Source organism: Maylandia zebra, linkage group LG9 (assembly GCF_041146795.1).
Source record: "Maylandia zebra isolate NMK-2024a linkage group LG9, Mzebra_GT3a, whole genome shotgun sequence".
NCBI lineage: Eukaryota > Metazoa > Chordata > Actinopteri > Cichliformes > Cichlidae > Maylandia > Maylandia zebra.
The window spans coordinates 4,054,069-4,126,157 of NC_135175.1; positions in this window are offsets into that span (position 1 = coordinate 4,054,069).

The following is a 72,089-nucleotide window of genomic DNA, read 5'->3' on the forward strand; positions in this document are numbered from 1 at the left end:
ATGTTCTCAATGAACCCAAAAAACTCATTAATATCAAAGCTGAATGTTTTTGAAGTCGTTTTTAGTTTGTTTTTAGTTTTAGCTATTTTAGGGGGGTATCTGTGTGTGCAGGTGACTATTACTGTGCATAATTATTAGGCAACTTAACAAAAAACAAATATATACCCATTTCAATTATTTATTTTTACCAGTGACACCAATATAACATCTCCACATTCACAAATATACATTTCTGACGTTCAAAAACAAAACAAAAACAAATCAGCGACCAACTTAGCCACCTTTCTTTGCAAGGACACTCAAAAGCCTGCCATCCATGGATTCTGTCAGTGTTTTGATCTGTTCACCATCAACATTGCGTGCAGCAGCAACCACAGCCTCCCAGACACTGTTCAGAGAGGTGTACTGTTTTCCCTCCTTGTAAATCTCACATTTGATGATGGACCACAGGTTCTCAATGGGGTTCAGATCAGGTGAACAAGGAGGCCATGTCATTAGTTTTTCTTGTTTTATACCCTTTCTTGCCAGCCACGCTGTGGAGTACTTGGACGCGTGTGATGGAGCATTGTCCTGCATGAAAATCATGTTTTTCTTGAAGGATGCAGACTTCTTCCTGTACCACTGCTTGAAGAAGGTGTCTTCCAGAAACTGGCAGTAGGACTGGGAGTTGAGCTTGACTCCATCCTCAACCCGAAAAGGCCCCACAAGCTCATCTTTGATGATACCAGCCCAAACCAGTACTCCACCTCCACCTTGCTGGCGTCTGAGTCGAACTGGAGCTCTCTGCCCTTTACCAATCCAGCCACGGGCCCATCCATCTGGCCCATCAAGACTCACTCTCATTTCATCAGTCCATAAAACCTTAGAAAAACCAGTCTTGAGATATTTCTTGGCCCAGTCTTGACGTTTCAGCTTGTGTGTCTTGTTCAGTGGTGGTCGTCTTTCAGCCTTTCTTACCTTGGCCATGTCTCTGAGTATTGCACACCTTGTGCTTTTGGGCACTCCAGTGATGTTGCAGCTCTGAAATATGGCCAAACTGGTGGCAAGTGGCATCTTGGCAGCTGCACGCTTGACTTTTCTCAGTTCATGGGCAGTTATTTTGCGCCTTGGTTTTTCCACACGCTTCTTGCGACCCTGTTGACTATTTTGAATGAAACGCTTGATTGTTCGATGCTTCAGAAGCTTTGCAATTTTGAGACTGCTGCATCCCTCTGCAAGATATCTCACTATTTTTGACTTTTCTGAGCCTGTCAAGTCCTTCTTTTGACCCATTTTGCCAAAGGAAAGGACGTTGCCTAATAATTATGCACACCTGATATAGGGTGTTGATGTCATTAGACCACACCCCTTCTCATTACAGAGATGCACATCACCTAATATGCTTAATTGGTAGTAGGCTTTCGAGCCTATACAGCTTGGAGTAAGACAACATGCATGAAGAGGATGATGTGGACAAAATACTCATTTGCCTAATAATTCTGCACTCCCTGTAATTAACGAGTGCACAAAGAGCAACAAAGCCACAGTGATTCAGGGAAGCATGTGAAATAATATTTCATTAAATTATGAGTACAACTCGTCAGTGTCATGATATAAGAAGTCCCCACCAACAACAATGTCTTTGTAATATACATACTTTGATTCAAAATCACCAACTTTGCTGAGATTAAATTAATTCTGTTGTATTTCTGCAATTTCCAGATAAAATGTCCTATAGGCTTATATGTTAGTAATTAGCTTTGAAATACTATTTCAAAATCTCCTTTAGCCTATGTGACACCTGTAATGTTTTCCATCTCGGGAGTTTACACCTCCAGGAGGAATTGCATTATCTCTGACCCTATAGCTGCTATTTTGCAGTCTCTAGTCTGGTGACAGCATCGGGTCAAGCTCCACACCTCTGCTGCTGGCCTCTTTCTTTGCTGTTGCCAATTTCCAACACAGTGCTCCAAAAGTACTGCATGATAACATTGCTGACAATGCCCAGTCAGCAGCTGCACCATAGGATGCTGTCATTTAAAGTGGTGACACTGACCTGTGGTTTGATAGATGGATGCAATTATTACCAACACTTCCCTACCAGCACCCAGTCACCACACCAGTGCTCGCTGCAGGCCCAACTCTGCTGTATTTTGTGAAGAGCAAAAACCAACTATGCCCACTGTGCAACATTTGTTGCAATTTATGTAAATGAGTGACAATTGTATTTGGTTACTTTAAAAGCAGCTCATCTTTAAGTATAACCCCATTAGGTTTATTAACTGTATTATTAGTATTATATTATTAGTATTTTGTAACGTGCTTTTAAAAATGATGTTCTATGATACTTATAATTGTCATTTTATGAGTATAAGTAACAGCAAAAACCACAAATAAAATCAAATGTGCCTGCAGTGTCAGCATTGAATAAATGTCAAGAAGAGCAAAAGGATGAAAAATTCAGCTAATTGTCTTAACCACATATCCGAGTCAGGTAGCTTTGGGGCTGGAGCTTATCCCAGCTGTCACGGGGCAAGAGTAGAGACAACACTCTGGGCATGTTGCCATTTTATCGCAGAACTAACACCGAGAAACAACCAACTGCACACTATCACATTTGGACCTACGGCTAATTTACAATCACTAGGATTAGAGTAACGGGAATGTCTTTGGACTGTGGGTGAATACCTGGAAGCCCCAGCAAATCAGGACAATACACTCAGGAACTTTGTTACTGTGAATTGACTGTGGTAATCCTTGCATTAACATTCTCCATAAATTGGCAGGACAAATACGTACTATTTCATATTTATAATTAAAGCGATTTTTTTGATCTCAAATTGGGCTCCGGCCCTGCCAACCAGATCTCACCATCCTGTGCTCTTGTGGTGCGATACAGCCCATCCAGATTATTTTTCTGGATGGGCTGATGCATACATCAAGTTACTTTACTTTAAATTTATAATAGTTTGTTAGTTTTTAGTTTTTCTTATCAAGGATTTACTTTGCTGCATTTACTGCAGAAAAATAACAGACACCCAATACAAAAATAGGCAGATATGAAATGTGACCTGAGCATGAAAACAACAGAAACACCGACAGCAGCATAATGTGCTATCAGTTAATTGACTCAATTAACAATCAACCCCACTGGGGAAGAGCTACAAAATAAGATTAATACCAATAACCATAATAGTCATTTTAAAAAATGTGTTTACATGTTTCAAATTAATTAAAAGTCTTATTACCGCTCTTCTGTCCAATTCTTCTTCCCAGGTCATTTTGCTGTAATACTTAGTCAGAAATTATAGCCAAGGAGCCCATTTACCTATACCCAAGGTGCATGTTAGTAAAGCAAAACCCACCACGACTTGATACAACTGAACTGAACAGTTTGAGTCCACGGACAGGTGGAATGGATCCAAGAAGGCGGACCACTGTTGACTGCAGATGAAGACTGAAGATTTGTGTGCTTTTCTTCTCCTGTGCAACATGTTCAGAAAGGTCCCAGTCCTTAAGTTTAAAGAGAGCTAACACCATATCTAATAATTTCATTCATAAAATATCAGGTTGTGGCAGTGAACTGAGGTTTTTGCTCAGCTGGAGGAGGAAGGGTTTCTCAGATTTTAGCAGTAGCATCTACAACTGGAGCCACAGACAAGGTAGCCACGGGAGGCTGTTCAGCAAGAGGAAGAACAAACCAGAGATGGTGTTTAGAGTGTGCTTACCCACAGTGGGCAGGCAGTTTGGTAAACATTTGTGTTCATGTGGATAGAAGACTTTTGCCCACTTAACTGCTTGTTTGATGATTGAACTCATAGAGTCATACTGCATTTGACTCATAGAATATGTATGTAATATATATATATATATATATATATATATATATATATATATATATATATATATATATATATATATATATATATATATATATATATAACAATGAAATACTTTCTGGGTCTGAAAGGTGAAATCTTTGTAAAACTAATGTTAAGCTAATTTCTTAAGTTCGAGTGAAAGGAAGATGTGCTTTAGAGGAGGCCTATCTTGCGATTGACAAGTTACTACTATTTCCTAATATAACACAGACTGGTGCATCCTGACTTCTATACTTCAACTATGTCTATATCTGTGGTATACTCACAAATACTCATCCCAACAATCATTCATCCAAGCTGTTTTAAAGTTGACGTAGCTATTGCTGGGGACTGAAGAAGTGCAGTATATTGTTAGAATAGAATAGAATAGAATAGAATAGAGTAGAATAGAATAGAAAGCCTTTATCGTCACTATATAGATGTACAATGAGATACACACATGTTTGCACTGAATAGGAGATGCTCTGTGTGTGTGTGTGTGTGTGTGTGTGTGTGTGTGTGTGTGTGTGTGTGTGTGTGTGTGTGTGTGCGAGCACGTGCGCAGGGGGGGGCAGCCAATGACCTTCTGTGCTGCCTTGACTACACTCTAAAGTCTCTCTCTGTCCGCCTTAGTCTAACTGCTGTACCATACTGTGATGCAGTATGTCAGCAGGCTCTCAATGGAGCAGTAGAAGGTCAGCAGCAGGTTGGAGTTCAGGTTGTACTCCAACCTGCTGCCGCCGCTGTTGGACCTTCTTGATGACCACTGTGGTGTTGTCTGTCCAGGAGATGTCAGCAGAGATGAGGACACCAAGAAAACGGAAGGTGTGGACCCTCTCCACTCACTCCCTGTTTATGTATAGGGGGGCTAAGTCAGTGCTGTGCCTCCTGAAGTCGACAATGACCTCTTTGGTTTTCTTAGTGTTCAGTGCCAGGTTGTTCTCTGCCATGCTGCCTGCTTCAGGACTTCCTCTCTGTAGGCTGCCTCGTCTCCCTTTCAGATGAGTCCAACTACTATGGTGTCGTCAGCAAACTTGATGATGAGATTGTTGTTGTTGGTTGAACTGCAGTCGTGGTATAGAGAGAATACAGGAGGGGGCTCACAATGTAGCCCCCTGGGGAGCCGGTGCTCAGTGTGCGAGTGGAGGAGAGATGAGGGCCGAGTCTTACAGTCTGGGGCCGGTTTATAAGAAAGTTGTCGGGATGCTGGTTCACACATGCTAGCTGAAAGTTGTTCTTGGTTGCCACTGTTCCCGCTACAGTGATCTGCTACCTACTACACTCTGTGTATGAACAGGGCTATAAACCTAAACCTGATTCAAGCTTTAACCTTAAAACTAAATTTGAACCCTCAAAGAAACCATTGACGAAGTGTGGAAAAGTGAGACAAGCACAAAATCCCGACTTTGACAACATTCTTATTACTCTGATGTTCCACGGTCCAGGTGGACATGTTTTAATTTCTTTATTGTTTTAATTTATTTTATTTCTTTATTTTATTGCTTGGGCTTATTTTTATTTGATTTGAATTACTTGCGTGCTTCTCATTCACTCATTGGAGGAACAGTACCTCTACAGACAGCTGCAACCTACTGTTTGCCTATTTGAACTGGGACACACACACAGGATAGCTCCTATAGGTGTCCTCTTTTATAGCAACTATGTGTAGAACATAAAGGACGAGACACACACAGAATGAGTGTACTCTCACTGAATGTGTGGGGGTCGATCCTATAGTTGTTCTCTTTTATACTAACACAGAAGAAAAGAAGGAATAGAGGTGAAATAGCAATATATGCATGTTATATACACACACACACACACACAGCCACACAAGGGAGAATAGTTTTTTGTTTGTTAGTTTGTTTTAGTTTAGCTCTGGCATACCTTTAAACTTCAGAGTAATTTAACAGTGTGAAAATGAATTGGTCTCCCACAACACTTAGCCACTCTGTAATGAAAAAGCTTCCAAACTTGGAGCGGGCATTGCAAATGAAATTATTCCATCTGTGACTTCTTAATATCGCGGGGAGCTTCAGAAACTTAAGTACTCTTGCCAGTAGGCCTGGCCAGTGATTAGGATGCATGATATCTATCTTCCTGCTATATTATTCATCCTCTGACATCCTAAAGATTGTTACATCTTGCAGGAGGTCTCTTCAGGAACTCACTCTGCAGGTGGGGAGAGGACGACGAAGATCTCAGCCTGGGCGTCTATTGTCTTATGTAGTCTGGAAGATGAGTGGATGACGGGGTGGGTGCAGTTTTCTCTGTGGTGGGGTCGGGTTAGTTCAATCTCTGTTGCCTGTTGGGGCGTGGGGCTGGGAGGAGGAGTTGGCCATCCGATTGGGGTCAGGAGTGTGGGGCCTCCCTGCTGCTGCGGAGTCGGGGCGGTCTGCTTCTCCCCACGCCAAGGAAAAGGGCAACACCACCTGGGTCTGGGTGCACTTCCCCCCTCCAGGGGCAAGGGTACCTAGACCTGGGGCTTAGAGTATGCTTGGGGAGTGTGATCGTGTGTACAGCGTCTCTTTATGTCTGTCTCCACGTTGGGTGAGTGCTGAGTAATTGCATATGAGAGCATGAGGGTGGGAATGGGTGTCTGTGTCTATATGTCAGGTTGGGTATCAGACGTCACCTCTCTGGGGACATCTCAGGCCCTCCAAGGTTTGGAGGCCTATCTCCACCCACCACCACTTCCCCTGCCAGTGGCAGACGTCCTCAGACATCGGTGCATTGGTGGTTCTTTGTGTCCGGGGATGGGCGTCCAGGTACACACCGGCTCACTCCTTGGCGGCCGCTTATCGGGGCCTGGAGCCTGAGGCTCGCTCGGGCCACTTCGGGGGTGGGGTGCCCCCGGCCTCTCGGCCTGGGGCTCGGTCACTCAGGCGCGGCTGGCTGCCGGCGGAGCTCACGGGCGCGGCACTGCAACCCCCCCTGGCTTCTGCTCCGCGGCTGCTGAGTGAGCCCTCATCTGGGACTCTCCTCAGCTCTTTCTGGGACAGTGGCGCGGCTGCCCCTCTGTTAGTCTTCCTTGGTCTCTTGTGTTCTGGGGGCCTCTGGATGTCTGGAGTTTTGATCTCCTCCATACCTGCTTCATACCCTGGAGGACGGGGCTGTGCCCCCCACACACACACACACCCTCTAGCAGATCATTACATGAAGGAACCTTTAAAATACAAGCACGTCCATGCTCACAGGTGTACACACGGGTGCTCACACACACAAACTACACCCTTTTTGGCTCCTACCTGTCGATCTTACGTGCTGCACAATAATATTTAATATTTAGTATTTACTGTTATATTCCCATAGATCATCGCCATGATGTTGTTTATTATATTGCTCTCTTTCTTTGCTTGTTTTCCTCTTTTTTCTTTCTCAACAGGTGATCCAGGTGATTGATATATGGATTTTTTTGTCTGTTTGTTTTGTTGGTTTTTGCCCTTCATCACCGTCCCTCTTCCCCGCTCTTTTCCTTTCCCTCTTTCTTTCTCCCTTTTCTTTTCCCCAGTCATGTCTGTCCCGTGTTCAGCAAATGAAAATAAAATAAACAATAAAGGGTGAATCCAATAGACCATTACGGCAAGGCTGGGATGGTCCATTTGGTAAAGTAAATCCGTTGGGCATCTTTCTTCGCCTTTAGACAACAAGAGCCAAACGGGACAGGCAAAACCCCCCCAAAAAAACAAAAAAAAACCCCAGCACCATTAACTGAGCTCAGCACAGTACTGAGTTAATTCCAAGAGGAGCTTCTATCCCCCCCCCCCCCCCCCCATTTTTGCACAAGTCGAGGAGCGTGTCAGGCTACATTTCACTGTGTGTTATACTTGTATAACTATGCATGTGACAAATAAAGAACCTTGAACCCTTGAACGATGATGTGGCGAGTTGCAGCGGTCTGATTAAACGGAAACCCAAAGACATTTGTTCCATCAGCCACTACTCCTTCTCTATCGGACATGCTCCTGCTTCCCGATGTAACTGTCAGCTCAGATTGCCACATCTATCACAGCTGCCCTCTTCTGCTCCTTGTCAGCCATCACTGTTTCTGGTTGGCTAGCCACCAGCTGCTTGTCTGTATAGAAGTCGAAGCCTGACAGAATCTCAGCTCTGCTGTTCTTAGCCTGTGTGTCTACTCTGCTCCATGTTGTAACGTGCCATCACTGCTACTATGTGGGGACCTTTTGCTGTCCTTCACACACATGGATCGCTATCACCAAGCATGTCTCTCACACTCTCTATTCTCTTTTTTCCTTTCAGTGTCAGAAACACAGTCAGGCTAAACAGTCATAGTTTCAGAAACTAAACGATATTTATGTTTAAGACATGTACTGGAGCTTTCTGTTCCATGTTACTGTCAGGAGGTTAGTTCTGTGACACATTTCCCTCAGTTATGAGAAATAACTCTAAGGTTTGAGGAAAAACAAAATGTTTTAATATATGTATTCCTCATCTGTTTCTGTTACAAGACCTCATCTTCCCTGATGGCTAGGATTGGGAAAGCAACTAAGAACTACATATTATTATAGTATATGGTTCAACAAACTATGTTATTATTATTTATTATATATTATTATATTACATGGTAAGGGCTATGGGTAGTGACACTTCACAGGCCTAAGATAAGCAACACCAATTAAAGTGAGGCAAACTGCAAGTTCTGCTCTGCTCAGCCGTAAGAAACACTCATTTTTTGTCAAATGAACTGTCAAATTGAAAGCTGAATACTGAGGAAAATGTCCAAAGCTGTAAAAATAACTTGACGGCCAGAAGTAGTAGGTTGTTTATAATACAAGATTTCATTCCCTTTCAGTGTGCTAGGGGCTGAATATGAGATTCCCAACCGTTACCATCACAGAGGCTGTCATCCCAAGGGTGTTTGACTTTGTGAGAAAGCACACTGACAGCCTGTTTCAGGATATTTTGGTCTTCAGCTTCACCACTGAGATTTGGACCAGCAGTGTCTGCCCAGTGACTCTCAACTGCTTCGCTGCACAGTGGCAAGTCGAACTGCAAGCAAAGGAGCATGCACACAGCACTCACACACCACCAAAGCTATAGTCGCTTTCTTTTCTGAAAGTGGTTTAACTGCATTAATCATATTTTCAAATATAAGTAGGAGAAAGCAACCATATTTAAAGTACTATACTGTAGTATATATGTTATGTAGGTAGGTATATAAAGGTAGTGTTAGCGACAGAGTTGAATTGAATTCCACTGCAGTATACAGCAGCCCAAAAATAAAAGTCAGTTCATGTTCTATTTTTGTCTTTTTTCAATCAATACATTCTATCTATCTATTTATCTATAGAAGCAGAGAGAGAGGAATTCTACTTTGGTACTGCCTCTTCTGTATTCTGTCTGTGTGCTGAAGTCCACTTATCTTATTCCCATGCTGCATCCTAACCCTGTTTTGCTGCTGTGATGATCCAATTTCCCCACAGGGATCAATAAAGTTTCATCTCTCCTATCTAGGTATCAAGAGTGTTCGGTCATCTTAGCAGCTGTCTCACAATGCAGGACAGAAATTCTCTAAAGGGAACTGTAATATTTGTTTGATCTCTTCAGGTGGGAAGGACAAATGAGATGCACCCCATCTATAAACCACTGCGTCAGTTTGATGTGTGAAAGAGCTATTAAACCTTCTTTCAGGAGATTAGACCAGTGGTCTCTGAAATAGTAGCCTTTTCACTTTCTTCCAGTGTGAGAATGCTCAGGTTTTGTTGATATCAGTATGAGAACACGAGTATATGTTGAAAAAGCATTGTCACTTTGAGCTGAAGATTCATACTGTGTGTTGTGTGTTATTTAAATCATGAAATCCAAATGTTCACATTTGGCTTCCACAAGTGTTATTACAGTGTAAGAAATCCTGACAAGACAAAAATTTTGTAACACATTACAAAATTACAAAATGTATGTTCAAAACAAAATATGAGCTAATAAAGGCTCATGTATGCGGGGAATAGCAAGCATGCCATTACAAATTGGTTTTGGACCCGTTCACACGAGCACTTTTTTCTGTCTAACCATCAAAACACATCTACACTCTCCTGAACACAACAATTTGAGCTTCAGTATCTTGCCCAAGCAGACTTTGGCATGCAGACTGGAGCAGCCAGGGATCAATCAGCTATCCTTCCGATTAGCAGATGACCTGCTCTATCTCCTGAGCCACAGTCATCAGATTTCAGAACCTCAGCATCATTGTTGTGAGCTTGGAACAATCATATTTAGTCAAGGGGTAGTGTGTTAGGTTATCAACTAATGTTAACGAGCTTGGTTAGAAAGCTGAATCCTTAAACTCATGTAATGCATGACACACTTCTCTGCTAATTAGTGCAATGTATTGAATTAATAAACTAGTTGTTCAGGCTGTACCACTGTGCAGGCTGTGTTATTCTCTCTGTTATGGTAGGGTCTTACCATGTAAAGTACCTTGAAGTGACTATTGTCACTGTTGCACTCCATATTGTTTGAGGAACTTCTTAACGAAGCAAGAGAAACAGCAGCATTTCTCTGAGGCTGAAATTCTTTAAGCTTTGACTGTTTGCTAGTTTTGGGAAAAATGCACTACAATAGTAATCTCTGCATGTCATTGAGTATGCAATTAATTACTGCTGTCATTTTGGTGATATTTAAAATACAATGTGGTTTTTGAAGCACGTGGCTGATCAGTTTGAAATGGTCCTTATATAGATATGTAAAAATTAGTACAGTCAAAGCCAATTTGTGACAGTGAGGTGGCATTTCATGATTTTCAGTGGTAGTAAGGTAAAAATCTACTATGTTGACAAGGACAGAATAACTGAGGAAGAAAATGTTCACTTCTTCTGAGCTCATCTATGGATGGAAGCAATGTACCGTCATACATCCTTTGCTTCGCCACACCCATGGGCTACGTAAAAAGTCACCAAAGACTGTCACGCTACACTTTGAGAACCCTGACAAGAAGGTCAGTCAGTCCGGAAAAGTTCAAGAACTTGTCAAAGTTTCTTCAGAAAACCATCAAAGACTGATGAAAAAGGCTCTTGTGAGGACCACCTGAGACCCAGCGGTCCCTCTGCTGCAGAGGAAGAGTTCATTAGAATTACCAGTCACAGAAATCAAACATTAATGGCACCTCAAATTGAAGCCCACATCAATGCTTTCCAGAGTTTAAGAAGCAGACGCATCTCATTATCAACCATTTGGAAGAGGCTATTTAAATTGGGCTGAAAGAAACCACCAACCACAGGGAGGTACAGGTGAAGGTTTATAATTCAGTAAGATGAATGTATTACATATACATATATACCTGCTAAAGAAGGAAACATTAAGTTGATTGTTTTTGGTTTTGTTTTTATAACAAAAACAAAGAAAAATTAGGACAGAAACTAAACAAGTAAGAGGACAGCAGCCACATGGGAAGTCTATGAGCAGGACTGGAAAAAGTCTTGTCCATGAGACAACCTCGCGAAGCTGATTGAGAGAGCAAAGTTATTATAAAAACCAAAACATTTTTAAAATGTTTTATTTTGGTTGGTGTGTGATTACACCAATAATATGCTAAAGGTTAACAAATAAATAATTTAGAAAAAGAGGTTTGGTTTGTCATTTTAGCAAATAAATTGTATCTATAAAATAACTGATTATTTCCTTTAAAAGGAACAGATCATTATTATGGCAGCCCTCAGTGTCCTTTAGCTGCCTCTTCAGTGAGGTAAATCCAGGTGCCTTGGAGCACAGCTCTCAACATAGTCTTTGTTCTGCTCTGAAACTTTGGATGCTTCCTATATTCCAGATTCTGGCTCAAGTGACCCTCAGACTGATTTGCAGTGACTCAAATATTAACATAGAACTTCACAAACAAATAATAGAACAGTCTAAGCTTCCTTTCCAGTTGCAACACTATTTATAAAATAGTGAGCTACAAATCACCACTTTCAATGCTTTTGGAATAAAAAAGGGCAAAAAGATGGTGCAGAGGTTAATTGGTTAATCCATGAGCTGATGCAAAGTCCTTCAAGAAGCAGGTATCCTAACAGCGGCAGCAATCTTAGAAGCCTCTGAACGGGAAGGCAGCCATAACTCTAATCTCAGTGACCAAAGGGATAAAAGAAAAAGAAACATATCTGTAGAATAGTCAGTCAATTCTAATAAAAACACTGGGAAGAGGGATTTAAAGTTTGGCAAACTGTACCAAGATTAGTTCTTGCTCTTTGTCCTCCACAAGTAAAGGAACTGGTTCTCTACTCAACTGGAACACTTAAAACACTTTATACAACATGCCTCATTCACTCTTTCATACGTGCATTTGGTTCCACTCCTAAGTGCTTTCTGTCTAACTCAAACTCTGTGGGTGTATTCAGAGAGCAACTTAGGGTTCAATATCTTGCTCAAGACTGGAGCAGCCAGGGATCCAAACGGCAACCTTCCAATTAGTAGAAGCCCTGCTCTACACCCCGAGCTACAGCCACCACAAATTACACCATTTACACAATCAGCACAATTTTATCCTAGGTTTCTATTTACAGTTGAATTGCCTTTTCCCTTCATTATATATTATCATTGGTTAAAGTAACATGCTTGATGTCCATGCAGATATATCAGCAATTACTAATTGGATTACATGAATTATCCCCCTGCTTTCCGACAACAAAGTGTCTTTAGGTCCATGTATGGCTACACAGCCATACATGGACCTAAAGACACTTTAGGTCCATGTATATTTCTACTGTTATGAATGAGTGCATGCATTCTGTATAACCAGGGGTTTGGTTATAGAGAATGCATGCACTCATTCATAACAGTAGAAAGTGCTTACCAGGTCTGTTAGTATGATAAAGGGTATTCAGCCAAGACTTTGACTTGGAGGCTACACTCCCCCACCTTACATTCATGTCCAGCTGTCAGAGGATCAGAGAGGGTGCAACCCCAAGGTCAGTCAGGTCATTTATTGAAAGTAACCAACCTTACCTTTTAAAGCTGCAAAGTCTGCACTTGCTGGCTGACAGTAAGAGATTTTTCATTCCATTGTGAGCACTGACGTTTATCAAAGTGTGAGTATATAGCTCACACCTCAGCACCTTACCCAGTGAGCCTCAGACAGCCCATCTCTGAGTGCAAAATCCCTGGAATAACTTTTACTCAGAGATGGATAATCCTTCCCTAAAGTGACAATGCAAATGATGATATGATGGCAAATTTCCACTAGGCACTTGCATCATGTCTTGTTACAAAAAACACAATGGGTGTTAGCAAGTCACTCAAGCATCACTTATCCCTGTTGACGTTTGCAGATTTGCGTAAATATCAAAGGGGACTTTTGGGGGTTATTTTCAGTTGTGGAGGTAGCGTGCATTTTCACCCTGGAGGCAGGGATGCAGAAATAGAGCATAGATGAATAGACAAGAGTGGACAACTGGGGGGGAACAGTGATAAATGAGCTGACAAATGTTGTTTGTGTAAGATCATGATAGCCGTGAGAGGGCCATAATCCACACTGGCGAGCTGAGCCAGAGGGCTGCATGCGCTGTGAAGAAAGCAAGCAGCAGAAACAGAGTTTTGTGTGTGTGTATGTTTGGGCGAGCAAGAAGATAGGAAGAAAGAGAACACTGGGCATAGACACAGGGACAGCTAATCCATATCATCACTAGTCTGGCTAAAAGACAACAGGCATTCCTTGCTCTATGTTGAAACAGGCTTCATCATGTACACATTCAAAGCTTGATCATCAGTGTACACATCTTGGAAAGAGATCCCAGCCAGAGGCATATGTGGCTGTTGCAGGTTCAACTGCCGTATCCTGTGTTTTAAGGTTCTGCATCATGGTTTTCATTACCATGCTCCACTGGGGAGCCAAGGAAGGAGTTGATGCTCTCACTTTCCTGTGATGATATCAGGATGCTGTAGCTGAGTGCATGAAGTAAACAAACGCGGTCCATCTAGCCTGCTCTAATTGTTGAAATATCATTTCTGCCTCAGTGATGACTGTATCTGTATCTGTGGCTGTGGCTCAGGAGTTGGTGCTGAGTCCTCTAGTATTTGGAAGGTTGGTGGTTCAGTCCCTGGCTGCTGTAGTCTGCATGCCATTCTGAACCACATGTTGATCTCCAATGCTTTTGTCAGAATGTGAATGCTAGATAGAAAGCACTTCTGAGTAGTAAGAAGTCATTGTATGAAAGAGGCATGATGTATAAAATATAAGAAGCAGTCCATTTAGACTCGCCAAGGATACTTATTAAGTCTCTGGGGTTACTCAGTAAATTATTACTCACCCAATGAGGTCTGATCTACGCGTGGCAGTTGGCTGCCTATCCCTGAGCGTTGCTCTCACATTTCTTCCTGTTAAAAGAGAGTTTTCCCTTCCCAGTGTCGCCAAGTGCTTGCTCATCGGGTGATATAGGGGGTCGCTCTATGAGCCTTTACTGTTGGAGGTCTTTACCTTACAATATAAAATGTCTTGAAGTGATTTTTGTTGTGATTTTGCACTAAAGATAAAAAAACTGAACTTATAACACCTGTGCTGTTCCTGTCCATAATTACTCAGACTGCAGGTGTGAAAAAAATGAATGAACTTGTAAGGCCTCCTTCTGCAGCAGCAATCTCTATCAGAAATTCTCACCAGGTGCTCATGTGATCTGCATGACGATGAAGACAACTGAACTATTCTTCTGTCCAAAACTAGTTTTGCTCCATCAGTATCCATCACCCGACTGGATGATTCCTCAGGTCCTTCCACTGTATCTTGGTTAGATTGTCAGACCCTTTGTCATTCAAAAACAAAACTTTTCTTCTTTTTCAATCATTTTGCATTTGATTCATGTGTGTGCTTCGGGCCACTTTCACCCAAACCTAAGGTGGCCATGACTTTTCCTCATCCATATCCCATAAATATCTTAATATAGCTGAGCACATATTTTCTGTAAAGCACTTATTATTATACACATGGTACAATTTTATTGTATCCATAAAAATAACGAAAGAACCAGAGATTCAATATACTTTGAAGCCTGTACTGCTGTCAGTATAACATTAATGAACTTTAACTGAGTTCAGAGCTTAAAATATAATCACAGCACTTAAAATAATAATTAAATTTTTTTTGAATTAAATTAATATGCACTTAAGATGCTCTTAAACATTTAAGAAGTCAGGATGAAATCGCTCTTCCACTTATCGCTGTTTGACCAGTTGTGTCACGTCACATTGAAGTTATACTGTAGATCATTAAATATGATGACAGTTATGTTATAGTGTTAACAACTGTACACCAGCTCTTATTGCTTTATAAAAGGTCATTGAAGATAAGTATTACAGCATCATATAATCAATTTTTTTAGTTGAGTGTTATTATCTCATTATTTTTGGCATATAATAATTTATAGAAGCGCCACCAACACCCCAAATTGGATAAGCAGATGGATGGATGTTACAAAGGTGATTTTCAGTGAAAACTGTGTATGTACATGTAAGCCTTAGAACCATATCTGCCATATATACAAGTATCATGAGCAAGTGCAAATGGAAACCAGGAAGAGGCCGCTAGGAAAGCTACAACCACCAAGTACCTGCAGAGGGTCAGACAAGTCCTGAGGAGTCAGCTGAATAGTGAGAACAAGATTCAGGCTATCAACACCTACACCCTGCCTGTGATCAGGTACCCTGCTGGGATAATAAGCTGGCCACAGGAGACAGAAGCCACTGACATCAAGACCAGGAAGCTCCTGACCATGCATGGAGGGTTTCACCCCAAGTTCAGCACATTGAGACTGTACGCTAAGTGGAAGGAAGGAGGGCGGGTCAGTACCACAGTCCAGGATGAGACACCAAACATTCATGAATATATCAGGAACATCAGGCCACGACCAACCGCATGCTCTGTGAATACCTCAGGCAGCAGAAACCCAAGAAGGAGGAGCAATCACACCAGGCAAGACCCCAGGTGCAGGCTGTGTAAAGATGCCCCTGAGACAATCCAGCACATAACAGCAGGGTGCAAGATGCTAGCAGGCAGGGCATACATGGAATGCCATAACCAAGTGGCCGGCATAGTGTACAGGAACATCTGTGCCGAGTATAACCTGGAAGTCCCGAGGTCAAAATGGGAGATGCCCCCAGGGTGGTGGAGAATGACCGAGCTAAGATCCTGTGGGACTTCCAGATACAGACGGACAAAATGGTGATGGCTAACAAACATAGTGGTGGTAGACAAATAGGATAAGACGGCCGTAGTGATCGATGTAGCCATAATGAGTGACAGCAACACTAGAAGCTGGAGAAGTACCAAGGGCTCAGAGAAGAGCTCGAGAAGATGTGGAGGGTGAAGGTAACAGTGGTCCCAGTGGTAATTGAAGCATTTGTTGCAGTGACCCCCAAGCTTGGCGAGTGGCTCCAGCAGATCCCCTCATATACAGTATATGAGGCTACACAGTGGATGAGCTAAAGAGCAGCAAAACCCAGCATAAGATACATAGGGATATTTTAGTTTTTATTCAAAACTACTCCAGCAGAGTCCTTGAATAAAAACATGGAGTAGGAAATGAGCAACAAAAGGTCCCATTTAACATTCTGGATGACATCCCTGCTTCACCTGCTTCACATTGTGCATTTTTTCCCTCTAAGATTGAACACTTTGAAACAATCATTTAGTAAAATTACCACTTCTTCACGCTTCTATTCCCCTTTGACAAAAGGTGTCAAGCTCTTCTCCACTGACACTCTTTAAAATTTGGCTTTCAGAAAAGTGAGAGTGCAGCACAAGTCGCACAGAGCTCTTCAGGCTGTTGCTTTGATCTCTGTGGATATTTATAAAAGCTCATCAAGAGGTTAAGTTTGGGCAATAACTAAATAAAAAAAGACAAATCATTTGGATCTTAATAAGGTTTCCAACAAATTACACTTTGCTTCAAGGAAATTAGTCATTTTACCTGTTTGCTTGAAAACATTGGAATGTTAAATGGGGCAGAGATAGTCTGTCTTATTGCAGAAAATGCTCAAGGCATTCACAAAGATATTCGTGCATGCAAACACACCCACACACACTCTAATACTATGGAAATGGTATTGTGGGTTTCTCCCCTGCACTCTTCTTGAGTCTTATCTACTTTGTCAGCCGAAACAGTTTTAGCAGTTCAACCTATCAGCTGCTTCTTTTACACTCTAAATTGCAAGTTCTTGATAATCCCAAATCCTTTGATCAAACGTTTGGTTTCATAATGCTGATAGATATTCGGCTCCTCTGGACAGGCTAAGTGGTAGCTGTGGGCTTTGCAGAAACGTAGTCAGACACATAGCAGAGAGCACAGAGGGATGCTTTAGCACCAAATGCAAATTAAGTTCAAGTTACTGTTAAAGTCAATGTGGTTGAACTACCATCAGTGGATCAGCAGTGGAGACAAACATTTGCCTCTTTTCAGTGAAAATATTAAAATCTATTGTTCTGCAACAAGGCTCCTTTCAGTCGATGACAAAGACAGTCACCATTAGTGGTGGTTGATGGTTTTACTGTCCTTCAATCACTCTTGATGACCCCACAAACCTCGCTGTTCTAAACACTGTTCAGATCTACTCTCAATCAGGTCAGATTGCAGTTTTCTTCCACCTCACTCACTGACTACAAAATGATCTGTTCACATCCTGTCAAAGATATCCTAGGCCTTGTTATTAACTAATACTAATGTCTATATATCATTTGCTCACTCACTCTTTTGATCTTCTAATTCTAATCCTGCGTTTGGTTCATTAACTTTGAGACAACAAACTAAATACTTGGAAATTTCTGGTACTTCAGAAGATCCTCCGTACTAACATGCAAGATTTTCATAGCTGTCTTTCATTTTATCGCATTAGCTTTATTTTGACTGGATGCAAAATGATTCTGTCCCCAGGGTGCATGGCAACATAATGAGTTGCTCAAGTGTTTAGCTGTTCTAGCTGAGCATCAGCAGGTGGAAATTAATTCATCAGCTGACAGGAAGGAGCACAGTACAATTAGTTTTATCCATACATTCTTCCCCCTGGGGCACTGGATGCGAAAAGTTTATGGGCAAACCCAAGAAATCCATATGTAATTTATGCCTCAGTGCTGACCTCCATCACCACTGTGGTACCCACTTACCCCCTGGCAGCTAATTCAAGCAGTGATAATGTATATTTTCCTCCAGCAAATGGAAATTTTAAAGCCACTGTGAAAAAACATAGGCAATGCACGGATGTGAATGACTGCTTTGTTTGACAGTGATTGTGTGTACGGTAAATGTCACTGTAAAAATGATAGACTTTTGCTGACAGTTCTGACATTGTGTTACATACTTCAGCTTTAACAGCTACATTTTCATATACTGAAACAGACAAACCTATTTGTAATTTATAGTAGAAAAATATTATAGGCACCTGGATTTACTAATATTTGAGCAGAAATGTTGTTACCCTGCGCAAAAAACAACTGTATGTGCAAAATTGGAAACAGATGAGGACCAGCCTATTCTGCTCTTACCACAATGTTCTTGAATCTAACTCAATCTAAACCAACAGTCTTGTGCAACCAATATACATTGTACATACAAAACTGGCTTGCTGTCAAATCTTGTTTATTTATTTGTTTGTTTTATTTTTTGTATTTGTTTTTTGTTTTGTATTTTAATCTATTGTTTTATTGATATCTTTTTTTCTTTGTAAGGTGACTTTGGGTTTTAAAAAGGCACCCTCAAATAAAATGTATTATTAATATTATTTGCATTCTACCATGTATATTCCTATATATACAGTAAGCAAACGTGTTTATCCCCAGATGAAGCTGACAGTGTTGTAAGAGAGAAACTTCCTCTAACGCTAGAAAGAAGAAGGAAATCACATAAATAAATTGAAACAGTAGTGTCTGAGGAGGAAGACAGAAAGATCATAGCTTTCCAAAGTGTTTAAAAAAAAAAGCAAGGCTGAAATAACAGATGGTCTAAATATCATTTCAAGATGAAAAGATAAGATAAAGATAAAAGATATATAAGATAAAAGAGTTTATTTCGAACATGTATGCTATATACTTACATAGATGTGGATTGAAATTTCATACTTTTTTCCAGCATTTTTGGGCCACATAACTATAGGAGATGCTTATATAAAAACACATTTAAACAAAGTTACAAACAGTTTTACAAACATTTCAACGATCACCTTCTAAAGCCAAACCTCTTTTGTATCTCATGTTGAGCATCACTCTCATGGGATTATCGTAGGTTCAACTGTGAATGGTCTAACTGAGGTTGTCTGGTGGAGACATTTCCATTACAATTTCAGCAGTGCTACAACATAACGCTTGTCTAAATGTGGCTGCCACCTATGACAATGCTAGATACCTTTCAGTGATTTTGAAAGAACAAATGCATTTAGACTTTATGAAGTTTAAAGTTCCTGCAGAGGAAAGAAGACAAGTGACAGAACGAAAACCATTCACATATATTTTGAAAGATTCTCAAGCACTGAAGCACTGCACTGTTCCAAAAAATAGTAATGTCAAAGTATACAGTTTTGTACCGTCTTTCTAGAGTATCATTAAATGTACATAAGTAGACTGTGATTTTACATGTCAAAGGTAAAATAACATAACATCACTGTAAATATAGTAAAACACAATTTACTTGTTTTTAAATATATTTTTTGGTGCATATGCATATTTAGATTGTAAAAATACATTCAGAAATGTATCATGATTTCACAAATATTTGTCTGTTATGTGAGAGAATGATCTGTTAAATCCAAATGTAATACTATGGAAAAATATATACCATGATTCCTATAAGCTTGTGTTACATCACATAAGTATTATTATCATTGCTAGTTAGGGCGATCGTGGCTCAAGAGTTGGCAGTTCGCCTTGTGATCAGAAGGTTGCCGGTTCGAGCCCCGGCTCGGACACTCTCAGTATTGTGTCCGTGGTCAAGACTCTTCGCCTGCTGGTGATGGCCAGAGGGGCCGATGGTGCGATATGGCAGCCTTGCCTCTGTCAGTCTGTCCCAGGGCATGCAATCCCTTATTATTTAAACCAACTGTTAACTGTATATTGCTGTACATTTACGTATTATGATTCATATTGCCACATTCATTGACCTTGTTTATAGGTAATTTCATTGTTTGATCACGTTAAAATGTTCCTAATTTAATGTCTAAAAGCACTTGGAAAAGGCAGAATCCCATGTCAAATTAGGGCAACAAACTGTATTTTCATTACTGGAAATAACTGTATTTTTATGAGGAAGTTATTTTCTGTTATTTTACGGTAGTATTTTGGCGCCCCAGCTGCCAGAATATTACCATTTTTTTTAAGATGTTTTTTGTAACATTAGCCGGCATGGAGGAAACGGACCTTTATTTCGTGGAGTGGCGAAAAGGAGCCAAAAGGCGGGTGGCCGGTCTACGAAGCCTCCATCATCAAGATAGCAGGTGCCTTTTCTCAAATGTAATATTACTTTTTCTCGCTTATTTGGCACGGAAGCGTAGAGCTGCCACCCAGGCAAAAGAGAAATATAAGTATATCACGTTATAACGTGAAAAGTATATCGTGCTAACAATATAATATCATGTTTGTACAATATACTTTTCACGTTTGAACAATGTAATATCACGTTATTACAATATACATAATTTTCACGTTCGTACAATATTGTGCGAACGTGATAATTATGTATATTGTAATACCGTGATATTATATTATACAAACATGAAAAGGATAATCAAAGGAGCTTGCAAAGAAAAGCGTCTGGACTTCTTTAAGTTGCTTGAAGACGTTTCACCTCTCATCTGAGAAGCTTCTTCAGTTCTGAGAATTTGTTTTTTAAGTTGCTTTAGTCTTCAAGCAACTTAAAGAAGTCCAGACGCTTTTCTTTGCAAGCTCCTTTGACTACGATGACCTGGATGACTGAGAACCTTCACAGACATGAAAAGGATAATGTTAGAACAATAAACATTTCACGTTATAACGTGATATAGCTCTATTTTTCTTTTGCCTGGGTGGCAGCTCCACGCTTCCATAATTTGGTAATCAAAATATGTAACTTAATTAATTATATAGTGATGTACTTTTGCCTTTTCTTATTATTCTGCCTTCTCAGAAAGGGAAAAAAATTACAAATAAAACTGTTTACACTTGTTATATACAATAACTGTCAAAACCTATTCACATTTAATTTGACTTTCACAGAAATCCCACCTCTCCTTCTGGCTACAGAGTACTTACCAAGGTTAGAAACAAAGCACAGTTATGCTTTATTAATATTCACTAATTACAATGTTCCACATTTCCTCCCTTTTTTAATCATTTTTAGGCTTTTTGGAGTTTTTTTGGTTGTTTAGCAGTAATGTTCCTGCCTATTTATTTCAGCCCATGAAATCGAATGCAGATTTTCCTGATGTGAGATTTACATAAATCTAAGTAATTTTGTTTGTCGTTATCATTAATGTTGTTGCTGTTGTTGTTTTTGTGCAGTTTACAATCATATAAACCTAGCAAGCATCAGTCAGCACATGCTGCCCTCTCCCATCCTCCTAAAGTAAGTATTTGTTACAAAAATGAAATATAATAATAACAAAACCATAACATTAAATAACATTGTTTTCTATTTGTTAGAAAATTTACTATTTATACAAGTTTTTAAGGTATCTAATATTTTGATTCCTAATTTCAATGATCTAAATACTTTAAGAATTAGATTTTGGTTTGTCAATTGAAAGTGTGTAGATCTTGCATTATTATGGTGTTATATTATGATTGTACATTCAAAGACATAAAATCATCTTAAAATGACAATGACATAACTTGTTGCAATTGTTTATGGGGCAATATACAGACCAACAAAAAGTTGTTATCGTAACAGGTCTACAAAACATTTTATGATTGATAAATTCAAAAAATACATTTAATTTCTCTGAGATTCTCTGATATTCAGTTACAGTTCACAACACAGCTACCTGTACATGCAGTACTGTAATGTAAATTTAAATCTCTGCATTTTGCATCCGACTAGAAGAGTCACAGTTACTGCCTCGTTTTTGTTTTTTTGTTTTTTACAAACACCCGGACTATTACTAACACATTTACTGTTTTACTTTTAGCCTGTGGATACAAATGCAGATGTCCTTAATGTAAGTTGTGCATTTTAATTACATCATGTTATTTTTATTATTATTTATTTATTTTGAATGCCTTTTTCGTTGGCCTTTTTTGACCATAACAAGACATTTTTGCAGGATATATATGGTGAATTTATATGCATAGATACAGTCGTAGTGCTTGACACGTGCACAGAGCAGTAGATGGACTAGGACGGAAATAATTACAATCATGATGTGGATTGCTGATGTCAGTATATATATTTTAGAGGAATGTTTTGTTTTTCACCCAAAATGAACTATATTGCTTCAGAAGAGATTTATTACCCTCTTATATATTGTTCTGTTTTTTGTTTGTTTGTTTGTTTTTGTTATTTTCAGGTTCAGTGGTGTGTGTTCTTCCAATGGCTGCCTCCCCACTGGAGGTTTTGATCCACAGCAATTTAAAAGGTAAACAGCTTTGAAAGTAAGTTCAAACGGTTAGCTAATAGTATTCTAAAAAGCCTACTTCTCTGTCACCAGTTTCTTTACCAAAAAGTACCCATAAAAGTATATCTCAATAGCATATCATTGTAGTTCAAATGTTTAGTTGTACAAATATCAAATTTTTGGAAATCTAAAACTAGTCAGATACTCAAATGTTCATGCTTTTTATAGGAGGACAGAGCAAAACTGAGATCAGCGCAGAGTGATGAACTGGTAAGTGAAGACTTTCTGTGTATCTAAAATTGCATACAGCACAAACTTACTTTGCAACCACTAAAAAAAATGCACAAGTAGGTGATGATGCATTGTAGTGGGTGGTAAATATATTTTAAAATGTATTTTAGCGCATATATTTTTGGCCATTTTTTGTATATTTTGAAATATATTTCGAAATACATTTTAAAATATATTGTTTTACCGTATGGGGCAGCTCATAGATCTGCAGATTAAAGCCCACACTGATGCTTCCCCAGAGTTCAAGCAATTCACACATCTCAACATCATCTGATTATTAAGGAGAAGGAAAGCAAATCAGTATTCCATTGTTGAGTTGCTGCATTGAAACCTCTCGAGCATCAGCTAAATGCTCTTTCAATATTGCTTTATGCGCTGCTGATAGAATACTTTCCAAGTATACATAAACAGAAAATGGCAGGAATATGACACAGGACAATATAATATTTGTGTGTGTGTTTGTATGCAGACTAGTATTCAGAATGTACCTGCATGCAATAAACTGACTATCCTTTTAGAAGGATGGTGTGGTCTGTTTACACAAGCCATGTTGCACAATTTTAAGACTAATTTTGAAGATGTGAGAACTGTTTTTTATGAAATCAGTTCAAAAAGACTTAAAACAATGCAGCCACTGCATTTTTGCTCTTTTTATCAGTCATCACAGCACCATCACCAGACAAGAGCATTGGCATTTGATGATTTTATGGCCAGTGTAATAAAAGGGAAGAGGTTACATCCAACACATGGTGTCAGACTAAAGTTTTTATTTTATTTTTTGGAGGGTGGATTTCTGGTGATATTAATAGCAGTTTGCATTAATGTGCAGGCTGGTGGATTCCTATATGATCTATATGAAAAAAAGTAAATCATTTTACCTCTATTGTACTTTCTAGTTGTTCTTTTATATGCAAAGAAAAAAAAACACTGTATATGATTTTTTCAGAACTTCTTTCGCTTTCACAAATGTTTTGTTTGCAAATGGAAAGACAAGATACTGTATCTCCTTTAATCTGTCTAGAATAAAGTGTAACCAATTTTAATCAAACTGGAGACGTAAAATGCAGTTTAAAGCTTACAAAGATAAGAAAAATTATGTTTCTTTAGAAAAATAAGTGCATCTATGCTACTATAGACAGATGAACAATGAACAATGAATGTGAAAGCATCTTTAGTAAAAAAAAAAAAAAAAAACTTTAAAAATACATTTAGAAATATTCAGCTTTGTCTAACAGCTTGCCTTGATCTTTTTTTAATTGCTGGGTTTCTGTGTAAAAAAATGCCAAGGAGTTCGGATTTGTGCCTTTGAGGACAAATTGGCCTTAAGGGTCAAATGATTGACTGGCATTGAGGGTAACATAACTGACAGCACAAACCAGAATGTTGCCTAGAGGTAGGAATCAAATCAATAAATGATATCAACAATGGAATCAATAAGTTTTTATTAATTCCCATCTCTAGTGTTGCCATAGTACAAAGAGCTCAGTATTTTCAGTGCATATTTCCATGTGCACAGAAAACTGCCTGTGAGGCTATTATAAGGAAACATGATATGAAACAGAGGACACTGCCGACACGATTTAACACAATATGAATCATAAAAAGAATGACACTCCTGTTGTACAGCGGAAATGCTTAAGGGGAAAGGTATCCCCACCCTGCTCGCCCTACCGCTGAAGCACAGAGTCTCAGTATGGTCCCACACAGAGATTAGGTATAACATAATTGTTGAGAACCTGAGTAATAGCACAGCTCTTTCTCTTTAAAACAATATATGGAAACAGAATAAAGTGAAACTTGATTACTGAGCCTCTGAATCATAATTCCTTTAAACTAGGATGTGAGGCATAGTTGGTCGTGTACCAGATGAGATATTGTCCTTATTTTGAGAAGGGAGCAACTATTTAAAATGCACATTGTTTCAGATGTTTAGCTATAATTACATGATAGTGTTAAAGGAAGATACTTGATACTAACATGTTTTGTAGACACATGACCATTAACCACATGACATTAACTAGTCCCCTATTTTGGACATCTGCCAGTCACCCAGGCCTACAGACCAGCCCACAGCCATCTGGCAACTGCTATTTGTGAGGGAAAAATGAGTATTCCCCTTCCATATTGGTATTGGTGTGGAAAAGATGGACTTGTCTACAAACACTGGCCAGCTATTCTCCAAGCTGCAGTGAAACTGGCACAAACTGAAAAATTTGGGCCTTAGTGCTGCAGTCAACAAATTTCATAAAGAACAACTTTTACTTTGAAAGTGAACCATCTCCATTTCCCATTTGCATTGCATTCTTTCAAGTTGTATAACTGCTTGTCAGTTTTTCGTGATTGGTGAAAAAGCCAAAAATCGGCAGGTAACAATCAGCTACCAACCAAAAGACATTACTAGAAGGTTTTTCGGTGTAGCACCTTCTTGGCATCTGATTTAACCAAGGAAAAGCCAACAACCTCGAGGAACCACTGCCAGCCAGCTCGGGAATACAGAGCCTTCCCTTCAACCAACAGTTTTATCGCATCCTACAAGTAATGTGCACATGATCTCACATGAGAAACACCAATAAAGACAAAAATAAAGGATGGGTGAGTATGATGGTGTAAGGATCTTGGTTACATTTATCACTAGAACTTTAGCAAGGACATGGGAGTTTGTCGTTTTTGCAAGGTTGTTTTATTTTTTAAATGTCCTCACTCTTTGTTTTGCTTTTCTACTCTACCTGAGCATGCAAAGCACTTTATACAACATGCTTTAAGCTTAGGTGCTTTCTATCTGTGATGGCTGCATTACAGAGCAACTTGGGGTTAGTATCTTGCCCAATGATATCTGCCATGACTGAAGCAGTGTGGGCTCAACCTGCTCTATCTACAGCCACCCCAGGTAGCATCATAGTTTCCTGTAATTCAAACAATCACACAAGACAGCCACTTTAACCTTTAAGACAATTAAGCCGAGTGATATTTACACTGTATTCCGCTTTCCCACTTCTACAAAAAACATTGACCCATTCTCACACACATTCATACACTGTTTTCCACCTGTCATACACACCGTCACACTCCAATGGATTCATATGGGGCAATACTGGGTGCCTTATCTTCCCCTAGGACACCTCAGCATGTGGACTGGAGAAGCCAGGGATCAAACCACCAATATTCCAATTGGCAGACAATTCGCTCTCCTGAGCTACAGCCATCCAGTATTAGCAACTGTGTTTTTTTTCTGTCAACAGATCAGGTAGCCTTTAATATGTATTTTTCACCTGGGATGAATAACATGGTAATAGGAAGTACTGAGCAAAACATTTACTGTAAATAAAAACTGTGGCCTAATTAGTGTGTGTGAAAGCAAAGATATACTCAGCCTCCTGTCCTTGTCACACTCTGGTATAGGTGGTATTATGGGCCTAATGATGGTAACTGGGAATGTGCTCTTTGTAGGAATGCAGCTGTATGTTTCCTCAATATGAACCAAGAAAGAACATAGTAACATAGTGAAAAAATATGAACACCTTTTGATTTGTAACAAAAATGAACACATTGTAATGAGTGGTTTAAGATTATGATTCTACACAGTGTTTTTGTGTCATGAATAGATATACTGTAGAGAAGCAGTAGGTGTCCGTTTATACAGGTAATTTTCCTACAGTGTTATTAATCATTCTCTCATTTCACAGCAGCCAATCTTAGCTCGAATTTCCCATTAGATTAACTGGCCAATCAATAAGGGGGTTATTTGCAGGAAGCTGCTGTCCAGTAAAAACTACCACTTGGTATCCTTAGATTGAAGATGTGGTTCCTCACTCTGCTTTCCTGTGGGAGCTTCTCTACTCATCTCTTGCCCTGCATTTCAATGATTGAGATATTCACAGTCATGCCAGACCTTGCTGAATTTCTGGGTGATGGCCCAAAGGACTCAAAGAAAAAAGAAAGACAGGATATCTTGTAGAGCAGTGCATGTCCAAAATATACACAAATAGTAATCTCATAGTGTATATAAGTAGGAATGTCTGTATGTACTCTATCTCCTTGTTTAAATATCAATTTAAATTAATCAGACATGTCTGTGCCATACATAAGCAAAGTGAAAATGTGCCTGGTAAAAACCACCTGTAGGGCAGGTTATTGCTAGAACATGATGATAACAGCTTCTAAACAACATTATGGTAAAGATGCTGTCTGAAATCTGGGAAAACATTCACAATAGTTGGATTGTATAGAAAAAGAATAGACTGTGTTCATTTTCAGTATTTAGCCAGGCTTTCCATTTTACGTCTAGATATTTAATGACGGTGGTATGTTTTTGTTGCATGCTTTTTTTGTCCTTTTAGGTGTTGTGTTGACATTGTAATAATTGGACATCTATGTTTTAACAGGAGTTCTTACACAGAAAACAGTCTTGCAGAGTAGGAGTGTGTTTGTTTTTAACTCTTTAAAGCCTGAAAAATTGCCATAATATATATTTTTTTAAATTTAGTATTTAGTTAAGCTGGCAAATAAAATAAAAAAAGAATTAATATCAATTTGTATGTATGGGTTTTTGCTACATCGGGCTTTTTTCTGGTTCATTCCTTAAAAATATGTTGTGCATGAAGTCTCAAAAACTAAAAAAGGGTAAGGCAGTATGTTAAATAGTAACAGTGGCCTTTAAGGGAAGGCAGTTAGCTCATACAAAACCTGCCATCTGGAAAAGAGTAGGTAAACTGGATCAGGTGATCCAGGTCTAAAGTTGCTTATTGAAAAACACCTTAAAGGGCATCACGGCATGTGACTATCATCATAGGTAAGGAGGAGTCTTAACCCTGACAGACCCAACCCATCAAAAAATAGCCAGAAAATTCAGTTTTGCAACTGAGACATTCATACACCGTTATAACAAAATCCACATTTTTTTTGCTATATCATGTTGTGTATGATATATTTTTATTAAACATTTATTTATTTTTGTATCACATTTAATACATTGGGTGTTTTTCCGCAAGTTTGTTAACAACAATATTAACTTTAGACAAAAATAGAGTGACACATTTTTTTTCCCAAAACATTTAAAATATGAAACAAAAGCAAATTTTGCCTTCAAACACTACAACTTGTATGAGCTCTTCCAATCAATCATTACACAATGGACAAAAAAATACAGTCCTCGGTGTGAATCAGTGCACCATTCCTTGGCACTGTAGCTCATTACATAGCCTTCATACTTGTGCCATTTGTTATCTTTCTACATAGGGTGGATCAAATCTGCCTTCTTACAAGGAACTGGATCCAGAATCAGAAATGCTTTGATTCAAAAATGGGAAATATGCTGGGAGGAACTGCACCATCATATGAGGGAGTACTGCAAACCACTTATTGACAAGGCAAGAGTGATGCGACGCCACATTATCCCAGATAATGAAAAGAGTGGCATGCTAGGCCTCGACAGCCGTCTCTCCTCAGGTGGGATCAGCCTTTCGTGAAGTGTGTTCAGGAAGGTTATGAGGCGTTCGCTGTTGTATGGGCCAATAGTGGGGATATGGCATAAGACACCATCATTTGAGATGGCAGTACACATGGTTATGTTGGTGCACGTCTGTCTTGAAACTGTGAAAGTGGCCCTGTACCCAATGAGATTCTTTCCACGTCTCTGCTTTTACAGAGAGCGAGGCTGGCTTCATCAACATAAATGAAGACATGATGTGCCCCCTGAGCTTCAAGCTCCATTATTCTCTAAGTAAAAAAGGGTAAAATTACAATGAAAAGTGTATCCAGTTGACTCTAACTGTATAATATGACAAGGCATTACAGTATAGTAATGTTTCCACATATTGGCATCTGGCCTCCTTCACAACATCATCATAATAATAATAATGGATTGGATTTATATAGCGCTTTTCTAGGCACCCAAAGCGCTTTACAATACCACTATTCATTCACTCTCACATTCATACACTGGTGGAGGCAAGCTACAGTTGTAGCCACAGCTGCCCTGGGGCAGACTGACAGAAGCGAGGCTGCCATATCGCGCCATCGGCCCCTCTGGCCAACACCATCAGAGTTCCTTTGAAATGGAACTCTGTAGAGCTGCTTCATGGCCATATGGTTACTTCTTAAGACGCAGCCAGTGGTGGCCAGGCTCAAGTTGTTGATGTTGCTAAAGATGGCCTGATTTCACGCACCCTTACGGCATTGTTTGCAACAACGATGTTCACAACAGCTGCCTCCTGCTCAGCACTAAACATTTTCCCTCTACCCCAGAGAATGGCAGCCTTTGGATTCTATAAAGAACACATGTAATGGGAATGAGGAAACAATTACATAAAGTGTATCATTGAAGATATTTCTGTATATACTGCACAGCAACATTACCTGTTCTCCTGTCGAAGAATGCTGATAATAAAATTGACAGTGTTTCTGTTTAGAACAGGTGGCACTCTTTGCCCGAATTTCTTCTCAAACTTGAGCCTTTCCAACTACACCTCCACCTCGCACATGGACTCCTCTTCCTCGGACCCCTCTAGCTCTTACTGTCACTCTTATATGCCTTAGACCTCCTCCATCCATGCTGTTAAAGAAGAAGATAGACGGGGCACCTTCAGCCTGCAGACTGATTGCTAGTGAAGATTATTGTGAGGGAGTGTCAAACTGGTTTCTCAGTGATTTAATACTGATCTACGCAGTTTCTAATAGTTAGGAATAGGTGATTTCTGTTTGGTTACCAGAGCTAAAACAGTGAGGTTTGGACTGCTTGAATGTCATCTGTGTTAACTATTTTGCAAAAAGGTGGGGAAATGTGTCAATCCAATGAGAAAGGGTTAACACATTTGCAAGAAGTTTCTTCTGCTCTGCAGAGATAGTGGTGTTGAAAACTGAGTGGATGCCAGTTTCTTTAGGCAGGTCAAAGCAATCAAGAAAAACTGTAAATGGTCACTATCTTAACTGTCCAGAAAAGGGGGAACCATCAAGCATAATTCAGCCAGCAACAGATGTTTTTTAGAGCATTGCAGGTAAAACCACTTAATACATGTATTACAGCACAGTTAAGTATATCTAAGGGCTATTTTATGACTATCCTATCCCAGCTTTAAACCCCTAGGACCTGGCGTCCACATATGTGGACATCACAGTTTGGGTTATTTAGACCAAAATACTCAATTTTGCTCTACAAGGGCCTGATATCCACTTATGAGGACATTACACTGCTACTGTTCTATCAAAATGTTAAATGAATATCGTCATATGTGGCTCTTATTGTTCTTAAAAACAAAAATAAGGTAAAAAAAAAAAAGAATCTGGTAATTCTTTGTTTTTACATTCATCAGGCCCCAATATGCCCAAATATCAAAGAGAAATTAAAGATGCACACCGTGGAAGAGTTCGGGTCTTAGGAGGTTAAATCACGACCGCTAACTCGCAGGGATACAGTGTTTCCTGATACTGAACACTGAACCTTAAAGTGTAGAAGAAATTGTGTGAATATGTAACTTTTATTGCTTTCGAACTTACCTTAATGTTTAATAATTAGCTCTTTGGAGTATATTTATGTACGCCAACATGTACCAGCCGGTAACTGTTACAGGTTACAGCATGGTAATGCAGGTTAACACTGCTTTTAAGAAGGTTCCTGATTCGTGCCCTGGGTGGTGTCTTTCTGTGTGGGTTTTCATGCTCTTTCATGCTGTGTTGTTTAATCTGGTGTCTCCCCTCAATTTACAGCCCAGAAGCTACTCATGTATTCAGGTAAAGTTGATGTGTTTTTTTGTGGAAAATGGTGGATCTAAGTGTTGAAATTAATCATGGCTCAAGATCTTCTAAGGATTTTACCTGGGCTGGGATATAATGCAGTCTTAATAAGGCAGCCCCAGGACGTATGGTTTTATAGAAACATCTTATTGAACTACATTTTCAGTGTTTTTGTTTTGACAAAAAAGAAAAAGGACAGAAAACTAAGACGATGTGATGCCTCCTTTTTTTGTTTTGCCTGTTCCTGCAGCACAGTGATTAGTGGCTTGAGCAGCATTTCGGTGTAGTGATTAGTGGCTCAGGTGAAACGATAATGTAGGTTAGGACTTGCATGCAGGAAGGAAGCATGTTATTTTAATTGATTATTCTAAAATGGCTGTGATAAAGTCTTAAAGTGTATATAAAGCACTGTACGAGTGTATGGTTACACATGGCCTGTAGTCTAGAACACCTTGAGTGGTTAGTAGCGCTAAAAAATCCCCATAAAAATGCCACTCCATTACAGCTTCTATAACAACACATTACCTGAAGTCTTGGAGATGAATTTTCTATTCCATGAGGTAACACAAAATGTTCTCTAACTTCACCCCAAAGATCAAACTCACTTTTCAGAGTAATTACATTTTAACGATTTTGTAGCGCCACTGATGCTTTAGATTCTATCAAACAAATTACAACTTGAGAAAACAATACTGGGAATTCCAACTCAGAGGTGAAGCTGATTGCGGTACAGTGGTATGGTTGGAGACAGTAGATGATTCTACAAGTCGAATTTATGAGAGTGATGACTGTAGCAGCAGTCTGCAGAACCACAATCAAAGCCACTGCAGTGAGATTCAGTGAATGACAGCTTTCCTTTTTAGTGGAGCTCTGCCACTGGAAACATTCTATATTTTCTCTGGGATAAATCATTTTGACAACCACAATGCAGGATAAACAAAAAAATGACTGACAAACTGGCTTCTGCTCTGGATGCATAGCATAGGTGGATCACTTGGCATGATTGTACAGCATTGGAGCACTCTGTACAAACATTTCCTTTCACAGTTCCATTCAGACACAGTACATATCGCATGCCAGGATGGCGTCACGATATGGAAGGCAAAGGGCGAGCTGGAACATTCGGGTAAAAACCCAGAAACTGTTACCAAGTGGCCTAAAATAGCTTAAATTGAAAGTAACCACAGTAAAAGAAGTAAAGAAAAAAGAGATCTATCTATCCCAGTGCATTACCTAAAGAGAATGACTCAGAGATGGCATTTACTGACACATCCCAGAGGCAAAATATAATACAGTTTTTTACTAATTCAATTCCGTTTCACATGAAAATGCATGTCACACATCATGGAATTGTTGTGCCATGTCATAGTCTTGGGTTTATTATGTTGTGCTTCTGATTTAGTATATTTTTGAGTTTCTGGTCATATTTCATTTTTCATATTGCAGCAATGAGAAGTTTCTGTGATAAGTTGCGCTCATTTCCTGGTTTAATTTTGTGGCCGCTGTAGTTTTCCTGTTTGTGCTCCCTCTTTTGCTTCCATGTGCCTTTGCCTTTCATATGAAACTAATTTTAGGGTAATCTCAATGTTTCTAATCCCATGTGTTGTTTATACCGGGTTTATCTCATTGCTGTCATTATTCCAAGTGTTTTCTATGTTTCACAGTCTCTTGAGTGTTTTGATTTTTACGTTTCAATTAATTTCTGATTTTGTGTATGAAAGTTTTCCATCAGAGACTCATTTTGTTTCTTACATCCTGCATTTGGGTCCTCACCTTTGCTTCCAGTGACAGTGTACTGAGTACAGCTAGCTGTGTTTTAGAAAACTACAAAGCCCATACTCAGATGAGGACCCGGAAGCGGGGGTCTATACATGATCACTTAAAGACCAGATTGCCGTTTCAGTTTTGTCAGCAACATGACTGTGGTTATCTCACTCTTTTACACTTGTTGTTTTTATACTTTTCACTTGGATTTTACTCCTATTTGCTAGTTTGATTTAGACACAGCAAGAAACTTGATTTGCTTTAGAGAAAATCATAGTTTGATTTCAAATGGATCCCTTTACAATAGCATATTTTCTAAATTGTATTTGGACACAGGAGATGATGCTACTTAGAAACAAAGGGTTAGAAAAGTGTGAGGTAATCCATCACATACACCGCAATTGAACAGATTCAATTTGTAACGTAAAGAGCTTCTGAACAGACATTCAAACGTGTAGTATGTTTAAGATCTATAAAAACAAGCGGTCCCATGTCTTACTGCTACATCATATATGTTGGAGTCAAATTGTTAAATGTTGACATTATTGTACTTAAATTTGTAAGTCTTGATTCAAACTATGTGATCAAAGACATTCCTTTGTTTCTGACCCCCTCCCCAGCCTGTTGAATGTTGGGGGAGGCTATAGTGTTTTATTATAGGGACATATCCTATGTGGTTCTGTTTTCTTGCTTAGTAAACTTCCTGCCTTTATGACCCTTTGGTGAGCAGGAGATCACACAAATGCACCCCCAAACACAAACACACACACTCACGGGCACCTACACACGCACACACATTCTCGGCCCAATGAGCTGAATGACTTCCGACCGGTGGCACTGAAGTCACATCTTATGAAGACTCTAGAGCGGCTCTTCCTGAACCTCCTCTGACCACAGGTACAACATGTTCAGGACCCACTACAGTTCGCCTACAAGGCAGATGTCGGAGTGGAGGATGCCATCCTGTACCTCCTACATAGAGCCCACTCACACCTGGATGGGGGAAAAGGCACGGTCAGGATCCTGTTTCTTGACTTTTCCAGTGCCTTTAATACCATCCGGCCCTGTATGCTTCAGGAAAAACTAAACAGGATGCCGGTGGACCCCTGCCTGGTGGCTTGGATCTCCGACTACCTCACCGACAGGCCACAGTACGTCAGGCTGAAGGACATCACGTCTGACACTGTGGTCAGCAGCACAGGAGCACCACAGGGAACTGTGCTGTCCCCTCTTCTCTTCACCCTGTACACCTCTGACTTCTGCTACAACTCTGAATTATGCCACATTCAGAAGTTTGCAGATGACACGGCCATCATGGGGTGTATCTGGGATGATCAGGAAGAGGAGTACAGAAGTCTGGTGAGGAACTTTGTCGCATGGAGTCACACAAACCACCTGCAACTCAACACCTCAAAGACTAAGGAACTGGTTGTGGACTTCGGGAGGTCCAGAGCAGGTCCACTGCCGGTTCAGATAGAGGGGGAGGAGGTGGAGGTGGTCAACAAGTACAAGTACCTCGGGCTGTGGGTGGACAATAAACTGGACTGGTCATGCAACACAGAGCACCTGTATAAAAAAGCCCAAAGCCGACTGTACTTCCTCAGGAGGCTGAGGTCTTTTAACATCTGCAGGAAGCTCCTGAGGATGTTTTACCAGTTGGTGGTTGCTGGAGTACTTTTCTATGCTGTGGTGTGCTGGGGGAGCAGCACAGCAAAGAAGGACTCATCCAGGCTGGAGAAACTGATCAGGAAGGCTAGCTCTGTGGTCGGCATGAAGCTGGACACTCTGGTGACAGTGGCAGAGAAAAGGACACTAAAGAAACTGATGGACATTATGGACAATGCTGGGCATCCTCTGCACACGGCCATTAACAACCAGAAGAGTCTGTTCAGTGACAGGTTGCTTCTCCCAAAGACAAGAACTAACAGACTTAAAAACTCCTTTGTCCCACACGCCATCCAACTGTTTAACTCCTCTCTGGAGGGGAGAGGGAGGGGAAACAGAAGGACAAAGGAGGGGGGAACAACTAAGCTGTAGTGCCTTTCACTGTGCAATACATTTGTCAATACTTTTGTTAATATCCAACGGTGCAATAGACTTCAATACTTGAAATGTGCAATTCCCTTGTATTCTTATTCCTATTTATTCTATTTATCCCTTTTGTATACTCTGTATTTATATATGTGTATATATGGTATTCTGCTCACATTCTGTAACTTCTGTTGGTGCTGTGCTATTTGGAAACCGAATTTCCCAGAGGAACCCACCCGAGGGATTAATAAAGTTCTATCTTATCTTATCTTATCTTATCTAGTCGATTGGCATGATTGAGTGAGACCTCGTACATTGTCAATGGCCACAGTAGTCTGGGTAATAACCCAAACTGGAAGCACCAGACCTTCAGTTTCCCTGGGAGTGCAATGTTGTTAATCCGCTGAAGGTCATCAGCCAAGTTCTGCCTTAGTTGTTCTAGTTGCCAAGTATCATTGAGGTCTGCATTATACCACCATCCCAGGCTCTTTATGGGCTTCTCTAAGACTGTTGGAATTGGTTCTCCACTGATATAGAATTGCTCGGCTGTAAGTTTTCCTTCTATGATGGAGATGCTGCGAGATTTACTTGGCTTAAACTCCATTCTTGCCCATTCTATGTTTTCCTGGAGCTTCTGTAGCAATCGCCTAGTACATGGTTTTGTTGTTGTAATGATGGTCATGTCATCCATGTAGGCCCTAATGGGAGGAAGATGACGGTCACTCTTGAGTCTCTCACCTCCCACTACCCACCGGGATGCCCGCATGACCAACTGCATTGCCATGATAAATGCCAGAGGGGAAATTGTGCAGCCTGCCATTACTCCAATTTCCAGGTGCTGCCAGGCTGTGGTGATGTTCTCGCTCCAGGCCAGGGAGCACAAATAAAAACCACCCTTAAAAACGTACTCGATAAAAATGTTATCAATAGCTAAAACCCCCCCAGGAATAAACAAACCCAATGCTAAAACTAGTAAAAATACTATTTTCTACATTCACTAAAATCCCCCTAATGTAAGTATACCACATGTTCATTATGGGTCCACCAACAGGCCAGGAATTCCTTCTTTAGAGTGGAGTCCATGCCAGCCTCGTCTTCGGCAGACGAGGAGGAGCCTCCTATCCTCTTGTCCTTCCACTGGTCCCATTACATCCCTGCCCAGCTTGCGTTCTGCACCCGAGTCCCTCATGCGATGCCACCACAGCTCCCCTTGCGTTGGTGCCCTGTAAAATAACAAATAGGGGCCAGAACAATGGTCCCAGAAGCGGCCCTGGCTCATAGCCATGGCGACCCTCTGCCAACCCGGCTGCACCCAGTAAACGACAGTGGAGACCCTACTCACAAATGCAGGCAGAGGTATACCCCACCTCTGCTGCCAATCACACGAGTTGTCTCCTACTGTCGCCGTTCCTTGCTGTCAGGACTGGGTCGCCACGTCACGTCACGTCACGTCACGTCGGCCGATCTGTCTCCAGGTTAGGCGTCACACCCCCACAATCAGGCTGTGGGTCCCTCTTTTCACGTGGCCTCCGCACATTCCTCCTCATATCTGGGGCCTTTCCCCTCCCAGTGCTCAGCTAGCCTGCTTTTGAAAGGTCTTTGCACAGCTGATAGGCCACCTCTGGACACACCCATGCCTCAGCAGGTGATCCCTATTAGCTAATTTGTCCCATGTGCAGCCAGTCCACAGTGGATTAAAACCATGCAATATAAATATCAGCATACAAACATGCAATAGAAACAATAAAATCATGCAAATAAAAAATGCACTCATAAATAGACACTAAAAATTAGAATAAAACCAATCTACGAGATAAATACAGATTTCCACTGTGTGACATATTCAATTATCATAGATAATTGAAGGAGTTAGAGGTCAATTAAGGGGTCAAGTATGTGTTATGCTTTTAAAGTAGCTTGTTGCTAAAGTAAAATGCAAAGAGTGTAAATCTAATATTAACATTGTTAAATCTTTGTCTTGCATAGCAAATGTGTTTAAATTGGACATTAATACATGTGAGCTGACTGTAGCCAAACATCATGAATTGATTCAAGAAAATTATGAACACCTAAAAAAGCAAAGCAAATAAAAAACAAAAAGAATAAATATATATAGTTGTATGTAACTAATTCCCAAGCTCAGGATGAGCCTGAAGGCCATGAAGGTCTTTTTCTTCTTCCATACATTCTATGCAAACTTAATTATAGATATATAAACTTAGATTGTTAAAATGTAGCAATTTCCAGGCTGACTCATCTTGTCTGATCAATGAAAGCGCTGCTGTCGCACAAATTAGTACGAAACAGAACATGGTTATGACAAAGAGGCATCATGTCAGTTTAGCTGCAGACAGTCCGCATGTGAGCATCAGAAATAGATCAAAGAGCAATAGTAGAATCAATTTTTCTTTGCAGTTATATCCGTCCCTGTATTGGTGTCGATAACATTTTTATGCCATATGGGAACCAAATGTATCCTGCCATGAGACCAACTGGTTTATAATGAAACAACGTGGAACTTTGTAACAATGTCCAAACTACATAAAAGTTATGAATGAACTGTTAACTTTAAAAACCCACATTTCCCCCCTTCGTTCATAGGCTCAGATCAGAAGACCTGATTGACAGCAAGCTGTTTAATACCAAGAAAAGAAATAATATTTTATTGGTTTTGTTTATTGCCTTTAGTCTGCCTTGGGCACAAAAAGAAACCCAGCGCTCCAGTGAATATTCTGCTCAGAAAGCTTGCTTCATAAGCATGCTACTTTGGCAAGCAGTGATGGTAGCAGCATTCCCTGATAACGGTGATGTGATGACTTGGCCATTAAATCAAAAATGGTGCCTGATGAAGAGTCCATGCCTTCAGGTAAAAGTCAGGTTAAAAGAAACTGAACAGAATTAAAGCGAATATCATCTGGATGGGGATTGTTTTGTGTGTGAACACACTGCACCTACCATTAACCGCACAGAAATGGTTAGCTTCATTTTGTGACAGTTTTCACCTAAGCTTCCCACGCACACATCGTCGTCTTCTATCTGCACATCTCATCATGCATTATTGCTTGCTTGTGTAATACTAGCAGGTTATGAAACAGATTAAATTGGATCCGGAAGCAGCGATACACTCATCTCAACACTTGTATCCTCTGAACTTCACCCCACCATCATAATCTGTCCTGCCCTGTCTTTTCCTACAGCCTCATTATGCGGACATCCATCCTTTCCTGCAGACTATACCTATTATTAGTCTGACTGCTCTATTTGTTCGGCTATGCATAGATTTCACATAAAAAGTAATTGAAATAAATGAAGTCGTTATTCAAAGATCTATTTGAGGCAGCTGTGAGGTAATGTCTTCATACAGTACACTCACCTGTCACAAGTGTGAATGACATCCATTCAAGCAAGCTCTGCAGGATGTGCTCGCACCATGTGTGCAAGTGTGTGTGTCCATGCTGTGTGTGGCATTTGGTGTCTTGGCTTATCTGGCTGAAGAGAGAGCTATGAGAGCTCACTGTGTAATTGAAATGTCATGCGTACAGGAGAGGAGTTTGACTGAGCAGAAGCCTTTAGCCATGCCCCAACAAGCCGGGGACAGATGAGCAACAGCTTCCCCAATGAGAAGTGGCATTCCCCGAACCCATTCCTCCTCATCCGCCCTCCGCCTCCCTCGTCTGTCACCCCATCTCAGCTCCTCCACTCTCCCACTCTCTGATTCCTCCCTGCCTATCTGCAGTCTAGCAGTGATTAACGATAGAGCCTGGTAGTTGCTGAAATATTAAAATAAATGGCCGGCTGAATCAGGGTCTGAAGGAGAGCAACTGCATTTATCATTTTTATCTGAGGCTAAACTATTGTGTTATTGATGGCGGCAGTGGGCTTGCCATTCAAGTGTACCAATGCAGGTGGCAAGGAAACTCCCAGGGTTTGATTGCTGCCAAGCACAGAGACAACACAGTATAATTCATTTTCACATAATCCACAGTGATTAATAGAACTCTACTGTATAGTGTATTTGCAAGCACACTCACCTCCCCACCCCACTTGCATTTCCTGTCATTACAGCACTCTTCACAAAGAATAAAACAATTACGCTGAGGCACCGTAATCATATCTCAGCTGGATAATAATCCAGCTGACAAAAAATGTATAATTTTCAAATTAGCCTGCCATTTTTTATGTGCCATTAAAAAAATACATATCTGAAATTATTTGGAGCATACATTTCATGCAAACGTGACTCTGCTTTCCTTTTTCTAATTCATCATTCTTCCATGTCACGGGTTCTTATTGTAAACTGACCTCATGAAGCATTTATGATGTTTATATTACCTGTCAAATAATCCTAATTATTATTAAGGTTTTTGTGTATTTTTTATAAAATATGACGTTGAGCTCAAACAAAAATGCAAAATCCCAAAGAGCGTCAGACGCAAAACTTTGTTATGTAAAGGATCCAAGGATTTCATAAAAGGAACTGGTATGGTTCTGTATTGCTAGTGAGATGTTCCACGCAAAGTTTTGCAGATAATCATCTAGATGTTGCTGCTATGTGCTACCACCAGGGGCACTGTCACAAAATATGTGGACCAACCAGTCTTTTGGCTACTCTTGCTTGTGTTTGTGCTGTTGCTGTTCCTTTAGCCTAGACCAGAATCATAACAAACCAACAGCATCTTGGATCTCCCGTTACTGCATCACACGTCTTCCTCCTTTCACTCCTTTTTCAACCAATTAGCTTTTTGGCTCTTAACCAGTCAGCATTCTACCTGCACACTGTATCACTGCCGGCATACAGCATTAAGGAGAGCACATCGGATTTAATTTAAATACCCATTTCTATCACTCGAAGGAACTGCTAAGGAACTCTACGCGTTCAAGAAGCAAGGCAAGCACAACCCTGTAAAACTGGTGGTCATGCCTGTTGAAGAAGAGGTGCTGTCAGTGCTGTAGGTCCAAAACTGCATGAAATGCAGAAATTGACAATTCTTTGCTGGTTATGTGGTGGAGGTGAAGGGACCAATATCAAATCCCTGTGCAATGAAGTAAAGCCCGTGCCCTCAGAGGTTGATGCAGTGTTGGCAACTTAGCGACTTTGTCACTGTATTTAGTGAGTTTTCAGACCCCCTTAGCGACTTTTTTTTCTAAAAAGCGACTAGCAACAAATCTGGCGACTTTTTCTGGTATAATTGGAGCCTTATTTATGACGACTTTTTGACGTGAAAGCGCGTATCGCTTTTACTCTCAACAAGCAGCGGTGCTGCCGTGGGCACCTCACCCGTGCCAAAGCGCTCACAGGCGGAGGATAGTCCTCCCCCAGCTGCAGGAGACGTTCACACCTATGCATCCAAACTGTAAATGAATCGCGCATGAGCGAAGCCGCTGCTCCCGCACTGACTGTAAAACAGTCAGTTCTTCTTTTACTCTTATGCTGTTTTGTGGATCAGGTTTAAAACTACTTATAAACAAACACACATACAAAGTAACTCCACCAGAGCGCCTATTTCGGGTCACTTTTGCCGGTCCAAGCCTGGATAAAGGTGCAGGGTTGGAATTGTGATATTACAAAAAACAATAATTGCTAAAATAAATTTAATTCGTAGTTCTAAATAAACTCTAAATGCATTTAGGACGTTTTTTCCTCACTTTATGTGTCTTCCACGATGTTATTTCTCTCTCCAACAACGTAGGTTACAATTATATTAGCATGGCCAATTATGCAAATTAGGTGATGACGTCATTTAGCGACTTCTAGCGACTTTTAGGACAGCCAATAGCGATTTTCCTTACTGAGGAGTTGGCAACACTGGGTTGATGTAGAGTAGGCAACCTTTGGCTATATTACCAAGTGCTGTAATAACCTGTCCTATTACCTGATCCAGAAATGAGGACCCTTTCACAGTGGTGGTTGCTGTTGTTACTGTCCATACTCTGGCCAGGCCTGTTGTTATTCCTAAGTCAGATTTTGTTTAGTCTTAGCAGCACACGGCTAAGTAGTGTTTGTGTCTAAAATCACATATTGTGCTGGAAAAGCTATGCAAATAAACCACATGTTCTGGAATCACCTTGTCTCAGTTTAGCTGTAACCACTTCAGCTAAAGTGACAACAGATGTAATTTTCAATGAAGGCTGATCTCGTGAGTAAAATGATAAAAGAATAAACAGCTTGCTTGGTTTTAGTGTGTGTTGTATCAAATACAACACATGTATGTGTTATTGATCTGGAACTGACAAATCATTTGGTTTTCCGTTTTACTTGTGTTTGTCTGTAACATGTGAAGCCTTTGAATGGTCACAATTAGGATTTAAGTTCATTACATATTCCGCTGTTATTTCCTTTAAAAGCAGTTGTATCATGTTGTGCAGGTGCTGACAGAAATGAACGATACTTAAAATTATAGGACAAAAAAGGAACATTAAGCTGTGATTGAATTAATAATATAATAATAATAATAATAATATAATAATAAAAAAACATTGTGATGAGATTCTATTTCCATATAGCCCAGCCCTGATATTGGTTATCCAAACAGCATTACTTTTGTTCGTGTTTGAGTGTGTGTGTTTTGTCTAAATTAGAAAATGTGTACACAGACACAGGAAATGTACAGGAAGTGGCAAATTTAAGCATATGTTGTTTGTTGTTATCATTGTGATTATCTTTGAAAGATGGTGTCTTATCTAATTAGGATGGCAATCAGTCTTCATGGACAGTGTGAACTTTGTTTAATAAATATAACATTTTGCATCACATGACCAAAACTATTAAATGCCTGCATAATGCTGGCTGTTACAGATGTGAGAAATATGATGCTGCATGAGAGCAGATGGGGAGCTGATGACATTTACAGGTGTAACCAAAAAGAAGTCTTCCAGTTAGAAGAAACAGCTCTCGACATATTTGACAGACATTGGAGCCCACAGGGATCCAATCTGCCATCAAACGTAAACAGACCTACAAAACATGAAAATAAAGAAAGAACGGATGACTAATGATGGCTGTGCTCTCTTTTGCTGCAGCCTGGGTTTCAAAATGATATGCTCCAGTGAGGAATCTTCACTGTGATCTCGAAGAGAGGATGAACCTCAGTGAACTCGGGTCTGTTGTTGTCCGAGGGTCAGCTCATCACCCCAGGATTTTAGTTTCTCGAGTGAAAGTCTGGTGCAGTTAACACACACTTTTACAATATCAAACAGTGCTACAAACAGCATCATTCATTTATTAATAGGGTTATTCTCTGCACTCTAAAAGAGCAGCATTTTTGCGATATTGTGGGAAATGTGATGAATAATCTACAACACCCAAATTTAACTTTGAAAAATATATAAAAAGGTTAATTATAGGTTGGCTTTAAATGTTACAAATGTCTTTTTTAGACTATATATGACCAATATGATCAATCTTTTTCTTCTTCTGCCTCGTCCACCGATCTCACCTCCCTCGTATTCACCTCAGCCTCTTGTTCTTCACCGGAACTGAAATCAGGGCTCTTATTTATTCTCAGTACTGTGAGACAGCTATAACAACAACAGCTAGTAATAAGTTAGCATTATGCCAGCTAAAGTTTTTCTGAGTTCCTAAAAATCACACTTCCCATTGATAAAAAGTTTGATTACATCCTCACATGGTACGGGAGCTTATTTGCCAACTGGCAGCTAACAGCAGGAAAAAACAACAGTGCTTACCGATAGAAACGTTCAAGGTATCTTCAACAGCTCACCTCAGCATCACTGACGGTCAGAATGAGCTTCATTGACTCATCGACCTGTATTGAATTCCTTTCACAAGGTTTTACAGCCTCCTCCACAGTAAATAGATGTGGACGCTTCTCACCTGGCATGTTTATAGCTGAGGCAAACAGCTACACTTGGCAGCCTGCACTTGCCGGAATTCATCAGTAGTATTTGCAAGCACCTGGAGGCAAAAAGGTAAAATATTGCAAAATATTTAACTGAAACACATGGAACATGATTAAAATGTGAAAAAAATCAGGAATGCAAATACGTCAAATAAGTTAAAATATGGTGTGTACAAATATGTTTGTTTATTTAAACAATTGTAGAAGCTTGCTGGGTGGCTGAGGCTGTTATAGGTGGAGAGTGTTAAAGCAACATGGCAACTCTGTTAGAACTGGAATTAAAGTAAATTGATGGGAGTTAAAGGTTTGGAAAGCCTGTACTGACTTAACGAGCAAACTGAGGGAACACAGTGTCCAAATCTTTTTTATTAAGTTTTGCACTCATTTTTATACCTAAACTTTATAATATTGTAATAAAAACTGGTTTAAATTATGCCTGATTAATTGGCTATCAACCCCGAGCCCGTCCGCATCCTAAATCAAATCCTTGGGATAGGCAGGGCACCTTAAGTTGCTTCTAATGTCAATCAAGCACCTTGCAGGGCAGCTTCATCATCACCATGTTTGCTCTGAATGGCTAAACTAGAAACACATTGCAAAGTGTTTTTTGGAATTAAATGGCGCATCTCTGCAAATATAATAATATAAATACATTGATTGCTTTATTTTACGTAACTAAAAATAAAATAAAAACAAGCAATACAAGTGCCTATTTTATCAAGTAAACAAGAAAAAGGGCTTTGGAAAGGGCACTGCTTAATTTATACCCGCTTTGGAAGTTCACTCACATAAACTGGATTATCTGTACTGTTTGTATACATAGTAAGTAGGGATGGGAATTGATAAGAATTTAATGATTCTGATTCCATTATCGATTCTCATTGGCCCCGCTTTGAGACTCGCCACCATCTCCAAGCAGCATATCAAAGACTTTATATTTATTCAAATTAATTTCAAGCTGTGTGGTGAAATGTTCATGCATGCTGGTTTTCCTCTCTTTGTGATCAATTTGGGGTCGTTACTCAAAAAAAGTAATCTATTACACAGAACTTGTTTCTTAAAAGTACTTAATTACTTGTTGCATTGCCTTCTTGTTACTCTTTAAAGTGACCTGAAAGTCATTGTGTGTTAATTAACAATATAAACCTACAGTCCTACACACCAGCATAAATCCCTAATCTAATGAGGACTCACATGTGATTCTTCTCTTAGTATTCATGTAGGAACACAAAGCTGACAGCATGGCTCTGACTGTGCTGCCATTTTCTTTCTGTGACACAAGAACTGAAATCGGCTGCAAGTGGAACTGGTGAGTGGGATCGGGAGGCAAGCAGACTCACAATTCAAAGTAACTGCACTACTGGGAACCGGTCCTTTTAATCAGCGGTCCCCAACCCCCGGGCCTCGGACCGGTACCGGTTCGTGAGTCGTTTGGTACCGGGCAGCGAGAGTTGAGGCTCAGGTGTGAAATGTATAGTTTTCAGGGTTTTTATCGGTTTTCAGCGTTATTTTGTTCTGTTTTTATTGTTGACTCTGTTTTCCTGGGTCTTTTCACGTGTGTTATGAATAAATCTTCTTTTTTTTGGTACCGGTACTAGTTTTATTTTGTTGTATTTATCCGCGACACCTTAAAGGCCGATCCGTGAAAATATTGTTGGGCATCACCCCTCCGACAGCCAAACCCGTCTGTTCTCTGATTGGATAGTTAAATTTGTGATTGACATGACATTGGCCAATCAGATGAAAGGAAGAAAAATAGGGTCAAAATTCGTACTTGTACAGTGGGGCAAAAAAGTATTTAGTCAGCCACCGATTGTGCAAGTTCCCCCACCTAAAATGATGACAGAGGTCAGTAATTTGCACCAGAGGTACACTTCAACTGTGAGAGACAGAATGTGAAAAAAAAATCCATGAATCCACATGGTAGGATTTGTAAAGAATTTATTGGTAAATCAGGGTGGAAAATAAGTATTTGGTCAATAACAAAAATACAACTCAATACTTTGTAACATAACCTTTGTTGGCAATAACAGAGGTCAAACGTTTACTATAGGTCTTTACCAGGTTTGCACACACAGTAGCTGGTATTTTGGCCCATTCCTCCATGCAGATCTTCTCGAGAGCAGTGATGTTTTGGGGCTGTCGCCGAGCAACACGGACTTTCAACTCCCGCCACAGATTTTCTATGGGGTTGAGGTCTGGAGACTGGCTAGGCCACTCCAGGACTTTCAAATGCTTCTTACGGAGCCACTCCTTTGTTGCCCGGGCGGTGTGTTTTGGATCATTGTCATGTTGGAAGACCCAGCCTCGTTTCATCTTCAAAGTTCTCACTGATGGAAGGAGGTTTTGGCTCAAAATCTCACGATACATGGCCCCATTCATTCTGTCCTTAACACGGATCAGTCGTCCTGTCCCCTTGGCAGAAAAACAGCCCCATAGCATGATGTTTCCACCCCCATGCTTCACAGTAGGTATGGTGTTCTTGGGATGCAACTCAGTATTCTTCTTCCTCCAAACACGACGAGTTGAGTTTATACCAAAAAGTTCTACTTTGGTTTCATCTGACCACATGACATTCTCCCAATCCTCTGCTGTATCATCCATGTGCTCTCTGGCAAACTTCAGACGGGCCTGGACATGCACTGGCTTCAGCAGCGGAACACGTCTGGCACTGCGGGATTTGATTCCCTGCCGTTGTAGTGTGTTACTGATGGTGACCTTTGTTACTTTGGTCCCAGCTCTCTGCAGGTCATTCACCAGGTCCCCCCGTGTGGTTCTGGGATCTTTGCTCACCGTTCTCATGATCATTTTGACCCCACGGGATGAGATCTTGCGTGGAGCCCTAGATCGAGGGAGATTATCAGTGGTCTTGTATGTCTTCCATTTTCTGATGATTGCTCCCACAGTTGATCTTTTCACACCAAGCTGCTTGCCTATTGTAGATTCACTCTTCCCAGTCTGGTGCAGGTCTACAATACTTTTCCTGGTGTCCTTCGAGAGCTCTTTGGTCTTGGCCATGGCGGAGTTTGGAGTCTGACTGTTTGAGGCTGTGGACAGGTGTCTTTTATACAGATGATGAGTTCAAACAGGTGCCATTCATACAGGTAACGAGTGGGGGACAGAAAAGCTTCTTACAGAAGACGTTACAGGTCTGTGAGAGCCAGAGATTTTCCTTGTTTGAGGTGACCAAATACTTATTTTCCACCCTGATTTACGAATAAATTCTTTACAAATCCTACCATGTGGATTCATGGATTTTTTTTTCACATTCTGTCTCTCACAGTTGAAGTGTACCTCTGGTGCAAATTACTGACCTCTGTCATCATTTTAAGTGGGGGAACTTGCACAATCGGTGGCTGACTAAATACTTTTTTGCCCCACTGTAACTTGACACTTGAGTGCAGACTTTCTCACGTATTTTTTGGCTAAGTCCACACACAAATCTTTTTTACACACACAGAAATTCTTTTTACACATACAAATCCTGATTTACAAAATATTTATGACCACAATTTGAGCCCATATATTCTGAACTGTTTACATGTTAATAAAACCAGTTCTCGTAAGTGTACGTTACTTCAATTCAATTCAATTTTATTTATATAGCGCCAAATCACAACAAAAGTCGCCTCAAGGAGCTTCATAGATACAGAGAAAAACCCAACAATCATATGACCCCCTGTGAGCAAGCACTTTGGCAACAGTGGGAAATAGTGATGTGCGATACTACTGATTTCCTTTCCGATCCGATACCAAGTAAAATTCAGGGTGGTATCGGCGATACTGATCCGATACCGATACTCTGTACAAAAACGTAATGTTTCATTGCATTTCATAATACAATATATAATTGTATTATGTAATTGTAATAATAACATAACCATATTGCTTCATAATGATTAGAGGACAGACAACTTGTTTTTATTGTTTAATAATGCAGAATAATCATATAGAAATAAAAAAACTGACGTGCGCTATTTGAGCATGTTGCCTGCCTGCAGCACTAAAGGACTCTGCGAGAGACGTCTGTCTCGCCCTAGCAGCGCCTGTCCCTGTCCTCCTCTTCAGTTCGCCTCAACATAAGCTTATCATATTCTGTGATGTGATTTACTCCGAGGTGTTTGACGAGGTCAGTAGTGTTGCCACAACAACGTGTCCACACAGGACTTTGTTTGCGCTCAGCCATTGTTGTGAGTGTGCGCCAGGGGCTGCGACACATTTATACAGCCGTATTCCGCATATGACTATGAAAGGCGTAAGAGGAAGTAGTTTCTTCCAAATTAGACGATCCGAATTGTATAGTTTCTTTCCACTGCGTTCATTTTAATGGAAAAACTACAAATTTACCCCAGAGTACTAAAATATCGATATTATAATATGAGAATCGATTCTAGAACATAAATTGCTGGTATCGGAAGAATCGATATTTCAGTATCGATCCGCACACCACTAGTGGGAAGGAAAAACTCCCTTTTAACAGGAAGGAACCTCCGGCAGAACCAGGCTCAGGGAGGGGCGGGGCCATCTGCTGCGACCGTTTGGGGTGAGAGAAGGAAGACAGGATAAAAGACATGCTGTGGAAGAGAGACAGAGGTTAATAACAGATATGATTCAATGTAGAGAGGTCTGTTAACACATAGTGAGTGAGAAAGGTGACTGGAAAGGAAAAACTCAATGCATCATGGGAATCCCCCATAACTAAGGGAGGATTCAGGGTCACCTGGTTCAGCCCTAACTATATGCTTTAGCAAAAAGGAAAGTTTGAAGCCTAATCTTAAAAGTAGAGATAGTGTCTGTCTCCTGAATCCAAACTGGAAGCTGGTTCCACAGAAGAGGGGCCTGAAAACTGAAGGCTCTGCCTCCCATTCTACTTTTAAATACTCTAGGAACAACAAGTAGGCCTGCAGAGCGAGAGCGAAGTGCTCTAATAGGGTGATATGGTACTACAAGGTCATTAAGATAAGATGGGGCCTGATTATTTAAGGCCTTGTATGTGAGGAGCAGGATTTTGAATTCAATTCTGGATTTAACAGGAAGCCAATGAAGGGAAGCCAAAACAGGAGAAATATGCTCTCTCTTTCTAGTCCCTGTCAGGACTTAGCAATGAAAACACTGAGAACCCATTTTTGTACTACCCAAGAAGGCAAAAACAACTTTATTTACTATAAAAATAGCTAAATTACAGGAAAACTCAAGTCAAAGTACAGTTATTTTATTTTTAGCAAACTATCTAAATTCATGGGGCTTGCACTGATATTTCAAATTCTGAAAAAAAAATTACACTGACATTTTCAAAGAGGGTTTTTTGAATGCATTTATATTTACCAGCCACTTAATTAGTTCAAACTTGTTAGTACCTGACCTCCTTTTGCCTGTTGAACATCCATAATTCTTCATGGCACAGATTCAACAAGGGGCTGGAAACATTTCTCGGAGGTTTAGTCCCACAGTGAGGTAAAAGCAGTACTTAGCTGTTGCAGATTTGTCAGCTGGGATTGAAACTGAGCAACAATTTAAACAATCTTTAACTGGTATGAAGGGTCCCAAAGTTTGTCAAGAAATTATCCCCAACAATGTTTTACGTCACCACCAGTAACCTAAACCTCTGATACGAGACAGGATGGATCCATGTGTCACGTTGTTTCTGCTAAATTCTGACCCTACCATCCAAATGCACAGCAGAAATCGAGCAGGCCAGCTTTTCTGTTGTCGTAGCTCATCTGCTACATGGTTCAATAAGTTGTGCAGTCAGAGACGCTCTTTTGCATAACTTGGTTATAACGAGCGGTTATTTCAGTTACTGTCACTTTCCTGTCAGCTTGAAGCAGTCTGGCATCTCTGACTTCTGGCATTAATAAGCTACTTTTGCCTTTTCGAGAAAAGCTGCTAACAATTGTTTCTTTTTATGATCATTCTTGGGAAAAACTAGAAATAGTTTTGTGTAAAAATCCCAGCAGATCAGCATTTTTTAAAATGCTCAGACCAGCTCGTGTGACACTAACAATCATGCCATGTTCAAAGTAATTTAAATCACCTTTCTTCCCCAGTCTGACAGATTCTGAGTGGACATGTCTTTAAGTAAAGCACATTCAAACGTTATAGTCTATAGACCACTGACCGTGTCATAATCCTGCTGAGCTGAAAGCTGTGGAAACGAACAGCATGATACACAAATGAATAAATAAAGAATGTTTAATCCTGATTTCAGCAGAAATATTGCTGACATTAGGCTTTAATTATAAGATTAACCTGAATAAAAAATGCATGCAGGTGGATTGTTGTTCAGTGTGCCTCCGTGTTAAAGCACAGGTGTTCTCACCGGTGAATTTAGTTTTTCTGGCTAATTACACCCATGCTCCTTGTACCAGTAAGAATGATAAAAGGTGTAATTTGTGCCAGCCTGACAGATGCAGCGAAGCTTGCAGGAGCGTGAGGGAGATGTCAGTCAGACATACTCTGTACACACCCATACACTCCTGAGTCTAATGGGGCATCTTAAGAGCCACCATTTGTGAAGCTGTAACATGGAAGAGGAAAGCTGTTAACAGCACGTGTCACTAAAGATGAGAAAAAAAGCTTCTTTTAGAGATATTTTGATGTAGTAAGTAATGCAGTATTAAGCTCCAGATCACTTAATCATTCAAGGGCCTGAGTTGGCTCATTGACAGGACGTGCTACTTGAAGAGCCTGCATGTCACATTTTCAAGAGAGACATTTATGGACTGTAAAGTTCCAAAGAAATTAAAATAAATCAAATAAAAACTGCAAAAGTAAAATGATAATAAAAAATAATAATAGTTGGAACTTTGCTTTGTTTGTTAATCAGTGTAAATGTACCATGGATGGCAGCAAGGAGCAGTTGTGGAATATTCTGCTTCACACTATTAATTTGAAATATTTTGTTTTAAAGTTATGAATCTATAAATATATTATTATTCGAGTTGAAGCTACCCAGCAATATTTAAGTCATTAAAAAAAACTAACATTAATGAATTATTTTGATCAAATTATGTCATGTATATGATTCTGTAAAATGAGCACGTACACTTTACACTGGTACTTTAAATATATTTGATGCTAAAACTTAAGACATTAAGAGTCAGAGTTAGTGCTGTCAATAGAAAAAATTAGCTAATTAATCGCACAATTGCCTGACTGCAATTACATTATTTCAACTTTATATTTAAGCTTGTAACAGACATTCATGCAATATAATGAAGTAAATGCAGAATAAATACAAAGAATGTTAAATGCTTAAATTCAAAGAGAATTTGAATCATTTTCTTCAGTCTTTAGGCACATGTTCTCTCCTGTGAAATACATCTTTTTAAAAAACCTATATATTAGTAGGTAAGTATACACTCTCAAACAATTACAATTTTTAATCAGATTCATCACAGGGTTACTGTGGATTAATTTTGATTAATCACGATTAAATATCATTCATTTTTATTCTATATTAATCACATTTCATTTAACCTGAGCAAACAGACTTGAGAAAAAAGGGAAAACATACACAATTAACATGTTTACTGAACATGTTTGTGTGAATGTGTGTGAGTGAATGGGTGAATGACTGAATGTAGTGTAAAGCGCTTTGGGGTCCTTAGGGACTGAGTAATGTGCTATACAAATACAGGCCATTTAACATCTTGAATATTCATGTTAGCAAAAAACGATATTAATAGCTCTGCAGTTTGTTGCATTCCACTTGGCAATTGTGTCAATATGTCCGAGGTAGACTTACTGAGTACCCGATGCTCCGTGAGTGGTTTGTCGCAAGCTGGGTGACGCGGTAGCCAAAGTGCTAGCAGCAACGTATGCTTCGCATCAATGTGATATTTTAAGCTGGAAGTGCTTCGGTGAAAAGAAAATTCCTTCTTGCACAATGTGCATAAGACTTTATGTCGGTCGACTGTTCCATCTTGTTATTCTTTTAATACTCACATTTCCCATCAAGAGGGCCAATGTGTGGTTGTCATCTTCCATATTGAGTTGATTGGCTCAGCTGCCCGTCACTACCAGATCAACTGCCCATTTGCGCATGTGCGAAGGTAACTCTAGCTGGACAAACTGCCCGAAATGTGTTGACAGAAACATTTCAAGGATTTTGAGTCATTCTGCACTCCGGATGTGTTAATTGTTTTATCAGGTTAATCATGATGACGGCTTAATCACAATGCATCTCTCTCCATTTGTTATAGAGTCATTCATGACAAAATGATGTATAAACTCTTGCACAGTGCCACTTCTCAAGCATTACTGTATGACCTGGAAACCACCGGTTGCACACACTGTTTTGTTTACTACAATTATTTCAGATTAGATATTTCCTCATTTCCTAAAAGATACAGAAAAAATAAGTACAAAGAAGACAAGTGAAAACATTTCCATTGGTCAGTTTTACAAAGAAACTGCATTGTGGTTTGTTCCACTTGAAATATTGTTGCTCACAGAACAGTTCAATGTCAGTTTTAGTGTTTTACAAAAATAAAGTCAGAGTCATTTAAAGCAAATAAATTGAGACCTTGGCCCACTGATGTACCACAGTAAGAGGATTTGGACCTACTTCATAAAAAATGCTTCATTTTTTGACGCGTTCTAACACTATTATAGAGTTTCAGAGAAAAAGGAAAACATTTTTCACTAACCTACTACAAATATATGACAGTGCAGAAATCAGCTGCTGTCCTACAATTATTTATTAGTCGGGTCCAAACGGTTTACTGCAGCTGTGATCACTTTTTTTTAGTTTGATTGCATCATTCACTACATTCCAGTTGAAGACTTTTCCTGCTTCCTGCAAATTTCCATGTGGTTAATTCCTTGTTTTGGTTTCCTTGGCATTGTAGTGCAACACTAAAGAAACCAGAGTAATAAAAAGTAATAAAACACATTTTTTATTAATACTAGTGCTGTTGTCGCCTGTATTCCTATAGCAATTTCTATATTTTATGTTGTTTTTACTATTCCAAAGAGAAATAAGTTGCAAGTTTTCAAAGGAAAAAGAAATTTAAAGCAGGAAAGATACAGCTGACAAAATGCATTAAGAAAAGCATTTTAAAAAGAGTAATTTACAGACGTTGTTATCAGATTTCCTCTGTGCGAAAACACACACAAAAACGGTGCCTTTGATAGAAGCTTTGGGGTATTAAATAATATTGTAGCTGCAGTGAATATGTCTCGAAACAATCCCTGCATGGATTTATATCTGATTATTAAAAATAAATGCATTCTTGGCATGTACACCTAATATCCAGCTGCCATTTGCTAGAAGCTGATAACTGCAAAAGCACATGAAACCTCAATGTGCTTCGTCTCTGCTGCTAATTTTCTCTTGCCAATTATGTAATAATCTGCAGCTTGCTTTAACGCGTAAGAGATTTCCACAGCCACCCATCAACTGCAGTTTTGCTCTAACCAAGAAAGCAACGGTTACAAAACTGAACTGAATAACAATTGTGAAATACTTCTTCAACTATCAGATATCAGGGGATTTTAACTGGTGACACTCTTGCCAAACAACCGGCCGGGTTACATATTTTTCCAGTTCCTCAGTTGGCTGAAATACATTCTCTGCACACCAGATATCTCTTAAATAAAGAAAGAGATTCCCTGGCATTTGATGAGGTATTCATGTTCATTTATTATGGAATACACCCCACACTCATCCTTAATGCACATTGCCAGCCTACATTTATATCTTTATGTCAGTCGTACTCCAATGTTTGGAGTGATCCTTGGTGTAACAGTCAAATGTCAGGTGTAAATAAATAATGATAGTTTTGCTTAGAAATGACACGATACCACTTTTTTATGTCCGATACCGATATCATAAATTTGGATATCTGCCGATACCGATATGAATCCGATATAGTGTTTTTTAATCAACAAAACTGTTTTTTTAATATCTTGCTGCATTTTGTATAAGTTCATACTTAAGTTTAAATAAACAACAACACTAAAGCTATTCTGTTATACCTGTATGTAAAAAGTACAACAAAATATTTCATAGTTCAGCAACACTGATCAATCTAATAAACTTGAACCTGCTCCATCCTCCCTATTCTGGTATTTTAAAGAGTACTTAGCAGAAATATTAAGCAACCTAACTAATAGGGTTGCAAACTCCCAGCAAAAAAAATAGGGAACCCCCCCCCCCACCCTCCACCTCATGATGCTTAATCAACGTAATCAACTTTAATTTGATGCAGTGTGAAAAAAAAATGCACAGAAATCAATTATTTTTCAAGAATAATTAAATAGATTCAACATCTTCCTTCAACAGAACTGCAGACTGCACAGATGGTACCTTCCCAAAGGAAAAAGTACTATAGCTTACTGGGGTATATTAGACTTAACAGTTACTATATACAGTAATGGACTTCTATACATTTTACATCAGATTAAAACTCTGGGTGTAAGATTCAGATAATTATTTATTAAAAGCTCGACATTTTAAATGAGAATAAGAAAGAAAAGTATGTCTTTGTGCCCCCTTTTCCCTGTTCATGCCCTATCGGCCCCCCTGGCTACACTTTGCTAGATCTGCCCCTGCACAGTTACAGCCGTCAGCTACGTAGAAAAAGATCCTGGTGTAGAAAGTAATATTAAATAAATTCTAACAACAGCTGATCAAGCTTAAACGTGCTGCTGTTGTTCAGCCGCTGGTTTCCTCTTTCTGGAGCGAAGTGGGCCAAAAACAAAGAAGACAGAAGGACTCGTGACAGAAAAGCCGATCAGCTGATCATTGATCAGTTTCATGATTGAAGTAGCAGCAAGAAGAGGCAGTCGCTCCATATATCGGTTGTTAAGCTTAACGCTGGAATGCTTTACAAACATTCAGAGATGAACTTACACACTTGCTTTACTTCTCTCGGGGATCACTTCAGAGATGAAATGCTGGTTTGGTAGCGAAGCTACAAATAGACACAGCTGCTCTATCACGTGAGCAAACTGCTCCGACATGCTACAGTTATGAGCCGAGTTACGGCGCGTTGCAAGTTTTGTGAGGTGCTTTTCTGAAATTTAATGGATCGGATTACATTTTTTATTTCTCTCCGATATCCAATCCAGTAATTTAGGTCAGTATCGGACCGATACCGATACGTAATATCGGATCGGTCCATCTCTAGTTTTGCTAAAGTTTTGGTAAACACTAATCACCTCAGTCATTCAGTGTAAAACTCAGGATGCTGTTTTAAATCTCATGAAATCAAACCTGTTTCAGATCTAACAGGGATCTGGCAAACCGTCTAGAGTTAAGAGTAGAGATAATTAATCTAACATATAGCTGGAACGTAACCCCACAACAAAAATAAACCTTTGAAATAAAGAGTTTGAGTAAGAAATATTTTAGTGACAAGAGTTAGACAAAGCTCTATATCAGAGTGGACTCCCAAAAATGGTAGGAAATAGGACCGGACCCCCAGTCAAAACACTGGTGCTGGTAGAGACAAAGCAGATGGGGACTTGGATCAGGATCTCAGAGTGACCACAAAGAGGTGGGGAAGAAACAGGTTCCATGAATGAAAGTCTGAAAGGCAGAATGACAGAAGAACAGCAGACAGTCTAAGGAGCTTGGAAAGAAAAGCATCTGGACTTCTTTGAATTGCTTGAAGATGATTCACCTCTCATCCGAGAAGCTTCTTCAGTTCTAGGGTCAAATGGTCAAGACATGCACAGAAAAGAAGATCAGACACCAACTAGGGAGGATCAGAAGGACAAACGCAACAACATTGTCATCTCCTATGTAGCCGGTGTATCAGAAATACTCCGGAGAGTCTTCTCCAAGCATGACATCCCAGTTTACTTCAGACCCAGCAACACACTCAGACACAAACTGGTTCATCCCAAAGACAAAACTCCTAAACACAAATTTAACAAGGTAGTGTATGCTGTACAGACTGACTGACTGAATGGGAAATCAGAAGTGACGTAAAGAATATACTAGCAACCTCATCCCCAACGAAGGCAGGAAGATGAACCAATGGTGATCTAGTTATTGCACATACACAAAAACAAAACGCTTTAACCTGTAGCCCTATGTTATCATCTCTGTTTTGATTTCTCTGATTCAGGTATAAATTTTCAAATTCCACTTTCGTTGTTCAGTTTCAGCTGCAGTTTCCCGGACACATTGGAGAGCTTATAGCTATCGGATAGTTTGGTAAAGTCTTGACAGGTTGCCATGAATTTTCAAACAGCACGCACCGTTCCATGATGCATGGCACTTTTTAGCTGCAGTTTATTCGTTTTTCAGATCTTAATTTGTCACGTTTTAATAATATGTGAACAGATTTTTGTAGTAACAGTGTTTTTTTTCTTTGCTGGAGTATAATGTGCAGTGTTGACAGTGCAGTATGTGAGGTGCTGCACAGTTCAGTGCATGATGTGTTACTGAGAAATGTGATTAATGCTTTCATTTAGAGAGTTTTTGACCTTAAACAGCTCTCAAATTTAATTTGATATCTGAGTGTTTCTCAATTTTAGACTAGTCAGTTTAATTTCTTTCTTATTTAGTCAAATAAGAAATTCATTGTCATTACCATCACTGGTTTATGCCGACAGAGTAGATACTTACCCCCAAAACAGCTCTGAAATAGGTTCTCCCAGGGTTGTCCTTGTGGTGGCAACACACATAGTCTCTGTGGTGGAACACAGACGGCAAATTGATGAGCAAAACCCCTAAAAAGAATGATGTGTTTGTAAAAAATTATCAAGATGCAACTAATGATAACAAGTTGTTCACTGATTATAAATGTCTTTGCTCACTCTAAGCAAAAAAAGTGGGATGAATATGGAATAAAACTCGAATGACTGATTAACCCTAAACAAGTTAGAAGAGATGCAATTTTAACTCAAAGCTGTAATGAATCATTTCTGGCTGAAGATGGATGGCACCAGAAATGGGAAACAGAACAAAAAGCAGAAATTATAGGTTATATTTACCTTCCCCTTCGAGTGGAGTCTAAGCAAGGTGCGACCTTGAAGCAAATGGAGACTTGTATCAGCTTGCTTTTCATTTTACTCCTATTATTTTCCCTCCATTTCAGACTTTGTATAACCTTATCCAATTTGCAAATGGAAGCGCTCTGTGCAGTCATCAAAGTTAAACAAGGTACACACACACTGAGATAAAGTCCTAGGCCTCTCTTCTGTTGATATATTCATTATTCCTAATGTAAGAACAGCAACAACCATTTTTTCACAGACATGTCTGTTTCTCAAACAGCAAACACATAACTGCAAGTTCCAAACTTTATTTAACTGTGGGTAAGCCTAGCAACACTATTGATGCCTCTGATTATAAATGATTGGTTCATATTTTGGAAAAAAAACATGCAATGCTCTTCCAAATAAATAAGTGCTGATAGAAGTAAATAAATCATCATGTTTTAAGTTTAATAGTGAAGTTTATTCCTTATATTAACGTACGGTATGGCTTGTGGCCATAACAGGCTCAACACACCTTGTCTGAGCTCGGAAATTAAGCAGGGTCGGGCCTGGTTAATGCTTGGAAAGGAGACTCGTCCTTCAGTATGCATATTATACAAATACGTAACACTGCTTTCTTGCACAGTATGGCTAAAATTAGAAATATCCTGTCTCAGAGTGATGCTGAAAAACTAGTTCATGCATTTATTACTTCTAGGCTGGACTACTGTAATTCGTTATTATCAGGCTTTTCTAAAAATTCCCTGAAAAGCCTTCAGTTGAACAAAAATGCTGCCGTGAGAGAACTGAGAGGAACTAGAAAGAGAGAGCAAGTTTCTCCAACACTGGCTTCCCTTCATTGGCTCCCTGTTAAACCCAGAATTGAATTGAAAACCAGCTCCTCACATACAAGGTCTTGAGTAATCAGGTCCTATCTTTTCTTAAAGACCTCATAGTATCATATCAATAGAGCACTTTGCTCATAGACTTCCTACGGTGTTCCCAGGCCCCTCTTCTGTGGAACCAGCTCCCAGTTTGGATTCAGGTGACAGACACCTTCTTTACTTTTAAGATCAGGATTAAAAATTTCCTTTTTGATAAAGCATATAGTTACAGCTGGATCAGGTGTCTCTGAACCCTCACCTAGTTGTGCTGCAATAGGCCTGGACTGCTGTGGGCTTCACATAATGTGCTGAGTGTCTTTCTTCACTCCTTTAAGTTGTTATCAGGTGGGTTTGTTTAATTGTTGTTGTTTTCTATGTATTATTGTCTTCACCTTACAATAAAAAGCGCCTTGAGGCAACAGTTCTTGTGATTGTATAAAAATAAAATTGAATTGAGTTAGATATTTATGACTATTGTATTGATTATATTGTTCTGTGAATGATGCGATTCACAGAACCATCCAGAATTGCATTCTGGCAGCTTCACTTGCTGAGGGAGTTCAAAACAATATGAACAGGAAACACAGAGATGTTTGCTCAACAAGTCTGAAAGTAAAGTCACCACCATAGACTGAAGAAAACATGAAATTAAAAAATGTGGTACTTTTTAGCACCGCGTGGAACAAACATAAATTGAGTTAGTTTCTGAGTGGCATGTGCCCTTATATATAATATTTCAAACAGTTCAAATATCAACACTGTCTGTGGGGATGGTGTTTGCTCTGTGTTGTAGCATCTTGATGACACCTAGTGTGATCCAGTGTTATCAGGACACTACAAAACACAGCATACCACATCCCCACTGACACAGAGGCCACGAAGCAGAATAACATCATATCAGTGAGACCCTGAGTAAATATGACATTTGTCAAAGCTAGGAAGGCACCAAATAATGTTCCAGGCATTCCAAGAGAGAAACCGCTGCCAAAGCAAAATCCTTTTAGAGATCACTTAAGTGTCAGGAGTATTAAAACAGCTGAGATGCATTTTCCCTAAAGACCAAATCTATGGTTTCAAGCCCCAAAACATGCTAGGCCACAACCTGGTGCACCCTAATGACTGAGTATATGAGTGTATATTAAATATGGAGAGAACTGCTGTCGAATACATGTCGTCTCTGAAGTGTAAACATCAGGGTAGCAGGAAAAAACTGAAACTAATTAAGACAATAACAAAACAAGTCACACCAAATCCACCAGAGAAAAACAGGAAGTGATAGAACATCTACCACCGACGTGGCAACTTAATCACAAGAAAGTTCTTCTATCACATTAGGGAGGCTAAACTGTCACAATCGCAGGCGGCAGATCGTGTGTTTCTAAGTGAGGATGAAACAAACCGTGGAAACAAAGTGAAATATAAGCAAGGGTGAGCTGCTTTATTTAGGCTAAAGAGCAGACACAAAACAAAGGCAGAAGGTGAACATGAGAGCTAACTAAACTGGGAAGAAAGTAAACACTAAGAACATTATACATGGAACGTGGAACCGAGAGACATGGAACCTCGGAACTGGGACATGAAGAGATGATCTGACGATGAACACAAGGAATGTCACACAATAAATACACATGAGGGTGACGAGGGAAGTGGAAATAAACGGGGGACCCAGCTGGGGAGAATAAACGTTATGACACAGGAGGAAGCAAAACTGAACACAGGACGTGAGACTGTCAACATAAAACAGGAAACAGACTAGACACACAGCTCAACACTGGGACTGGGGGACGGGGGGCGGGGGGGAACAGGCATGGAAGCATGGCATCAGAAACAGGAGACAAAAGACAACGACAGGACTAGGACCTGGGGCATGAGGAACAAGGAGAGAGAGAGAGGGAGACATCACGGGCTGGGGAGAACATACATGAATGCACATGACAGACAGGGGAGACATGACTGAAACATGAAGGGAACATGGGAAGAGAAAAGGGAGACTAGGACCTGTAGAGCGAGGGACATAAGGACACAAAGGAAACCTGATGGAGAACAAATGATAAACTGCAAAGACAAGAAAAACTCAAAACATAGAAAGAATGACACTTAAGGCCAAACTATACAACTTAAACGTAAACCATCTTTATAAAATAAAAGTCACAAAAACACTATAAACTCAAATTGCTGGGTGACAAGACCCAGCTCCCTGACACTAAATAAGGCTGAATATTAATAACTAATGTAATCAAACAAGATTAGCATAATAGAATCCTAAAGATTCATAATGAAAAGCTAACTACAATCCAGAAAAATAAAATCCAGAGGCCACTTGATAATGTTTGGAATCAGAATAAGTGTAAATGGATGAAACCACCGTGGACATAAAAAATGGGAAAAAGTCCCTACTACTACTCAGGTTGATTAGGTCTCAGCATTATTGGTTGATCTGATTTGTTCCAGTGATGAAAACACACATTGTTTTATAGCAATAAGGGGATATTTAGAACTGTCAGACTCTACAGGTATCAGGTACGGATAAAATGCTATACAACTGAATATTCACTGCAGTCCTGTTGATATGCACATGTACAAATGTCCTCACTGTGCAAACATGTATTTAGCGTCTAAATGCCCAGGCATGTAGCTGACTGAAGAAGTGCCCTCTTCCATGGTCACTTTCACTTTCACTTACTTTCATCTTAAAGGGGACTTTGGTAAGTTTTGATCGTAGGTATGCATACCATTCCTTTGATGTTTTTAGTAAAACACCTTCAAATAAATCACTTTCAGAGCAGTCTCATGATCTTAGGACACAGTCACCTCTTGCGAGATGCAATCAGCCTGAAGATGCACTTGGCTCCCTCAGAAGGACCAGTTGGTAATCAGAGCCCTGAAGTGGCTGAGACAATTAGCACAAAAATACACTTCAGTCTTATGTACAAACTGCTTCTAATCCCTACTCTGTATGCATTGCTTTGCCTTCATTTCATAATATTTATCATTTAGTAATGACAAAAAGCATTACTCTTCTGGAACCAACAAACACTTGTTGTGAAGAACATCCCAGAAAGGAAAAGTCAGACTTATTTCCAAACACAGTTTCTTTTCTGTAGTGTGTACCAGCACAGAGACATTTTTTATTAAGGGTCTGCGCAGTCAATTAAAAAACAAACAGAGACTATGGGTTTGAAGTAGAGATGGACCGATCCGATATTACGTATCGGTATCGGTCCGATACTGACCTAAATTACTGGATCGGATATCGGAGAAAAATAAAAAATGTAATCCGATCCATTAAATATCACGAAAGCACCTCACAAAACTTGCAACGCGCCGTAACTCACCTCAGAACGTTAGCACGTCGGAGCCGTATGCATCACGTGATAGAGCGGCTGTGGCATGCGGGACCTGTCGGTGGTCTGGATAGCATGTGGAGCTTCGATGGCAACCCGGCATTTCATCTCCGACAAAGTTATCCCGAGAGAAGTATAGCAAGTGTGTAAGTCCATCTCTGAATGTTTGTAAAGCATTCCTGCGTTAAGCTTACCAAGCGATATATGGAGCGACTGCCTCTCCTGCTGCTACTTCAATCATGAAACTGCTTAATGATCAGCTGATCGGCTTTTCTGTCGCGAGTCCGTGTCTCTGGTTTGTTTTTGGCCCACTTTGCACCAGAAAGAGGAAACCAGCGGCTGAACAACAGCAGCACGTTTAAGCTTGATCAGCTGTTGTTAGAATGTATTTATTATTACTTTCTACTCGAGGATCTTTTTCTACGTAGCTGACGCTGGTAACTGTGCAGGGGCGGATCTAGCAAAGTTTAGCCAGGGGGGCTGATAGGGCATTAACAGGGAAAAGGGGGCACAAAGACATACTTTTCTTTCTTATTCTCATTTAAAATGTCTAACTTTTAATAAATAATTATCCGAATCTTACACCCAAAGTTTTAATTTGATGTAAAATGAATAGAAGTCAATTACTGTATATAGTAACTATTAAGTCTAATATATATATGCATTTCGTTGCCCTGTACCTGTGCATGTGCAATGACAATAAAGTTGAATTCTATTCTATTCTATTCTATTCCATATACCCTAGTAAGCTATAGTACTTTTTCCTTTGGGAAGGTACCATCTGTGCAGTCTGCAATTTTGTTGAAGAAAGATGTTGAATCTATTTAATATTTCTTGAAAAATAATTGATTTCTGTGCATTTTTTTTCACACTGCATCAAATTAAGGTTGATTACGTTGATTAAGCATCATGAGGTGGAGCGTGAGGGGTGGTTCCCTATTTTTTATTTATTTATTTTTGTTGTTGCTGGGAGTTGGAACCCTATTAGTTAGGTTGCTTAATATTTACGCTAAGTACTCTTTAAAATACCAGAATAGGGAGGATGGTGTAGGTTTAAGTTTATTAGATTGATCAGTATTGCTGAACTATGAAATATTTTTTTTTTGCATATAGGTATAACAGAATAGCTTTAGTGTAGTTGTTGTTTTAAACTTGAGTATGAACTTATACAAAATGCAGCAAGATATTTAAAAAAAAAACAGTTTTGTTGATTAAAAAACACTATATCGGATTCATATCGGTATCGGCAGATATCCAAATTTATGATATCGGTATCGGTATCGGACATAAAAAAGTGGTATCGTGCCATCTCTAGTTTGAAGTGCTGAAATTTTGCTCAAAAGCTGTGAATCTTATTAATATTATAAGATGGAATTTCTTTTAAATATGCAAGAAGAGAGCTTTTTAGACAATAAAAAACATTGGGCCTCATTTATTAATGTTGGCATAGTGATGGCAACCTAGTGAACTTAGTCTTCTTTCTATATGTTGATGCACAGGCTTGCCTATGTGCTACAGTGGAAATATTGCCAACCTGAAATGTACTATTCCCAGTGCTGTGCTGTTCCATTGTGTCCTCTCCTGTGAACCTTACTGCGTGCAATCCTCTGATTACCTTGCATATATGCTGAAGAACAACCCGTACACCTAGTGTTTGTCATGGCATCAGTTTGGCTTCTCTTGTGAGCTCCTTCAACTTTCTTTAGAGAACTTTGTTACTCCCTGCTTTATGCCTGTTTAAGCTTATGGTTTATCTGGAGTTTGTACTTTCTGGACTGTGTGTTTTGTCAGTGATAAAAATCCACAAAAAAAGGTTTGGTCTGATAATAACTGATGGGTTATTTGAGGTAACATAGTATTTGTTGTTTGTTGCACAGGGTGCTTGTTACACTGGTAAGCTGCCATTTTCCTGCAATGCTATGAGGTTATTTCCCCAGCTGCACTGGTCTGATATCTTAGGGACCACCACAGTGTGTGTGTGTGGGGGGGGGGGGGGGGGGGGGGGGGGTGTGTTGCATCATACTGTAATCTTCGTGTCAGATATTTCTTGCTTGCTCCACCGCTCATCTGCTCAGTGCAGGTGACCTGTTCAGTGCAGCCATGGCTCCCGTTTTTCTTTTATGGTACGGTTGAAAGAGTATTATTGGGATCATTTAGATTAGATATCGTGACTTGAGATTCAAATGAATGCAAGAAATCATGAAAATGGTGGTTTAGCCACATCGGTGTCTATTTGTATTAGAGTAGTAGAGTATTGTCATTGTCACGAAAACTGCTGCATTTGTGAATTTTCCTGCCAAGACGAGTAGTGCCTGTTTATCTCTGAAGTCACAGGGAAAGTGTCATGGTCTCCGCTCCTCGACAGCTGTCAGGTGATTTGTTTTTGTTTTCCTTTCTCTCTCGCCCTCTTCCTTTCTCTCTTTCTCCTGCCGGGGCGGAGCTCAGTATGGGCTCCTGCTCCTGGCCTACACACCTGGAGGTGATCAGCACATCTGTTGCTGATCAGAAGAGATTGGAACCCTTCTTAAGAGGGCGAGTCTGCTCTACTCGTCGCTGGATCGTTGAGCCATCAGCATCGCCTCTGGACCTGTTCTTTCCCTGTGCCTGGCGACTGAATGGAAGCAAGAGAGATAGAGGAAAGGAGAGGAGATATGTGAGGGCTGAATGAAAACCTTCCCTTCCTGGACTCCTGCCTTTTTCGCTCCTGGACCCTGGAACCCCGGCCCCTTTTCCTTGACACCATTATATGTATATATGAATTCCACTGTAGAGGAACACTGTAAATAAATGCACCTTTTGAAGACACTAGTGGTCTGCGCGTGAGTCCGATCTACGAAACCTGACAGAAAGTAGTGAAAGCAGAAGGGTAATCATGTGCACAATAGAAATATAATAACAATAGCAAGTACTGTTGTTGATTGCCTAACTGATTGGACATTGGGAGGAATTTTCTTGACCAAATTAAATGTAAAATAAGTGCCACCATTGTAACAAGTCAGTTTGTGAAGTTTTTTTGGTTCTAAAATTTCTATGATCAGTTGTACAGTGGGGCAAAAAAGTATTTAGTCAGCCACCGATTGTGCAAGTTCCCCCACTTAAAATGATGACAGAGGTCAGTAATTTGCACCAGAGGTACACTTCAACTGTGAGAGACAGAATGTGAAAAAAAAATCCATGAATTCACATGGTAGGATTTGTAAAGAATTTATTCGTAAATTAGGGTGGAAAATAAGTATTTGGTCACCTCAAACAAGGAAAATCTCTGGCTCTCACAGACCTGTAACGTCTTCTGTAAGAAGCTTTTCTGTCCCTCACTCGTTACCTGTATGAATGGTACCTGTTTGAACTCATCATCTGTATAAAAGACACCTGTCCACAGCCTCAAACAGTCAGACTCCAAACTCCGCCATGGCCAAGACCAAAGAGCTTTCGAAGGACACCAGGAAAAGTATTGTAGACCTGCACCAGACTGGGAAGAGTGAATCTACAATAGGCAAGCAGCTTGGTGTGAAAAAATCAACTGTGGGAGCAATCATCAGAAAATGGAAGACATACAAGACCACTGATAATCTCCCTCCATCTGGGGCTCCACGCAAGATCTCATCCCGTCGGGTCAAAATGATCATGAGAACGGTGAGCAAAGATCCCAGAACCACACGGGGGGACCTGGTGAATGACCTGCAGAGAGCTGGGACCAAAGTAACAAAGGTCACCATCAGTAACACACTACAACGGCAGGGAATCAAATCCCGCAGTGCCAGACGTGTTCCGCTGCTGAAGCCAGTGCATGTCCAGGCCCGTCTGAAGTTTGCCAGAGAGCACATGGATGATACAGCAGAGGATTGGGAGAATGTCATGTGGTCAGATGAATGTAGGACTCATTTTTTTCACTCCTCCTGGGTGTCCGACGACACAGGCCTCGCCGTCTGAAGGCACAGGTCCAAATCTCTTAAGGAGCCCTGGCGGCACTTTCTCTGTTTCCAGCTTAAGTATGACATAATCTAACTTATCGTTGCCGACGAACACCTTAGTGCTGAGGTTGTTCTTGTCTGATTCTTGGTCTTCAAAGTTAAAGACCACGGTAACGTTTACAAATTCACGCCAGTTAGGTGAGTTTGATTTAACCCAGTAGTCGAATAAGTGGGTGTTGGTCAAGACAAAGTTGTCAAATAGCACAAAGCCTGTGCCTTGCTTTAAGAAGGAACCAGTTATGAGGCAAACTGACTCGCTCAGTTCAAGCAGCAACATAACACTGCGGATTCCTTTCCAAAGGTCTCCTTCCTGTATTTCAGTGCTTCCTGAAAAGAATGTTTAGGGAATCTACACTCCATCCATCGTTTCAGACGCGGATACTGCTGACAAAGTAGATCGTAAACCTCCTTACGGTCAGTACTGCTGCCCGTTTCTTTGATTGCCGTTTTTAGACTCAATCAGTTCTGCCGTGCTACATCTAAGACTGATGTCACTCCACCGCTGCGCTTTGCATTATTTGATGCGTGTGGAGGTTTCTGCTGCCCTGGGATGGCTACATCTTTTATTTCCCTATCTGCTCCCTGTGGAAAACATATCTGGAATTTCTTATTGTCCAGACAATCAATTATGTCTGTGCACTCAGTCTTACATTCGTCGTTGATGTTAACCAGCTCAAAGTAGCCCAGGTCATCGGTGAAGTGACCGTCTCTTTTCAGAGCCTCGGCCGCAGTTATTCCCTTCTCCCCGTAAACACAAAGATACTTGAACTGTTTTAAAGCGTCATTTTTAAAAAAACTTTTCTCTTTTTTGACATTTAGTCCTCCCTTTGTACCGATGTAAAAGACAGAATAGCAATCTCTCGCCTTAACCATCTTCTTATATTTACTGAAAGGCCTCCGTGCAAGCTTGAACATGTTGCCTGTGCCGTCTGAACTGATGTCCGTGTTGGTCCTGCAGAGAATCAGAGTTGGAAAAGTTGTTAATGTAGCAAAAAACCAAACGTCTTGCATTTTGTTCATAATCTCTTTAAAGCCACAATCTTTTTTTATCGCTTTCACTGGAGTGGGTAAATGAGTCTGCAAAGTTTAAAAAAAAACAGATTTACATCTATGTTTATTACTTTTATCAGACATCATCCGATCCCATTTATACACATTTAAGAAAAAACGTGGAAAATATCCTGTTGTTTCCATATAGAGACTCGGCATTTGAACCATCCCAAATATTTGGACTAGGGAACCAACTCCTCAAACCGGTAAAAAGGTCAAGGACACAGTTACACAATCGCTAAACTAACCTATTTTTGGATAAAATAAAACCATATAAGCATGAGCCTTGGAATCTCGGTTAAAAAAAAAGAAGCACTACATATTACTTTTCTTATGTTCAGTATACAGGAGTTGCTGCTCACAGTCTGAGTTGCACTAATGTGTCTGTCAGATGTCCCAAATGGAACGCCAGGCCGCACGCGCACTCATGCCGGACACCTCCTGACCTCCTTGCCTTTGCTTCAATGTGTCTTTAAATCCTTTCTTGTTCAAATTGTTTATTCACATAGTAAAGAAGTAGTTCGGGAACTCAGTAAGTAGGAACAGCGATAGTTTAAAGACATTTTCTACAATACAGAGGATTTCATCATCCGCAGTTTGTGAAAACTGCAGTTAAAAAACAAATCAGTAAATTCACAAATGATGGACTCTTTTCAGAGGTACGCTTCATGTACTGATTAACATACAGTTCAAAGATGTACATTAGAGTGCACACTGGTTATGTGGATTTGCTATATGAATATGCTCAAGAGTCTGTTTGAGCTCTTTACACTTTTTTTTTTTTTTAACACATACAAGCAATGGTGTAGCTTGCCTCCACCCGGCACTATATATAAATGCAATCCGTTACTAGTCAGATAATCTTAAAGGTTTTTATTTTATTGCACCTGTAATAAGATTAACGTAAGATAGCAAAATAAAGCCGCTATTGTAAAAAGAAATAGCTCTTTACTGAGAAAATGGTTGTCAAGATCACATTGTCATAATATTTAAACAGAATTCAAACTATGAGTTTGTCTGTGGAAAACTAACTGCCGCTCTGTCTCTCTATACAGCACTGACTGAACAGAAATCTGCTGTTGAACTCATGAACTCTCCAGGAACCACCCCTCCTTTTTTTCCCACCGGATGCGATTAGTCACACATATGGAATCGATTAGACACTTCCGGAGTACCCCCCTCCCCTCACCGGATGCAATTCGTCACGCTTATGGATCATATTACATACATCTGGAATCGATTAGTCACTTCCGAAGTACTTCCGGTAGGGTCAAAAGGTCAAGGCTAGGGCCATCAATCAAATTGATGACACAAGGTGGGTTGTTATTTTTTTTCTGGCAACTAACCAAAATACATAGCCCTCAGTTAAGTAGATTAGACCCTGGAGTACAGGGAAGGCACAGCTCCACCGCAAAGGTGTAAAGCAAGCTCAGCCGGACCAGTCATCCATCTGAGAATTAGGAAGAAAAAAACATAACCACTCCAGCCTGCACCCTGACAGTTAGTTACAAAGTATCTGCATAACGACCATAATCAGAGCTTTTCCAGTTCTTCAGATACTACAGAAAGGAGGTTTAATACTTCCTCTATTCCCTTCTTCAGCATAAGATACACTGGGACCATCAGTTATAAAAAGAGAGGAGAAAATGTGTATCATAATTGATAGTGATAGACCACTGATTAAAACGATTAAAAAAATGACAAAACAGATCATGGACATGTAATTAAAACTGCATTTTCCGATTCATGCCCCAGCCTACTGTTTCAGGTTTTGCTGTTTAGATGTTTTGAATTTCAAACAGCAGACTGTCAAACAAACAGTTGTGCTCCGGTCAACCACAGCTGTAGAAAGGAACAGACTGAACTTGATGAGTCGATGTTTCTCTGTCTTTCTGGAATTCTTGAACAGAAGGACATAAAACACTGAGGTCTGTCTTTTTGTACGGATTTTAAAGGAGGTTCCAAGTGATGTAAAATAGCATAGAAGACATCCAAGGAAATATTCAAGGACATCCCTCTGCAGTGCTCGTGAATTCAAAGAACAGGAATCCTCTTTTTTTTTTTCATCATTAAAAAATATATTAACAAACTCCCAAGTAACCATAACTGGAGTTTTTTTTTATTTTAGTGCATTATATAAAATGTAATTAAATCATATGTAGTATGAAACTTATGTGATTTTTAACTTGACCCTAGTGAACTCTACAGTTCTACAACTTAAATGTGTGAACTCATGTATTTGGTAAATGGACTTGTTCTTATACAGTGTTTTTCTACTCTGTCTGAGCACTCAAAGCGCTTTATACAACTAATTCATTCACCCAATCACACCCATTCACACAAGCACTTTTTTCTGACCTAAGTGCTAAGCAGTCTACCATTCATGCACATTCACACTCTGATGGATGCATCGGAGAGCAACATGGGGTTAGTATCTTGCTCATTTAATACAAATTAACTTAGATCAATAGTATTATCTCTAGTCTTTGCCTTGGCAGGGGTCAGTAACATGTCGAAAGGTATGACAGCTGTCAAAGCTACTTTGTAAAATTTGTTTAACGCTTGTGAGATACACACACACACACACACACACACACACACACACACACACACACACACACACACACACACACACACACACAGTTCTTTATTGCCAGATGCCACGTTTATTTTTAGTTTTCATTTGTTGTGACAGTCTGTAGTCTGGACAGCTCAAGTCTCAGCTGATCCCAGCTTCCCCTCCGCTCCTCTCCCGTCTCTCTAAAAATGGGGAAGGAAACCGTCATCAGCCCAAACACCATCAGCTGTTCTCACCTGCCTCTCCAGCACCGCCCCGTTGAGCTCACTGCACCACTCCTCCCCTGCAGTCGCGCCCGGGACCACACCTCCGCCGCAACGCTTAAGTATCAGGAATAGGGAAGGGTATCGTTTAGGTTTTATCCGATACCAAACCGGTACTTTTGAAATGGTGCCGGTGCTTAAACGGTGCTCGAACCAGTGCTTAAAGAATGGAGAACACACACTTTGTCCAAAAACCTCTCATGTTTAGCTGTTTTTTTGTAAAAAGATAACAATGTTAGCCTTTTCCGCAGCTATGGGGCATATATGGTATCACTCTTGGCTGGAAGCAGTGCTTAATCAATGGAAAAAACACCAATTTTGTCTAAAAACCTCTCATGTTTAGCTGTTTCCCACTTTTTCTTTGGTCATTTCAGCCTTTTTGGCCAGGGTGAAGGGAGCATCTGCCATCAAACAAGAGGACAGCCGCATGTAGCTATGATGATGTTTGCTAGTTCACCTTACATGCATTAATGTAATAACGTGGTTAGCCTACTCAACGTAAATTACACACGAACAACATTAAGCTACTCACTCAGAGAAGAACGGCTGCTGTTGCATCATCATCCTCATCATTTCTGCTACACTGGCAGGGCTAGGGGCCAAGACTCTCCTCTTCGGGTTTTTGGGGGATGTTGTTAACTCTGGGTCCGATAACAGGCACCACACCCGCAGTAGATGTGCACGGTGTGAGGTCTCGCAGCAAGCTATCAAATACGGCGCATTTCTTGGCTTTTAAAAAAACGCTATGTGTCGCCAGGTGTTTCATCAGATTCGAAGAGTTACCTCCTTTACACAGTATCACCTTAAAGCACTTGTTGCAGGCTGCTGAGGTTGCATCTTTTGCTGTGAAGTACAGCCAGACTTTTTATTCTGTAGCTCTGCTCTAGAAGAACCTGGGCCCGCCTACTATCCTCGGAAAGGTAAAATGATTGGCTAGAATCCAAAGTGTATGACGTCTCAGGAAAAAAAAAAAAGCACTGAAATGTGCGCTGCTTTTCGGTCTGGTTACTACCGTTTATGTCAGAACCGGATACCGGTACCCATCCCTAATCAGGAAGAATGTGGTAACATGGTCTGGTGAGATTGTGTTTGGGCATCATTTTAATAATTATTTTAAGGTTTTAGCTTACAGTCATTGCTTTAAGGCTGTGTATAAATACAATTCTTTAGCTGCTGCAAGCTTTACTTGTGAAAAGCAAATAAAGCTTAGTAAAGACTGGAGCTAGCTAGTACTGCTGGGATGTGATATTTTCACAAGCTAAAATGAGCTTAAACGAGTGGGACTACATGCAGTGATGCTCGTTTTAGCCATTCAAAGATGTTTTTTTCAAATACAGGGAGTGCAGAATTATTAGGCAAATGAGTATTTTGTCCACATTATCCTCTTCATGCATGTTGTCTTACTCCAAGCTGTATAGGCTCGAAAGCCTACTACCAATTAAGCATATTAGGTGATGTGCAACTCTGTAATGAGAAGGGGTGTGGTCTAATGACATCAACACCCTATATCAGGTGTGCATAATTATTAGGCAACGTCCTTTCCTTTGGCAAAATGGGTCAAAAGAAGGACTTGACAAGCTCAGAAAAGTCAAAAATAGTGAGATATCTTGCAGAGGGATGCAGCAGTCTCAAAATTGCAAAGCTTCTGAAGCGTGATCATCGAACAATCAAGCGTTTCATTCAAAATAGTCAACAGGGTCGCAAGAAGCGTGTGGAAAAACCAAGGCGCAAAATAACTGCCCATGAACTGAGAAAAGTCAAGCGTGCAGCTGCCAAGATGCCACTTGCCACCAGTTTGGCCATATTTCAGAGCTGCAACATCACTGGAGTGCCCAAAAGCACAAGGTGTGCAATACTCAGAGACATGGCCAAGGTAAGAAAGGCTGAAAGACGACCACCACTGAACAAGACACACAAGTTGAAACGTCAAGACTGGGCCAAGAAATATCTCAAGACTGGTTTTTCTAAGGTTTTATGGACTGATGAAATGAGAGTGAGTCTTGATGGGACAGATGGATGGGCCCGTGGCTGGATTGGTAAAGGGCAGAGAGCTCCAGTCCGACTCAGACGCCAGCAAGGTGGAGGTGGAGTACTGGTTTGGGCTGGTATCATCAAAGATGAGCTTGTGAGGCCTTTTCGGGTTGAGGATGGAGTCAAGCTCAACTCTCAGTCCTACTGCCAGTTTCTGGAAGAGGCAAGGCAAGGCAAGGCAAGTTTATTTGTATAGCACAATTCAACAACAATGTGATTCAAAGTGCTTTACAGAGACATTAGAAACAAAAACAAATAAAAAGCATGATTTAAAATTGATTAAAACAAGCAAACAAACAAACTAATTAACAAACAAACAAAACAGTATATAAAATCAAAACAGATAAAATCAGAACAATAGATAAAATCAGTACTTAAATGTAAGTTTTGAAATTTAAGCTTAAAAGTGTGGATTTGGTGCTTTATTCAAATGCAGCTGAGAACAGGTGAGTCTTCAACCTGGATTTAAATAAACTGAGTGTTTCAGCTGATCTGAGGCTTTCTGGGAGTTTGTTCCAGATATAAGGAGCATAAAAGCTGAATGCAGCTTCTCCGTGTCTGGTTCTGACTCTGGGAACTGATAAAAGACCGGATCCAGATGACCTGAGGGATCTGGAAGGTTCATACTGGGTCAGGAGGTCACTGATGTATTTTGGTCCTAAACCATTCAGAGCTTTATAGACCAGCATCAGAACTTTAAAGTCTATCCTCTGATGGACAGGCAGCCAGTGTAAAGACCTCAGAGCTGGACTGATGTGGTCCACTTTTTTGGTCTTAGTGAGGACTCGAGCAGCAGAGTTCTGAATGAGCTGTAGTTGTCTGACTGATTTTTTAGGTAGACCTGTAAAGATGCTGTTACAGTAATCAAGCCTACTAAAGATGAATGCATGGACTGGTTTTTCCAGGTCCTGTTGGGACATCAGATCTTTTATCCTTGAAATATTATTGAGGTGATAGTAAGCTGACTTTGTTATTGTCTTAATGTGTTTTTCTAAGTTTAGGTCTGCATCCATCACTACACCCAAATTTCTTGCCTGGTTTGTGGTTTTTAGGTGTATAGATTGAAGTTCTCTGGTGACCTGTAATCGTTTTTCTTTGGCGCCAAAGACTATTACCTCAGTTTTGTTTTTGTTTAGCTTGTTTTTGTTTAGTTGGAGAAAATTGTGTGACAGCCAGTCATTAATTACCTCAATGCATTTACCAAGAGCCTGTACAGGGCCTATGTCTCCTGGTGACATTGTGATATATATTTGTGTGTCATCTGCATAGCTGTGGTAGTTTATTTTGTTGTTCTTTATAATCTGTGCCAGTGGGAGCATGTAAATGTTAAACAGAAGGGGTCCCAAGATGGAACCTTGGGGAACTCCACATGTGATACTTGTCTGCTCAGATGTGAAGTTACCTATTGATACAAAGTATTTCCTGTTTTCTACGTATGTTTTGAACCAGTTTAGTACAGTTCCTGAAAGACCTGTCCAGTTCTCCAGTCGTTTGACTAATATGTTGTGGTCAACTGTATCAAATGCTGCACTGAGATCCAGTAAAACTAGGACTGACATTTTTCCACTGTCTGTATTCAGACATATGTCATTAAACACTTTGGTCAGAGCGGTTTCAGTGCTGTGGTTCTGTCTAAAACCTGACTGGAAGGCATCATAGCAGCTATTCTGTGTTAAGAAGTAATTGAGCTGTTGAGAAACTGCTTTTTCAATGATCTTACTTAAAAATGGGAGATTTGAGATCGGCCTGTAGTTGTTCATTTGTGTCTTGTCAAGATTGTCCTTTTTCAGTATAGGTTTTATTACAGCAGTTTTTAGTGGTTCTGGAAACACACCTGACATTAAAGAAAAGTTGGCGATCTGTAACAGGTCTGACTCCAAAGTCTTTGAGACCTTTTTGAAAAAACTTGTTGGCAGGACATCTAAACAGCAAGAGGAGTTGTTCAGTTGACCTAAGATGTCCTCCAGGTCTTTGCTGTTAATAGGGTGAAACTGTTTCATGGTGTTTAAACAGTTTTTTGGTGGACACAGTACATATCCTGGATCTGCTGTTGATGTACCAATTGCTTGTCTAATTTTTTGGATTTTTTCTGTGAAGAATTTGGCAAAGTCATTGCAGGCCATGGTTGAAGTTCAGCTGCCACTGACACAGGAGGGTTTGTTAGCCTGTCAACTGTAGAAAATAAGACCCGAGCATTATGGCTGTTTTTAGTGATGATGTCAGAGAAGTAGGACCTCCTTGCATTCCTCAGTTGTAAATTATAATTGTGAAGTTTCTCTTTATAAATGTCATAATGAACCTGGAGGTTTGTTTTTCTCCATCTGCGCTCAGCTTTCCTACACTCTCTTTTTTCATTTTTCACCAGTGTGGAGTTTCTCCATGGAGACTTCTTCCTTCCAGAGATAACCTTCACCTTAATGGGAGCAATAGTGTCCATTACATTTAACATGTTAGCATTGAAGCTATTGACGAGCTCATTGACTGACCCTCTGGGCAGGTCAGGTGTTAATGGGAAGACCTGGTTAAAAATTGCACTACTGTGTTCAGTTATACACCGTTTTGTGATCACTGCTGTTGATATATTTATGTGGGCTGAGATTTTACTTTCAAAGAAAACACAGTAATGATCAGACAAGCCCACATCAGACACAGTAACCTTTGAAATGCTTAGGCCTTTGGAGATCAGTAGGTCGAGAGTGTGTCCTCTATTATGTGTGGCCTCTGTTACATGCTGAGTCAGCCCAAAGTTGCCCAGAGTGTTACTCAGGTCTTTAGTCCCTTTGTCCTGAGGGTTGTCCACATGGATGTTAAAATCCCCAACAATAATTACACAGTCGAAATCAACACAGATCACAGACAGCAGTTCACTGAGGTCATTAAAAAAGTCTGTGCAGTATTTGGGAGGCCTGTAAACATTAAGAAACACAACTTTGGATGGGGCCTTCAGCTGTAAAGCCACATATTCAAAAGCCTGAAAACTTCCAGGAGATAGCTGCTTACATTGAAA